The sequence below is a fragment of the Helianthus annuus genome, chromosome 4 (genome assembly GCF_002127325.2).
Source record: "Helianthus annuus cultivar XRQ/B chromosome 4, HanXRQr2.0-SUNRISE, whole genome shotgun sequence".
NCBI lineage: Eukaryota > Viridiplantae > Streptophyta > Magnoliopsida > Asterales > Asteraceae > Helianthus > Helianthus annuus.
In genome coordinates this window covers 137440588-137512676 of record NC_035436.2, presented here as the reverse complement: position 1 = coordinate 137512676, position 72089 = coordinate 137440588, and the positions used below count along the sequence as shown (strand labels likewise).

At 40.5% G+C, this 72089-nt stretch overlaps 2 protein-coding genes and 2 long non-coding RNA genes across 4 annotated transcripts; 2 read left to right on the top strand and 2 right to left on the bottom strand.

Annotated features, from left to right (window-relative positions):
• Positions 1-43643: 43643 nt before the first annotated feature.
• On the top strand, positions 43644-46431 carry LOC110919043. Its single transcript, XM_022163322.2, has 5 exons — positions 43644-44507; positions 44933-44985; positions 45062-45228; positions 45560-45711; positions 45782-46431. The coding sequence occupies exons 1-5, from the start codon at positions 43727-43729 to the stop codon at positions 46222-46224; spliced, it is 1596 nt and encodes a 531-aa protein (XP_022019014.1). The 5' UTR covers positions 43644-43726; the 3' UTR covers positions 46225-46431.
• Positions 46432-53673: 7242 nt separating this feature from the next.
• LOC118491310 lies at positions 53674-54660 on the bottom strand. Its single transcript, XR_004891217.1, has 2 exons — positions 54193-54660; positions 53674-54111 (listed from the first exon to the last, which is right to left on the bottom strand). It is a non-coding gene; the product is annotated as an uncharacterized LOC118491310 (long non-coding RNA).
• Positions 54661-60073: 5413 nt separating this feature from the next.
• On the bottom strand, positions 60074-61060 carry LOC118491309. The gene is made up of 2 exons (XR_004891216.1): positions 60593-61060; positions 60074-60511 (listed from the first exon to the last, which is right to left on the bottom strand). It is a non-coding gene; the product is annotated as an uncharacterized LOC118491309 (long non-coding RNA).
• Positions 61061-63345: 2285 nt separating this feature from the next.
• LOC110919052 (probable mitochondrial adenine nucleotide transporter BTL3) lies at positions 63346-65830 on the top strand. Its single transcript, XM_022163329.2, has 4 exons — positions 63346-63927; positions 64569-64872; positions 64941-65408; positions 65508-65830. The coding sequence occupies exons 1-4, from the start codon at positions 63626-63628 to the stop codon at positions 65580-65582; spliced, it is 1149 nt and encodes a 382-aa protein (XP_022019021.1). The 5' UTR covers positions 63346-63625; the 3' UTR covers positions 65583-65830.
• The last annotated feature ends 6259 nt before the right edge of the window (positions 65831-72089 follow it).

The following is a 72089-nucleotide window of genomic DNA, read 5'->3' as shown; positions in this document are numbered from 1 at the left end:
GAGTACTATTCGATTCTGGCGCTGATAAATCCTTTGTAGACCAGAAATTTTGCCAATTACTAAATATGCCTATCAAAACCCTTGATATGAAGTACGAAGTAGAGTTAGCAGACGGCACGATAGAAACCGTCTCAACTGTTCTAGAAGGATGTGAAATGTCCATTAGGAACCATTCTTTTCCTTTATCTCTACTTCCCTTCAAATTAGCGGGTTTTGACATTGTGCTAGGCATGGACTGGTTATCCCATAACCAGGCCCAAATCATTTGCGGCAAGAGGCAGATAGTTTTAAAGACTCCGAGTGGTGAATCGCTTACCATTCGAGGAGATACGCAGTACGGGTTACCCGAAGACGTATCTATTCTGAAAGCTTCTAGGTGTTTGAACAGAGGCTGCGTAATTTACATGGCTCAGGTGATAATTGAAGAACCTAAGCCGAAGATCGAGGATCTTCCTGTCATTTCTGAATATCCCGAGGTTTTTCCTGAAGAACTACCTGGTTTGCCACCAGATAGACAAGTGGAGTTCAGAATAGACATCATTCCTGGAGCAGCTCCAATAGCAAGAGCACCTTACAGGCTAGCTCCAACGGAAATGAAAGAACTGAGGACCCAGTTGGATGAACTGCTGGCGAAAGGTTTTATCAGACCTAGTTCATCTCCCTGGGGAGCACCAGTCCTATTTGTAAAGAAGAAGGACGGATCGATGCGGTTGTGCATCGACTATCGAGAGCTAAACAAAGTTACCATAAAGAACAGATATCCTTTGCCAAGGATCGATGATCTGTTTGACCAGCTGCAAGGAGCAAGCTATTTCTCGAAGATCGACTTAAGGTCGGGCTATCATCAACTAAGGGTCAGGGATGAGGATGTACATAAGACAGCATTTAGGACTCGCTATGGTCATTACGAGTTCCTAGTGATGCCTTTTGGGCTTACAAATGCACCGGCTGCGTTCATGGATCTCATGAATCGCGTCTGCAAGCCGTATTTGGACAAATTTGTCATAGTCTTCATCGACGATATCCTTATATATTCCAAGAACCAAGCAGACCACGAGAAGCACCTCCGTTGCATTCTCGAATTACTACAGCGTGAGAAACTCTACGCCAAATTCTCGAAATGTGAATTCTGGCTACGAGAGGTTCAATTTTTAGGTCACGTCGTGAGCGAGCATGGTATCCAAGTGGATCCCGCTAAGGTAGAGGCGGTCATGAACTGGCAAGAGCCAAAGACGCCTACCGAAATCCGTAGTTTCCTGGGATTAGCAGTATACTACAGGAGGTTTATTGAAAATTTTTCAAGGATTGCTGCGCCCTTGACCTCCCTAACCAAGAAGAAAGAAAAGTACATTTGGGGCCCAAAGCAGCAAGAGTCCTTCGAAATACTGAAGCAAAAGCTGAGCAACGCACCTGTGTTGACACTACCTGAAGGTACAGATGAATTCGTAGTTTACTGCGATGCATCACACACAGGCATGGGGTGTGTGCTTATGCAGAAGGGCAAGGTGATTGCCTATGCTTCAAGGCAATTAAAGGTGCACGAAAAGAATTACACCACCCATGATTTGGAGTTGGGTGCCGTTGTATTTGCACTGAAGTTGTGGAGGCACTACCTTTATGGTATTAAATTTGTGATTTATTCTGATCACAAAAGCCTCCAGCACCTGTTCAACTAGAAGGAGTTGAACATGAGGCAGCGCCGTTGGATGGAGACCCTGAATGACCCGGCAAGGCGAATGTAGTCGCCGATGCCTTGAGCAGAAAAGAAAGGGTAAAACCTATTCGAATCAATGCCAAGAGCATTGAGGTCAAGAACAATTTAATTGAAAGGATTTTGGCTGCACAACGAGAGGCTGTGTTGGAAGCTAATTATCCTAATGAAAGGTTAGGAGTAACTGAGGAGCAGTTGACTCTTAGCAAGGATGGAATCCTTAGATTGAACGGACGTATATGGGTTCCGATTTATGGAGGACTACGAGATGTTGTTCTCCAGGAAGCCCATAGTTCCAAATACTCAGTCCATCCTGGTGCAGACAAAATGTACCAAGACTTAAAGGCAAATTATTGGTGGATAGGCTTGAAAAAGTCTGTAGCCGCCCATGTAGCAAAGTGCTTGACTTGTGCGCAAGTCAAAGCCGAGCACCAAAAGCCGTCTGGCTTGCTACAACAGCCTGAGCTTCCCGAGTGGAAGTGGGAATGCGTAACTATGGACTTCATAACCAAGTTACCCAAAACCAGGAAAGGAAACGATACAATATGGGTCATAGTCGATAGGCTGACTAAATCGGCTCATTTTCTACCCATCAAGGAGACGTATAGCTCCGACATGTTAGCCCAACTTTATGTTGATAAGATTGTAGCCTTACACGGCATACCTGTGTCTATTATTCCGACAGGGATACTAGGTACACGTCTCATTTCTGGAAGAGTTTCCAGCAATCTTTGGGCACGCGTTTAAACTTTAGTACGGCTTACCATCCACAGACGGACGGTCAAAGTGAGCGTACTATCCAAACGCTAGAAGACATGCTTCGTGCATGCGCGATCGATTTAGGTGGTAACTGGGATAAGAACCTACCCCTGATCGAATTCTCCTACAATAATAGCTACCACACCTGCATGAAGGCTGCGCCTTTCCAGGCATTATACGGTAGGAAATGTAGATCGCCTGTTTGTTGGGCGGAAGTAGGAGAGGTCCAATTATCAGGACCAGAGATTGTTTTCCAGACAACAGACAAGATTGTCCAGATCCGGGAACGTCTCAAGGCTGCCCGCGATAGGCAGAAAAGCTACGCTGATCCAAAACGTAAGGATCTTCACTTCAAAGTAGGTGAAAAAGTGTTGCTTAAGGTATCACCCTGGAAGGGGGTGATGCGTTTCGGCAAGAAAGGCAAACTGAGTCCGAGATACATAGGACCTTTTGAGATCATTGAACGGGTCGGGTCAGTCGCCTATAAGTTGAACTTGCCTGAAGAGCTCAATGGAATTCACAATGTGTTCCACATCTGCAATCTCAAAAAGTGTTTCGCCGATGAATCGTTGGTGATTCCACATACAGATGTGCATATAGATGAGAGCTTAAAGTTTATAGAAAAACCTTTGTCGATTGAAGATCGACAGGTGAAGAAGCTTCGCAGAAAGCACGTACCGATTGTAAAAGTCAAATGGGATGCTCGTAGAGGTCCCGAATATACGTGGGAAGTCGAAGACACAATGAAAGAAAAGTACCCCTATTTGTTTGAGTAAATCTCGGGTCGAGATTTATTTTAAGGGGGTGAGGATGTAACACCTCGAATTTTCGTGTCCAATGATGTGTTAACACGTGTCATTTGATTACACGTGGCATCCATAATAAATAAAGGACAAATTTTGACAAACCTTGAAAGTATATAAATTCGAGGGTTATAAATGTCAACAAGGGTAAATATACTGTATAATAACCCTGAATAAATGCTTGTACCTTCAAACGAATAAATCATAAATCGTACGGAAGCGAAACGCGGAAGAAAGTGAGAGATTACGAACTACAGGGGTTAACTGTGTCAACATGTTTAATTATACCTCTGAGTGACCCTTTAACGTTCCCAAGGCTTCGTAACAGTATTATACGCTCACTAGAATATACTGTATAAATTCCGCGAAATTCCGTCTTAAAACGAGAGAGTTATACTCAAATTCGTACGAGAAGGGTTAAAAGCGTCAAACAGTGAAAGTTAAGGCTTTCCAAATAATTAATAAACTAACCGGGGACTTAATAATGCGGGTAAATAACACGAGGCCCCTATCGGTAAATAACCGAGGGCCAAACCGCAAAGTTACCCCTTCAAACCCGAAAGGTCAGGTAAATCATTACGAAAGATTTCGTTATTAATTACCAGGATTTCGTAATCATGACAAAAGATTTTAAAAAACTGAAAAACAAACCTCTCGCGACCCGCGTGAAGTTTAAGCTTAAGTTGAGGCGGGCCGCGAGCCACCTCAATTACGCGTCTGATTTCTTAAACTCAGGCGACCCGCGTAAAAGTGCATGGGAACTCCCATGCGGGTCGCGTGAGACGCCCAGATGCAGAAACTTTGTAGTTTCTTGCCTTTTGAGCATTGTGAACGATCAAACCTCAATTAATGGAGCATGGGCACCCCCTACTCGACCCATAGCCCTCTGGGACACCTACCCATCATCTCTGGACTGTTGTAGGTGATTGTAATGATCATAGATGCTTGGCATTGGCTATAAATAGCCACATTATGCACATAACATTCACAACACCAAAAACACACATCTCTGGTCATTGCAAGAGCCCTCAAGTCCTCTTCTCTGCTCTATTAGCAAGAACACACTTCTGTAAGTCGTTCACAACCATTTTGGTCTTACATTTCCATAGTTATAGCTCATAAACACAACCGTCGTAACTAACGGTTGTCATTACCATAACTTGCAAATGGTTCAGTCTTATGACGAATCAAAAGTGGTTATGATTTGGTATTTATGTGGGTAATAAACCTCTAAAAGGGTTCCCCCTGATCACCACTCTAACTATGTCAAATATCGAGTCAAACGTGCGGTTAAAAAGTCAACAGAAAGCTATTTTAGCGATTTATGCATAATCTGTAATGTATATGTTATGAAACCTGTTTTGACACTTATAAAACATGATATTAAGTATATAAACTTGTTTGCGCTCGTTTGAATCGACCATTTGCTATATTGAACCGGTTCGGAGCCGTGTGTCGCAAAAGTTTGACTTTTGCTTTGACTTCAGTTCTGACCCGTTTTAGTGAGGTATAGATATGCCTTAGGACTCTCTTAGGACCAGGTCACATGTTGGTATAAACCTCTGTGATCGGTTCATGAGTTATCCGAGTCTTATGCGCATTTCCGTCATTCGCCTAAAAGTTGACCGTAACGGCCTTTTGAAATTAAAACGAGTATTTCGGACACGTGAACAGACCAGAACCTTGCTTATTAAATTATAAGCATGTCCTTAAAGTTTCACGTCAATCCGAGGTCTAGAATGAGAGTTATGCTAAATGGCGCATTTAAAGTAAACTTTAGTAATTAACGGCGCAATTAGCATAACACCCATCTAAACCAAGATTTCGTCACCAAAACTTTTACCCACTGTATTAAAATAATATTTTGGGAATTTTAAAGATTTTTAATAATTTTTACCTCGCTCATAACCTGCGGTTATGGCTACGGTTCGGTAAATACCGAATATGCCCTTTTCGGCCAAAACATGAGTTCTACAAGGTCTTTTGACCCGATTCCAGTTGCTACTGGTTTTAAATAATAAATAAAGTATTTTAAGCTTTATAAGCTGTTCGGGAAACTCAGATTTCCTGTAGAACTCGAAAAGCTCTTTAAAAGTCTTTAAAATGACCGAAAAGCCCCTACGAGGCATAATATTAACTTAAACTCGTTACGGGCGTCACGGGAGGTATCCTACTGATACCACAACCCATTTAAGGCATATTGACTTAGGAAATAAGCGTACGACTCTCATGGTTAACCGTTTCGCCTATCGCGCGCACGGTTCGGCTTATGAAACTAGTTTTCATAAATTAGCCGATACAGGTCAAATTATATTATTTGAACCCCAAAATCCAGAGTGTGAACCTTGAACCCATATAAAACAAGTCTCTGAACTCGTTTGGGGCAGAATCACATTCCATTCTCGGTTTTCGCCTTTCACGCAATTAAACCATATCTATACATATCGGAACCAACCGGTCTAGGCTACGGCCATTATAAAGACTCGTTAGGATTCTAAGAGGTTAATTAAAACCTTCGTTCCAGATTAGGAGCCCCAGTAAAAGCTATCGGTGATTTAATCCAATTAAGGAAATATACTTGCAAAGGTAAATACTTTAACTTATTTCCCCTATATGGGCTTGGGTTACGGTATATTAATACCGCTTGATTGAGCATTGTATTCTTCCATCGCTTAGGTGGTTAATTAAATAATATGATCGGCTCATTTAAACAGTTTTGTTTCTTATAAGCCTTTGGGGGGTTTAATGACCGTTGTCCCGGATATCCTTGGCATCATTTTACGAAATGGCCACGACCATCGACATCCCGGTGTAGGCGTACACCCGGTATAAAGTGTCGACATTAAATTAAAAGACGTAGCCGTTGGTTTTTATACTACGGTTTTACGCAATGTGGTGTGTCTATAAATCTTTAACCCGGCACGACCCGGGCTACTGAACGCATAAAAGAACATGTAAAACGTTCACAAGATTTTAATAATTTTCCCAAGTTATAAAAGAGTTTGTGCCTTGTGCATTCAAATCAATTTTAATAAACATTTTTAAATGTGTCAGTTGAATGTATTTACCAGTGTAAACTGACGTATTTTCCCCAAAAAGATTAAGTGCAGGTACTATACGAAATGGGCTGGTTTAGGCGTCCTAAGCATCGTACATAGTCTCGCAAACTTGATGCTGCATCTGAATGAACAATATTTATTACTTTTTGATCCGCTGTGGATATATTCAACTTCTGTAATACATTTGATATTACAACCAGAGGTTGAAGTTTATATATTTATCTTAAGCTTCCGCTTTGCATTATATAATTGTGTGGTTTGACTATATTGTTGCCAACATCGTCACGGTAATCCCCCACCGGGCCCACCGGTGAGACACGTGGAAATCGGGGTGTGACAACCACAAACCATAGAAGAAGCAGTAATGTTTTTGCCATTTTTGTGAACTATCACAATTTAAATAAGTGTGAATTCTTTTTGTCATTTCTGCCTGTTTAGATATTTTAGTGAAATCCCTCACTTTTGTCAACCAAACCTTTCATGATCTCTTCCTTTTAACTTATTCAGTTAAATTAGCGAAATCCCTCGCTTTTATATTAACTTTACCTTCCGTTATTATTTTACGCGGGGAGTTTAACCGGTTTCCTCGCTTCACATTATTGACCCGTAGGTTCTTTCACTTAGCCTCGCAGGCCTTCTCCTTAGATTCCCACCTTTTAAGGTGAGACCCCAACAGTTCGTTTCTTTCTATTTGTGACTCAAGGGTCTTTTTGGCCCCGTAGACCTTAATATTACTCATAACTCCGTAGGTTATGAAGACATCGTAGATCATACTTTATTTGAGTTTTTATTCGTATGTATATATGTTTATGTATGTATATGGTGTCAAAGCACCCCTTTTATGTTTGGAATTATTTACTTTTGCTTTTTGGATTTCATTTATCCTTGACCGTAGTCTAAGGCTACATTTATCTTCTTTCGAATTATCTTTCCGACTTTATGACTTCTAACATAATTTACACGTCGGTTTGTCCTACGCCTACCGTTACCCGGTGCTTACCTATACTTCTTTACGACCCATTACCCGAGTTCTTTATCTTAATAATTTTAACACTCTTATTTCGCTAGTTTGCGTTTTTCCTGTCTACATTACTAAGCGTTATTCTTAATTTAACTCGTTTGACTTGTTCGTGTGAAATTTCATCACTTGTGAACGTCAAACTTCATTCTTTATTCGACCCGTTCAACTTTAAAATAGTTGAACATAGTTATCAGAATTGCTGTTTGCAAAATCTCATCATCCTATAGTCATGACTCATAATCCGAGTCTTTTGACTTTCCATCCGCGTTCCCGTTTCTCGGTCTATGCATGAGTTTATATCCTTACCCATCAACCGGGTGTTTTACTAAAGTCATAATTATTGCAACCCTTCCGGTATGCATTAAGAGTTCATTTTGATTCATTTGATCGTCTTACCAAAATCCATCGCTTTTATTCAATCATGTCTTTTATTCTTTATGTGACCATCATTGACGGCCTTATAGATTATGAGTGGCGATTATCATCGTCATCCTTACTTTATTACGACCAAAGTTAACAACATTGATTATCTTTTTCGTGTGGGCAGTACCTTCGTTTTTATGACCCTGCGGATCATCTACACTTTGGTTTTACCTGCCCATTTTGTCAACCATGGATCTTTCGTCCAAAATGACTCATTTTCGCGAATTTTTCTTAGGTCATTCATTTATATCTTCTTTTACATTAATCCTTGTCCCATCTCTCGGGCTCGTTATCCTAATGTAACACGCTTCCGTCGCCCAGCTATGCGTTTACATTATTATTAAATATTTTGCTCATTTGATTCATTTGGGTACTTTTAATTTGTCCCACTCACCCCGTCCTTACTACATCGGATGTAAATGTGTCCGCTACAAGAAGTTCATGATATCGTATGCCACTACTTACTTGGCCAGAGTAAGCGATCAACACATGATACACATGACCTTTTTATAGTTTTTACATCACACCCTATGTAAGTAACGCCTCTATTTATTTCATATCTCTGATTTCATTTAGTGAAACTTTATTTAATTGCAAAACAATAATCATTAGTTTATCCTAGTTTTACATCTGAACATATAAAATGTTTTTCTTTTCTATCGAACTATTATATAATCATATTCGTTAATGTGATCGCTACTTTTCTCAATAGCATTATATTGAGAGTTTTCCACTTGGATATTTACCCCTTGTCCAAGTTTCCATATGAACTAATACTATTATTTCTTTGTTATTCATCATCGTGAATAACACATATTTCTGTTAAACTTTTCTTGGAAACATCATCCTGAATAGATATCCTATTCAGGTTTTATCAGATATATGCAATTGTTATCCCCTACGTGTTTGTTGCATATTACTACTTGTGCGATTAAATATAAAAGCGTGCACCTAGTAATGCTTTCCCTAACGGGCTTCTCTTGCCGTTAAGTTTGTTCGCGATCGTCACGCGATTTATGTCCTCAATGAGTATGCTCTGCTTGTCATACCTCGGACCATTCCACCATTATATCCACAATTCGTTCAACCCTCTTCATCTTCAGATGCGGGTGTCCTTCAACTCAACATTTACCAAAGTTAGTAATTTCGACATTAATAAACGCCCATATTGTAATACAAGGCTTTTTACTATATGTGTCAACGCACGTAATTTCGTTAAATATATCTATCATTTATCGATTTGATTGGTGTAACGTGTTTCACACGATAACCCTATGTGTTGTTCACAACATTTTAACTCACACCAAACCATTAATATACATGTACTTACCGGATTTGCGATCAAGCCTCGAACCGAACACGCTTTACTCTTTAACCGTGAGCTCTGATTACCAACTTGTAACACCCGTCTCAATTAATCAAAATTCTAATAATAGAATACGCATTTTAAATGCTAAAAATGCGACTTTCCAAAAACTTGTCATGCCTATATTCCCATATGTTTTACTTTTCAAGACATAGTTGTAAGTGTTTACATAATTCATTTATAACAAAACAAAACAAGGTTTAACGCGGAAGCTTCATTTAATGTGTGTTCGGTTCTTGTTCGTCGCTTGATCTTCATACGGGACTCTCAACTTTCACCTATGATCAAAACCAGCTTAAAAGTTAGTTTTGATGGTTAAATAACAAGTACAACAAGGTATGTGACAACTCGAAACTTAGAACCTTTCATTGTATCTCTATGTAACATGCTTGAACACTATGTGATTAGTTAACTTGTTGATTCAATGAATGACCTAAGTGAAATTATGTGATTATGTGTTATGCTTGTATGTATGAGTGTGATTATGTGAACCAAGACACAAGGACACGACTCGAGACCATGCGGTCTCGAGTGAACAGTAACAGTTTGGCCGGTTGGGCCGTTTAATCACACCCGAAACCCATTAGGGTGCACCATGTAGAACTAGTATATATATTACACTCCTAGCCATCTTTGCCATCTTCTTGGGCAAACCACACACACTCTCCTACTTTCTCTCTCACTAAAACCCTAGAAGCACAAACCTCCACTCCCTCATTCTCGGATCCAATCGTTTAAACTAGAGTCTTCGGTTCAAGCTTGGAATCAGCATTTGGAGTTCACCCTTCCTATCCCCTAACCGGTTAGTGATTCATGTTGTGTTTTGTGTTTGGGTTGATGATTATGATAATATGTTTGCTTGCTAAGTTTATACATGATTAAAGGTGTGGATGTGTAATGATGTAGGTTAGTGATGCATGCTAGGTATTTATTTTGTATGATGATGTTATGTATATGATGTATTCGGCTAATATGCTTTGATTCGGATATATTGCACAATGAGCTTATGATATCTTGTGTCTAAATGTGATTCAAACCATTAAATGTGGGTGTTCATGGAACCGGCTTGCATATGTGTATTAGATAGTATGATATGAATGTGTTGTGACTATGATTAATACTAGTAACTTTATTGACGAAGCATGTTGTAAAACAAAAACCCTAAAATGATGAACTATTTGAATATATGAAGAACAACATGAATGTGCTATGAATGTGTTATGAATATTTGAAATTTGATTGTTTGATCCATTTTAGTAAATTGTTAGACAAGAAAACATGTTTAAATGGATAGTACATAATGTTGCATGAAATCAAATTTCCATTGGATAGTACAACTGTGCAGAATCAGCAGTTGCTGGGGGGTCGAGACCCCTGGTTCTGACTCGAGACCATGAACATGATAACTCGAGAACATAGATTGCGACACAGGTTGCGAGTCGAGAACCCCTAGTCTCGACTCGAGACCACACATGATCATCACACAAACATCATGACCCGAGACCATGCTTGCGAGTCCGGTTGCGACTCGAGACCAATACATGCATGACCCGAACCCACCTCGGTTGCGACTCGAGATCTTGTAAGCTACACTCGAGACCGCACAGTCTCGACTAGAGACCGCACAGTCTCGACTCAAGACCATATGCATGTACACACTATTTGGACTCCCACACTGCTACGGGTTTGGGTATTTGGGCCGGACTTATGGGCTTCTTGTGTTACTGTTGAATGCGTGTTTTGGGCTTGCGTGCTATTACGAGACCAACTGTTTGGGCCGCACACTTAGACTTTGGTTATTACATGAATGTTACTGTGGAACTTGTTGCGAACTATTGTTGAACTGCCATACTAGATATGTATGCCATGATTGTTACTTGTGTACAATACGTGTAGAACATACGTGCACCACTTGGATACGAACCTGACTTGAATGGTATCTATGTTAGGACGTAGTTGACCATTTACAACTTGATTGACTCTTCTGTGTATCTGCCAAGCAAACCAAGGTGAGTTCCCACCTTCTACAAAGCATGGGATTCCCTGGGTTGGGAATGGGGTTAAGGAACGTAGATTCCTCGTCCTCCTTGGGTAGGACAGCAATGGTTCAGGAATGTAATTTCCTCGTCCTCACGGACAGATAACTCGTACTAGACCAAAACTCTATCACGAAGTCCCTCCTTTTATATCGACTTAATCGCCGGGCCAATGGCGAGCGGGTCATTAGTTAGATAGCGCTATTTAGGTCTGACAAACCTCACACCGTGCCGCAGAGGACGGGCGTGTACTAATGGATCTGGGGCATGTCAATGATGATAGACATTGACAGTTTCAGGGCACATAAACATGACTACAGTCAGCAGTCGATATGGTAACGAGTCTAGTGTATACATGGGGTAGCCCCCACGGCCGAAATGCCAGATAACTAACACGGGGTAGCCCCCACGGCTGGAATGCCAGAGTAACCGGGAATAAACAAGTCACGTTTTTAAACATGGGGTAACCCCCACGGCAGGATGCCAGATAAAGGAAACTCTTTTCGAAACAAATTAAAATGAACACCCAACTGTGAACTCACTCAACTTGTTGTTGACTCGTTACTACATGCTTTGCAGGACCCTAGGTACTTAGCTGGAGCTTGCACGGGGGAGAGTCGTTGTGGGACATGGATAGCTGCGTGCCATGTTAAACTTGGAAACAATTGAACTTATGTTTTGGTTTTAAATCTTATGCTTCCGCTTGCAACTTAAACTATGTTTTGTTTGAACACCAATTGTATTGGTTGGATTTTATAACTACTTATATGCCTGTTCAATTTGATTGGTGGCTGGATCCTGGTCAGTCACTCCTCCAAGCGGTAGTACTCCGCAGGTGGATTTTGGGGGTGTGACAAATTGGTATCAGAGCCATTGGTTATAGTGAACTTGGTTTTAATAAAGGAGAAACGTTTTTGTTAAAACCAGACTATAACCTGTACAGTGTTCAACGGTCCACAACGACGCTTCACTCCACATGCAAGGCTCGACATTCTAGGTGATATGATCCATGTATATATTGCCTACTTCTTAGTTACATAGTACATTGCTTATGGTATGACTGGTTAGTATAACTACTATTGCTTGAACACGTGTGTGCTTACTCCCTTCTGCCATCGCACATTCGCGAACCTCTCTCACTCATGTTTCCCTCTTATATGAAGATCATGAGTGGACGCGTTAACATGACTCAAGCCCAGTTGACGGCTCTGATTAACGAACGAGTTGCCGCAGCACTTGCAGCTGCATACGCAGGAGGTATATCCTGCAGTCCGAACTCATTTTAGGATCTTTAGGATCCTACTCACGTGAACCAACCTTTGTGTTAAACTCTGTCTTTTCTTTCGCCCACGATAGGTCAACATGCTCAGCCACCGGTGTGCACCTTTAAGACCTTTATGGACTGCCGACCCACTACTTTTAGCGGAACTGAAGGATCAGTAGGTCTCCTCCACTGGTTTGAGAAACTAGAATCTGTGTTCAAAATGTGTGAATGCCCCGAAGCGCGCATGGTGAAGTATGCTACCGGTACTCTCGAGGGTTTAGCCCTCACGTGGTGGAACGCTCAAGTTCAAATGCTGGGGTTGGTTGCAGCCAACGCCACCCCATGGGAAACCTTCAAGGAAATGATCAGGGAGGAATACTGCAGTCGTGATGACATTCATAAGCTGGAAGACGAGTTCTACAACCTCAAGATGACGGGGTCAGAAATTGAGGCGTATACTAAGAGATCGCATGAGCTTGCCTTATTGTGTCCTACTATGGTGGACCCTCCGTTTAAGCGAACTGAACTCTATCTCAAGGGGTTGGTGCCAGAAATCCAAAGTCATGTGACTTCAGCAAACCTGGCCACTATCCAGCAGGTTGTTCAGTTGGCTCACCGTCTTACTGATCAGGCGGTGGAGCAGAACAAGTTACCGAAGCGCATAGGTGTTGCAACTACTTCTGGTACCTCTAGTGACAACAAACGGAAATGGGATGGAGCTTCAAGCAAGGGTTCAACTTCTGTGCAATCTCAGTCTCAGAAGAGAAAGACTGATGACTACAAGAGCCCCAGTCAGCAATCGTCTGGTGGTCAAAGTCATGGTGGGTACAAGGGGAATCACCCCAAATGCAATCGCTGCAACCTACACCACAGTGGGCCATGCACCAGGGGCAACTGTCATCGGTGCAACAAGCCTGGTCACGCTGCAAAGGATTGCAGGAGCCTATACCCCGCCAATCAGAATCGTCAGCAAGCTCAACAGAATCAGCGGCAGCAGCAGGGTAACAACAAAGGGTGCTTTCAGTGTGGAGCTGAAGGCCACTTCAAGAAAGATTGTCCCCAACTGAACCAGAACCAGAACAACAACAACAACCAGGGGAATGGTAACAATAGGAACCACAACAACAACAATGGTGCCAGATGTCACACCCCCAAAATCCCACGCGCGGAGTACCACCGCTTGGGAGCGTGACATGACCAGGATCAAGCCATCAATCATATCAAACATAGCATTTAATAATATAAGTAGATAAAATAATTCATCACGACATGATTGATGTTCATCAAAAACCAATGTGAATAAGTGTAGCGGAAGCATTAAAGTAAAACCCAATCATAAGTATTAATGTTTGTAACGTAATAAGTGTTTATCAATCCGTTGCCCACAACGACCTGCTCCTCCTTGTGCAAGCTCCATAATGTACCTAAGGTCCTGCAAGGCATGCAGCAGAGAGTCAACAACTAGTTGAGCGAGTTCACAGAAAGTAAGTTCAGTAATAGTAATAGTATGAGTCGTATTATGTTCGTTCATTGTTCATGTATAGTATTGATTTCCATCGCGGGCCCTTTCGGCATGTATGCGAAGATTTGGGTTAATACTCCCAAATATCCTAGACTATGTATATTTGTATCGCTGGCCACCCTGGCATGTGTGCGAAGTTCTAGTATGTATAGTTCGCAGCCTTCCTGAGGCATGTGTGCGAAGATCAGTCATAATTATCGCAGCCAACCCTTGGCGTGTGTGCGAAGATCAGTTCAAGTAGGTATACTAGTCTAGCCGTATCTTATCATTTGCCATCCTCACCCTGAGGATTATATCATTAGGTTCAATTAACTAGGTACGCACGAAATAATCATCCAATCCCATTCCCACCCTAGGAACCCCATGCCTTGGCTGTGTGAACTCACCTTGGGTTGCTCGGCAGATACACAAAGGAAAGAGTTCTTGAACTAAGGGTGGTCAACCACGTCCTAACAGGGTTACCACACAAGTCAGGTTTTGACTTCAAGTAATGCACGTATAAATCATACAAGTCTACACGTTACTAACACGTATTGATCATGGCAACATCTTAGCAGTCAAGTAATATCAAGAAACCCAATAATATCTGGCCCAACATGTTGTGCGATCCACAACATGTTGTGCGGTCCAATACCCCGGCCCATATACATAAACAATCCACTAACATACTCGGCCCAAATTAAATAGTACATGCGTGCCTTGTGCGATCCGGTTTGTGTTGTAGCCCAACCCAACAATTAACATACGGCCCACAGTTAAGAAGTTCACACAAAAGTCTCGGCCCAAAACAGTCAGCTTGTGCGATCAGGGTCCTTTGTGCGATCCAGACAATCTTGTGCGACCCGGTTAGCCTTGTGCGGCTGAGTTGGGTTGTGCGATCGGAAGTGGGCTTGTGCGGTTCTATCTGGGCTGGTCGGCCCAATTGCTCAACAACATAACAACAGTTTGATCCAAAGGATCTTGTGCGATTGGGCCATCTTGTGCGGTCAGGAAACTTGTGTGATCCAGCCATGATGTGCGACCGACTGGCTTGTGTTGTGCGATCAGTTTAACTAACTTCCATAATTCATGCAATCAATTACAAAATTTCCATACTTGCACACAATCAATTAACAATTAACAGTTTTGCATATTATCGATCAAACATGGGATTTCATCACCAATTCTTATGAACCCTAACAACAAGACATGAACACTAATTAATTCCTCACTATTTAGTTGGATCAAACCTTAAAACATAACAACCACATACAAGCCGATTACATGCATAACCCGATTCACTAGCACATGATTATCCATCAATATAACAGCCGATTACATTTATCAACATTCAATCCGGTTCATAGCATATTATCATATAACTATTATTGTTCACCATACAATCCTAATCATCGTATCGGATGATGGAAAATACAATATCATGTAACACACATAACACAACAGAAATCATGAAACCAAAAGCAATACACTACGATTTAAGGGAAGATGGGATTTATCCGAGCACAAGGACTTTCGGTGGAGGGGAATTTCTTGGCTGCCTTCGGTTTGCGAAAGAGAGAGAGAGGAGAGCTAGGGTTTTGTGTGTGTATTGTGTTTTTGTAAAAGTGTCAAAGGGTTATCACACTCCCATATGTTAAGCGTGTAAGGTGGATAGGCCGGACCCTCACTTGGGCCGCCCTAGAGTCCGATTACAAGTGACACGGCCCAAAGGGCTTGTACGATCGGGTATGTAGTGTTGTGCGTTCACATAATCCATAGCATAATAAATACACTAATATAACATATAACATTAAATCGCACAATGTAGCACACATAAGCATGTAACGTTACAAGATAAGTCTAAAGTACGAGTTGTCACATTATCCCCAACTAAAAAGAAATTTCGTCCCGAAATTTGGTACGCACTCACTGAGGAAGCTATGTAGGTTATATCGTTCACTGGTTTTCCTGGGGTGTCACATCCTCCCCCCCGTTGATCTGGAATTTCGTCCCGAAATTCCGCAGTAGTAGCTTCAGCCTCAGTAGTGGTTGCATTGGTTTCGAATAACTGGGGGTACTTTTCTGTCATCCTGTCTTCGCGTTCCCAGGTGTACTCTGGGCCACGTTTGGAGTTCCAACGTACTCGAACAAGAGGGATTCCCTTGTTTTTGAGGACCTTTACATCCCGGTCCGTGATTTCAACTGGTTCCTCGACAAACTGCAACCGCTCGTCGATAGTGAGTTCCTTAAAAGGAATGATAAGGGTCTCATCTGACAGGCACTTCTTCAGATTCGACACGTAAAAGACGTTGTGAACTGCACCGAGTTCAGCTGGTAGGTTTAGCTTGTAGGCTACTTTGCCTATTTTCTCTATGATCTTGAATGGTCCGACATACCGCGGATTGAGTTTGCCCCGTTTGCCAAAACGAACCACACCCTTCCAGGGGTGAGACTTTGAGTAAAACCCGGTCCCCGACCTGAAATTCCAATGGTTTTCTACGCTTGTCCGCGTAGGCTTTCTGACGGTCGCGTGCTGCCGCCATGCGTTGTCGTATCTGTGCTATCTTTTCTGTGGCGTCCACTACAATCTCTGGACCCGTGATCTGACTATCCCCCACCTCTACCCAACAGAGAGGTGACCGGCATTTACGTCCGTACAATGCCTCGAATGGAGCGGCTTGTATGCTGGTGTGATAGCTGTTATTGTATGAGAATTCCACCAAAGGGAGATGCTTTTCCCAGCCGTTGCCGAAATCAATAACGCATGCCCGAAGCATGTCTTCAAGAGTTTGGATCGTTCACTCAGACTGCCCATCCGTCTGAGGATGATATGCTGTGCTCATGTCTAATCGTGAGCCGAAAGATTTGTGCATCGCTTGCCATAACTCTGGCGTGAATCGTGCATCCCGATCCGAAATGATGGAAGTGGGCACCCCGTGCCTCGAAACAACTTCTTTAAGATAGACGTCTGCGAGAGGGAGAACTTATCCGTTTCCTTTATAGCTAGGAAGTGTGCAGACTTGGTGAGTCGATCCACGATCACCCATATGGTATTATTCCCACGCTGAGATCTAGGTAGGCCTGTAACGAAATCAATGGAAATTTCTTCCCATTTCCATTGCGGTATCGTGGGTTGCTGAAGTAGGCCCGCTGGTTTCTGGTATTCGACCTTGACTCTCGCACAGGTCAAGCATTTGCTGACATAGGTAGCGATGTGGGCCTTCATGCTAGGCCACCAATAAGTAGTTCTGATGTCGTGGTACATCTTATCCGACCCTGGATGTACCGAGTAGCGAGACTTGTGAGCTTCATCCATTACAAGTTCGCGTAGACCGCCATAAAGTGGGACCCAAATACGCCCCGTTACATAGTAGGCGCCGTCTGCCTTCTGTTCTAATCGTTGCCTTGAGCCGCGTAGGGCTTCAGCCCTGACGTTTTCTGGTTTCAATGCTTCTGCCTGAGCATCTCGTATTTGTGCAGGAAGGCTAGACTGAATCGTAAGCTGTAGCGCTCGCACGCGCCGAGGTAAAGTGTCTTTCCGACTGAGGGCGTCAGCCACAACATTGGCCTTGCCTGGATGGTACTTGATAGAGCATTCGTAATCGTTCAGTAGTTCAACCCATCGTCGTTGACGCATGTTCAAATCCTTTTGCTTAAGGATATGCTCGAGACTCCTGTGATCGGTGTAAATCGTGCACCTGGTACCGTACAGGTAGTGTCGCCATATCTTAAGTGCGAAAACAACAGCTCCCAGCTCTAAATCGTGCGTCGTGTAGTTTCGTTCGTGAATCTTAAGTTGGCGCGAGGCGTAAGCAATGACCTTGTCGCGCTGCATCAACACACATCCAAGACCCTGGATGGATGCGTCACAATATACTACGAAGTCATCTGTGCCCTCTAGCAAGGAGAGGATAGGTGCACTGCAAAGTCTATCCTTTAGGTGCTGAAAAGCAGTCTCCTGGGGCTCTCCCCAGCGATAGGTGACACCCTTCTGTGTCAGTAGCGTAAGCGGCTGAGAAACCTTTGAAAAGTCTTTAATAAACCGTCTGTAGTAACCCGCCAAACCCAAGAATTGGCGTATTTCCGTTGGAGTACGTGGTGCAGGCCAGTTCCTGATCGAGTCTACCTTGGATGGATCGACATGAATCCCATCCTTGTTTACTACGTGGCCTAGAAAGTGGACTTCACGAAGCCAGAAGTCACATTTCGAAAACTTAGCGTACAGCTGTTCCTTTCGAAGAAGTTCCAAAATAAGGCGTAGATGCTGCTCGTGTTCCTCCTGACTCTTGGAGTAGATCAGAATGTCGTCGATGAAGACAATGACAAACTTGTCAAGATAGGGTTTGCACACCCTATTCATAAGATCCATAAATACGGCAGGCGCGTTCGTTAACCCGAACGGCATGACAAGAAACTCGTAGTGACCGTAACGAGTTCTGAATGCGGTTTTGGAGACGTGCTCCTCTCGGACTCTCAGCTGATGGTAACCAGACCTCAAGTCTATCTTGGAGTAGTAACACGACCCTTGCAACTGGTCGAATAAGTCGTTTATGCGTGGAAGAGGATAACGGTTCTTCACCGTTACCTTGTTCAATTCACGGTAGTCGATGCACATTCTGAACGTACCGTCTTTCTTTTTCACGAAAAGTACTGGAGCTCCCCATGGCGAAGAGCTTGGACGAATGAAGCCCTTTTCCAAGAGCTCTTGTAGCTGCTTTGACAGTTCCTCCAATTCTGATGGAGCTAGACGATATGGTGCGCGAGCTATGGGTGCTGCTCCTGGAGCGAGCTCGATTTGAAATTCGACCTGACGATGAGGCGGTAATCCAGGTAAATCTTCAGGAAACATCTGAGGGTAGTCGCGAAAAATTGGAATATCCTCCAATTTCTTTTCCTTTGCTGATGCGTCTGTAACGAGTGCCAAGATTGCGGTGTGACCCTTCCGCAAACACTTCTGAGCCTTCAAGAAAGAGATGATGCCAACCACAGCACCACTCTTGTCACCTTGAACTTCGAGAGGTTCTTGACCAGAACGTGGAATACGAATGATCTTCTCACTGCATAAGATCTCTGCCTGATGTTGGGACAACCAATCCATCCCTATGACGATATCGAAACTTCCCAAGACTATGGGAATAAGGTCGATGGAGAAAGCCTGGCCGGCTAAGACAATACTACAACCCCTGACTACTTGTGTGGCTTCTAGGCTCTTACCATTAGCTAGTTCTACGACGTGTTTGGTGTTTAGGGGTGTTGGTGTACGTTTTAACAATTTACTGGCTTTCACAGAAATATAACTTGTATCCACACCCGAATCAAATAAAACAGTAAGATAAATATCATCGAGGAGAAACTTACCCATAACTACGTTGGGATCGTTCACTGCATCTCCTCGTCCTAACACGAAAGCTCGACCCCTTGCCTCGTTGCCATTGTTGTTGTTGTTTCCACCGTTGTTGTGCCAGTTGCCCTGGTTATTGTTGTTGTTGCGGTTCTGGTTCTGGTTCAACTGAGGACAATCGCGTTTGTAGTGACCTTCTGCCCCACACTGGAAACATCCCCGGTTTCCACGCTGTGGCTGCTGCTGCTGTGGGTTTTGAGGAACCGGTGGCGGAAGTTGCTGATTCTGGTTCGCAGGTCGTGAGCTCCTACAATCTTTGGCTTCGTGCCCTAGCTTGAGACATCTCTGACAACGTTCTTTACGACACCTTCCACTGTGGTGTCTGTTACACTTGTTACATAGTGGGTGAACTCCCCGGTATCCACCCTGCCCCTGACTGCCAGATGATTACTGATTCGGACTCTGGTAGTCATTAGTCTTGCGCTGCTGTGCTTGAGACTGAGCGGAAACTGATCCCCTGCTGGAATCCCCATCCCATTTCCGTTTGTTGTCGTTGGGTGTAGCAGAAGTAGCAGCTGGAGTAGTAGTTGCACTGACGCGTTTGGGCAGCTTGTTCTGTTCTACTGCCTGATCGGTGAGTCGATGAGCAAGACGCTGGATGTCTTGGATGTTGTCGAGGTTTGCCGATGTAACATGGCTCTGGATTTCTGGCGCAAGTCCCTTGAGATACAACTCAATGCGCTTCACTGGAGGGTCCACCATAGTTGGACACAGAATGGCCAGTTCGTTTGATCGTTTCGTATAGGCTTCAATCTCTGACCCCGTCATTTTCAAGTGATAAAGCTTGTTCTCCAACTTGTGGATGTCATCACGTGTGCAGTATTCCCTCTTAATGAGTTCCTTGAAATCGTTCCAGGGTGTGGCGTTAGCAGCTGCCAACCCTAAGATCTGAACTTGGGCGTTCCACCAAGTTAGTGCTATTCCTTCTAGCGTGCCAGTGGCGTATTTCACCCTGCGAGCCTCAGTGCATTCACACATCTCGAACACAGACTCGAGCTTTTCAAACCAGTGGAGGAGTCCCACTGCCCCCTCCGTGCCGCTGAAAGTACTTGGACGACAGTCCATGAAGTTCTTAAAGGTGCAAACTTGCTGCTGCGCTGGTTGACCTATTGTGTACGAATAGGGCAAAGTTTAAATACAAGGGCTAGTTTAGGAGTGTAGGATCTAAAGATCCTAGTGTGAGTTATGACTACAGGATATACTACCTGCTTGAGCAGCTGCAAGTGCCGCAGCAACTTGAGCTTGAACGAGTGCCTCTAGCTGGGCTTGAGTCATGTTAATTCGTCCAGACATGATCTTCATAGTAAAAGTAGCGTAAGTGAGAAAGGTTCGCGAGTAGGGCGATGACAGAAAAGTGTAAGCACGTAGGTATTCTCATGTAATAAAGTCATGTGTATCTAAACGTAATGCGAGCAAAGTTCTATATAATTCTAGCATGCAGGTAGTAAACATAAACCTTATTACCTAGGATGTCGAGTCTTGCACGTGGAGCGAAGCGTCGTTGTGGATCGTTGAGAGCATTGTTCGGGTTATAGTCTGGTTTTAATAAAAACGTTTTCCCATATTAAAACCAAGTTCTCTATAACCAATGGCTCTGATACCAATCTGTCACACCCCCAAAATCCCACACGCGGAGTACCACCGCTTGGGAGCGTGACATGACCAGGATCAAGCCATCAATCATATCAAACATAGCATTTAATAATATAAGTAGATAAAATAATTCATCACGACATGATTGATGTTCATCAAAAACCAATGTGAATAAGTGTAGCGGAAGCATTAAAGTAAAACCCAATCATAAGTATAAATGTTTGTAACGTAATAAGTGTTTATCAATCTGTTGCCCACAACGACCTGCTCCTCCTTGTGCAAGCTCCATAATGTACCTAAGGTCCTGCAAGGCATGCAGCAGAGAGTCAACAACTAGTTGAGCGAGTTCACAGAAAGTAAGTTCAGTAATAGTAATAGTATGAGTCGTATTATGTTCGTTCATTGTTCATGTATAGTATTGATTTCCATCGCGGGCCCTTTCGGCATGTATGCGAAGATTTGGGTTAATACTCCCAAATATCCTAGACTATGTATATTTGTATCGCTGGCCACCCTGGCATGTGTGCGAAGTTCTAGTATGTATAGTTCGCAGCCTTCCTGAGGCATGTGTGCGAAGATCAGTCATAATTATCGCAGCCAACCCTTGGCGTGTGTGCGAAGATCAGTTCAAGTAGGTATACTAGTCTAGCCGTATCTTATCATTTGCCATCCTCACCCTGAGGACTATATCATTAGGTTCCATTAACTAGGTACGCACGAAATAATCATCCAATCCCATTCCCACCCTGGGAACCCCGTGCCTTGGCTGTGTGAACTCACCTTGGGTTGCTCGGCAGATACACAAAGGAAAGAGTTCTTGAACTAAGGGTGGTCAACCACGTCCTAACAGGGTTACCACACAAGTCAGGTTTTGACTTCAAGTAATGCACGTATAAATCATACAAGTCTACACGTTACTAACACGTATTGATCATGGCAACATCTTAGCAGTCAAGTAATATCAAGAAACCCAATAATATCTGGCCCAACATGTTGTGCGATCCACAACATGTTGTGCGATCCAATACCCCGGCCCATATACATAAACAATCCACTAACATACTCGGCCCAAATTAAATAGTACATGCGTGCCTTGTGCGATCCGGTTTGTGTTGTAGCCCAACCCAACAATTAACATACGGCCCACAGTTAAGAAGTTCACACAAAAGTCTCGGCCCAAAACAGTCAGCTTGTGCGATCATGGTCCTTTGTGCGATCCAGACAATCTTGTGCGACCCGGTTAGCCTTGTGCGGCTGAGTTGGGTTGTGCGATCGGAAGTGGGCTTGTGCGGTTCTATCTGGGCTGGTCGGCCCAACTGCTCAACAACATAACAACAGTTTGATCCAAAGGATCTTGTGCGATTGGGCCATCTTGTGCGGTCAGGAAACTTGTGTGATCCAGCCATGATGTGCGACCGACTGGCTTGTGTTGTGCGATCAGTTTAACTAACTTCCATAATTCATGCAATCAATTACAAAATTTCCATACTTGCACACAATCAATTAACAATTAACAGTTTTGCATATTATCGATCAAACATGGGATTTCATCACCAATTCTTATGAACCCTAACAACAAGACATGAACACTAATTAATTCCTCACTATTTAGTTGGATCAAACCTTAAAACATAACAACCACATACAAGCCGATTACATGCATAACCCGATTCACTAGCACATGATTATCCATCAATATAACAGCCGATTACATTTATCAACATTCAATCCGGTTCATAGCATATTATCATATAACTATTATTGTTCACCATACAATCCTAATCATCGTATCGGATCATGGAAAATACAATATCATGTAACACACATAACACAACAGAAATCATGAAACCAAAAGCAATACACTACGATTTAAGGGAAGATGGGATTTATCCGAGCACAAGGACTTTCGGTGGAGGGGAATTTCTTGGCTGCCTTCGGTTTGCGAAAGAGAGAGAGAGGAGAGCTAGGGTTTTGTGTGTGTATTGTGTTTTTGTAAAAGTGTCAAAGGGTTATCACACTCCCATATGTTAAGCGTGTAAGGTGGATAGGCCGGACCCTCACTTGGGCCACCCTAGAGTCCGATTACAAGTGACACGGCCCAAAGGGCTTGTACGATCGGGTATGTAGTGTTGTGCGTTCACATAATCCATAGCATAATAAATACACTAATATAACATATAACATTAAATCGCACAATGTAGCACACATAAGCATGTAACGTTACAAGATAAGTCTAAAGTACGAGTTGTCACATTATCCCCAACTAAAAAGAAATTTCGTCCCGAAATTTGGTACGCACTCACTGAGGAAGCTATGTAGGTTATATCGTTCACTGGTTTTCCTGGGGTGTCACACCAGAGGGCGAGTGTTCGTGATTGGCCAAGGTGAAGCAAGGAATGACCCCAACGTGGTAACGGGTAAGTTCCTTCTCGACGACTTTTATTTTACAGTTTTATTTGATTCGGGTGCCGATACTAGCTATGTGTCACTAGAAGTTAGTCAAATGCTTAAGCGTATTCCAACACCCTTGAGCAACAAGCACACTGTAGATCTAGCTAATGGTAAGAGTTTGGAGGCCTCACACGTAGTCAAAGGTTGCAAACTTATTCTCGCTAACCAGACCTTCTCTATTGACCTTATTCCTATCGTCTTGGGTAGTTTTGACGTTGTCATTGGAATGGATTGGTTATCCCAACACCGAGCAGAGATCCTATGCAACGAGAAGATCGTTCGTATTCCTGGTTCCGGTAGTAAACCTCTCATAATTCGTGGCGACAAGAGGAGTGCTGTTGAGAACATCATCTCTCTCCTTAAGGCCCAGAAGTGCTTACGAAAGGGCCACGCTGCCGTTTTGGCTCTCGTTACTGACACCTCAGAGAAAGAGAAGAAGATAGAAGATTTTCCAATTGTATGTGACTATCCTGAGGTATTCCCTGAGGAATTACCTGGTCTTCCACCCCATCGCCAAGTCGAGTTTCAGATTGAACTAGCTCCTGGAGCTGCGCCTATAGCCCGTGCGCCTTATCGTTTAGCCCCATCGGAGTTGGAAGAACTCTCTACGCAACTACAAGAACTCTTGGATAAGGGTTTTATTCGTCCTAGTTCATCGCCCTGGGGAGCTCCCGTGCTATTTGTGAAGAAGAAGGACGGTACCTTCAGAATGTGTATCGACTACCGTGAACTCAACAAAGTAACTGTGAAGAATCGTTATCCTCTACCACGTATTGACGACTTGTTCGACCAGTTGCAGGGGTCAAGCTACTATTCAAAGAGCGATCTGAGATCGGGATATCACCAGCTGAGAGTTCGAGAAGAGGATGTCTCTAAGACAGCCTTTAGAACTCGTTATGGGCACTATGAGTTTTTGGTCATGCCGTTTGGGCTGACAAACGCACCTGCAGTTTTCATGGACTTGATGAACCGAGTGTGCAAGCCATACCTGGACAAATTCGTTATAGTCTTCATCGACGACATCCTGATCTATTCTAAGAGTCAGGGGGAACATGAGCAGCATCTACGACTTATTCTGGAACTCCTTCGAACCGAACAGCTTTACGCAAAGTTCTCGAAGTGCGACTTCTGGCTTCGTGAGGTCCATTTCCTAGGCCACGTGGTAAACAAGGATGGGATTCACGTTGATCCATCCAAGGTAGACTCTATTAAGAACTGGCCTGCACCTCGAATACCAAAGGAAATTCGCCAATTCTTGGGATTGGCAGGATACTACAGGAGATTCATTAAGGATTTTTCTAAGATCGCGCAGCCCCTCACTTCATTAACACAGAAAGGCGTTGTTTATCGCTGGGGAAATGCACAGGAGTTAGCCTTTCAGCATCTAAAGGATAGACTCTGTAGTGCACCTATCCTTTCACTGCCAAAGGGCACAGACGATTTTGTGGTTTACTGCGACGCATCAATTCAAGGCCTTGGCTGTGTATTGATGCAACGAGATAAAGTCATAGCCTACGCCTCACGACAACTCAAAGTTCACGAGAAGAACTACACTACACACGATTTAGAGCTGGGAGCTGTAATTTTCGCACTTAAGTTATGGCGACATTACCTGTACGGTACCAAGTGCGCCATCTACACCGACCACAGGAGCCTAGAGCACATATTCAAACAGAAAGAACTGAATATGCGACAACGACGGTGGGTCGAGCTACTGAATGACTACGAGTGCTCCATCAGGTATCACCCGGGCAAGGCCAATGTTGTGGCTGACGCCCTCAGTCGAAAGGACACTGCGCCTAAGCGCGTGAGAGCTTTACAACTCACGATCCATTCTAGTCTTCCTTCCCAAATACGAGCTGCTCAGATGGAAGCACTGAAACCAGAAAACGTCAGGGCTGAAGCCCTACACGGGTCAAGACAACGCTTAGAACAGAAGGAGGACGGTGCTTACTACGTAACAGGACGCATTTGGGTTCCACTCTATGGCAACCTACGAGAGCTTGTGATGGATGAGGCACACAAGTCCCGCTACTCGGTACACCCTGGTTCGGATAAGATGTACCACGATATTAAAACTATGTATTGGTGGCCTAGCATGAAGGCCCATATAGCAACTTACGTCAGCAAGTGTTTGACTTGTGCGCGAGTCAAGACAGAATATCAGAAGCCCTCAGGTTTACTGCAACAACCAGAAATACCACAATGGAAATGGGAGCAAATCTCCATGGACTTCGTTACTGGCCTACCTAGATCTCAGCGCGGAAATGATACTATTTGGGTGATCGTGGATCGACTCACAAAGTTCGCACACTTCTTGGCGATCAAGGAGACGGATAAATTCTCCACTCTAGCGGAAACATACCTCAAGGAAGTTGTTTCGAGGCACGGGGTGCCCACCTCTATCATCTCCGATCGAGATGCACGTTTTACTTCAGAGCTGTGGCAAGCAATGCACAAGTCCTTTGGCTCACGTTTAGATATGAGCACAGCGTATCACCCTCAGACGGACGGGCAGTCCGAGCGCACTATCCAAACCTTAGAAGACATGCTTCGTGCATGTGTAATCGACTTTGGCAACAGCTGGGAAAAGCATCTGCCACTTGTGGAATTCTCGTACAATAACAGCTACCACACCAGCATTAAAGTTGCTCCGTTTGAGGCATTGTACGGGCGTAAATGTCGGTCACCTCTTTGTTGGGCAGAGGTGGGGGATAGTCAAATCACTGGTCCGGAACATGTGGTAGACACTACTGAACGGATTGCTCAAATACGACAACGCATGGCGGCCGCTCGAGACCATCAGAAAGCCTACGCCGATAAGGGCAGGAAACCACTTGAGCTCCAGGTTGGGGAGCGGGTATTACTCAAAGTTTCACCCTGGAAGGGTGTGGTTCGTTTTGGTAAACGAGGCAAACTTAACCCACGATACGTTGGACCATTTGAAATCATTGAGAAGATAGGCAGGGTGGCCTACAGACTAAACTTACCAGCAGAACTCGGTGCAGTTCACAACGTTTTTCACGTGTCGAATCTGAAGAAGTGTCTGTCAGATGAGACCCACATAGTTCCTCTGAAGGAACTCACTATCGACGAGCAGTTACGATTCGTCGAGGAACCAGTTGAAATCACGGACCAGGATGTTAAGGTCCTCAAGAACACTAGAATACCTCTCGTTCGAGTTCGTTGGAACTCACGTCGCGGCCCAGAGTTCACCTGGGAGCGCGAAGATCAGATGAAACAAAAGTATCCCCAACTGTTCGCAAACAGTACGACCACTACTGAGGCTGAAGCTACGGAATTTCGGGACGAAATTCCAGATCAACGGGGGGAGGATGTGACACCCCAGGAAAACCGGGAAAACCATACAACTTAACTAGCTTCCTCAGTGAGTGCTTACCAAATTTCGGGACGAAATTTCTTTCAACTCGGGGATGATGTGACAACTCGAAACTTAGAACCTTTCATTGTATCTCTAGGTAACATGCATGAACACTATGTGATTAGTTAACTTGCTGATTCAATGAATGACCTAAGTGAAATTATGTGATTATGTGTTATGCTTGTATGTATGAGTGTGATTATGTGAACCAAGACACAAGGACACGACTCGAGACCATGCGGTCTCGAGTGAACAGTAACAGTTGGGCCGGTTGGGCCGTTTAATCACACCCGAAACCCATTAGGGTGTGACAACTCGAAACTTAGAACCTTTCATTGTATCTCTATGTAACATGCATGAACACTATGTGATTAGTTAACTTGTTGATTCAATGAATGACCTAAGTGAAATTATGTGATTATGTGTTATGCTTGTATGTATGAGTGTGATTATGTGAACCAAGACACAAGGACACGACTCGAGACCATGCGGTCTCGAGTGAACAGTAACAGTTGGGCCGGTTGGGCCATTTAATCACACCCGAAACCCATTAGGGTGCACCATGTAGAACTAGTATATATATTACACTCCTAGCCATCTTTGCCATCTTCTTGGGCAAACCACACACACTCTCCTACTTTCTCTCTCACTAAAACCCTAGAAGCACAAACCTCCACTCCCTCATTCTCGGATCCAATCGGTTAACACTAGAGTCTTCGGTTCAAGCTTGGAATCAGCATTTGGAGTTCACCCTTCCTATCCCCTAACCGGTTAGTGATTCATGTTGTGTTTTGTGTTTGGGTTGATGATTATAATAATATGTTTGCTTGCTAAGTTTATACATGATTAAAGGTGTGGATATGTAATGATGTAGGTTAGTGATGCATGCTAGGTATTTATTTTGTATGATGATGTTATGTATATGATGTATTCGGCTAATATGCTTTGATTTGGATATATTGCACAATGAGCTTATGATATCTTGTGTCTAAATGTGATTCAAACCATTAAATGTGGGTGTTCATGGAACCGGCTTGCATATGTGTATTAGATAGTATGATATGAATGTGTTGTGACTATGATTAATACTAGTAACTTTATTGATGAAGCATGTTGTAAAACAAAAACCCTAAAATGATGAACTATTTGAATATATGAAGAACAACATGAATGTGCTATGAATGTATTATGAATATTTGAAATTTGATTGTTTGATCCATTTTAGTAAATTGTTAGACAAGAAAACATGTTTAAATGGATAGTACATAATGTTGCATGAAATCAAATTTCCATTGGATAGTACAACTATGCAGAATCAGCAGTTGCTGGGGGGTCGAGACCCCTGGTTCTGACTCGAGACCATGAACATGATAACTCGAGAACATAGATTGCGACATAGGTTGCGAGTCGAGAACCCCTAGTCTCGACTCGAGACCACACATGATCATCACACAAACATCATGACCCTAGACCATGCTTGTGAGTCCGGTTGCGACTCGAGACCAATACATGCATGACCCGAACCTACCTCGGTTGCGACTCGAGATCTTGTAAGCTACACTCGAGACCGCACAGTCTCGACTCGATACCATATGCATGTACACACTATTTGGACTCCCACACTGCTACGGGTTTGGGTATTTGGGCCAGACTTATGGGCTTCTTGTGTTACTGTTGAATGCGTGTTTTGGGCTTGCGTGCTATTACGAGACCAACTGTTTGGGCCGCACACTTAGACTTTGGTTATTACATGAATGTTACTGTGGAACTTGTTGCGAACTGTTGTTGAACTGCCATACTAGATATGTATGCCATGATTGTTACTTGTGTACAATACGTGTAGAACATATGTGCACCACATGGATACGAACCTGACTTGAATGGTATCTATGTTAGGACGTAGTTGACCATTTACAACTTGATTGACTCTTCTGTGTATCTGCCGAGCAAACCAAGGTGAGTTCACACCCTCTACAAAGCATGGGATTCCCTGGGTTGGGAATGGGGTTAAGGAACGTAGATTCCTCGTCCTCCTTGGGTAGGACAGCAATGGTTCAGGAATGTAATTTCCTCGTCCTCACGGACAGATAACTCGTACTAGACCAAAACTCTATCACGAAGTCCCTCCTTTTATATCGACTTAATCGCCGGGCCAATGGCGAGCGGGTCATTAGTTAGATAGCGCTATTTAGGTCTGACAAACCTCACACCGTGCCGCAGAGGACGGGCGTGAACTAATGGATCTGGGGCACGTCAATGATGATAGACATTGACAGTTTCAGGGCACATAAACATGACTACAGTCAGCAGTCGATATGGTAACGAGTCTAGTGTATACATGGGGTAGCCCCCACGGCCGAAATGCCAGATAACTAACACGGGGTAGCCCCCACGGCTGGAATGCCAGAGTAACCGGGAATAAACAAGTCACGTTTTTAAACATGGGGTAACCCCCACGGCAGGATGCCAGATAAAGGAAACTGTTTTCGAAACAACTTAAAACGAACACCCAACCGTGAACTCACTCAACTTGTTGTTGACTCGTTACTACATGCTTTGCAGGACCCTAGGTACTTAGCTGGAGCTTGCACGGGGGAGAGTCGTTGTGGGACATGGATAGCTGCGTGCCATGTTAAACTTGGAAACAATTGAACTTATGTTTTGGTTTTAAATCTTATGCTTCCGCTTGCAACTTAAACTATGTTTTGTTTGAACACCAATTGTATTGGTTGGATTTTATAACTACTTATATGCCTGTTCAATATGATTGGTGGCTGGATCCTGGTCAGTCACTCCTCCAAGCGGTAGTACTCCGCAGGTGGATTTTGGGGGTGTGACAAGGTAATTGGGTCAAATAATCAAAATAAACAAAAATTTCAAGATTTTACCTCGTCGCCACGCGCGACGGTAAAACCCTTTAGGCGTCGCGCGACGCCACGCCTCCATTTCGACAGAATGTGTTGATGCTGGTGCTGCATATGCCCAGCTATAGTTTTAATCGAAAAACGAACTTCAAAGTGTCATAACTTTTTGTCTACTTATCCGTTTTATGCAATTCTTTTTCCTACGCGTTCGTAATTTAATTCTCCATCTCATGGAGTAAAAATCCAACATCTGAATTTACAAAATTTTAGATTTCAAGCTTTTGGCTTGAAATTCAATTTTAACACTTTTGACCCGTTCGTGATTTTATCAATCAAACTTGTTTATCACCTTTAAAATACCATGGACATCATGTTATATTCACTTACCAATATTTAAGGTTCAAATTACGGGTTTCATATGAAATCTTAACCCGTTTTGCATATCTACTCATTTTGATCCATTTAGAGCGATTTTCATGCATTTAAGCATCAAACTCGCACTTCTCTTTCTACACTTCGTATTTCCATTTTTAAATAGCCTCTTATATTCCACCACAACTATTTTGTGGTGGATTTAACATAATGGACCGTTATCCTTAATTTTACCCTTTGGATAGTCATTCTACGTAATTGACCCGTTCTTAGGCATTTGATCCTCAAGGTTTATACTTACAACTCTTACATATATCTAAGAGTTACATAATCATAATACTAGTATCTAAACGACCTCTAAGGGTCGTTTGCCTGATTTACCTATCAAGGGCGTTTTGGCCATTTTTAGTCCCTCATTTACGACGAAGGACTCTCACTAATTATTTGACCAAAATTACATGTTTAACTAACAACTTATTTTTGCGTACCTGACCCAGGTCATAATATCGACCCATTACAACCCTTTCACTATTAATCACTAGCTAATAGTAACCCTTAAAAGCCGTTTCTTATTTGTTTGTCATTACATGACTTAATTTATGTAACAACCCTCGTCAAAACCACTATTTATTATATTATTTTATTCAATAGGAAAACCTAATTAAGACACCCAAGTAATTCTACACAAACCCTGAAAGTTTCAGAACAATCGAAATCAGGATCAGGGCCCCTAAAACTCAAGGGGGGCAAACCCTAGTTGATAATTATCTAAAATAACTCGTTGCTTAAATCTGATTGGACCAAATTTTGACTCATCATGCCTAGTCCCGTGGGGGGCAAGCCAAAGAATTATAGGTGTCCCTTACGGACCGTAAGGGCTCAGGCTTACGGTCCGTAAGCGTGGCCAATTTCGTGTATAAATAGCAGGCCTTGGCACTTGCTTCTGGGCACTTGAACGACGAACAAAGTCGGAAATTAGACGAAGTTATGCTCTGTTTACCACAATTAACACACACACACCTCGAAACGCTGCCGCAATCAGGGTAATAACTCGATCGCTATTACGATTCAACGTCCGATCGATTGTAACTATCCAACGATTGTCCGGGTGCTGCTCAAATTGAGCTTATACTTTGTTATTCATCATGATTTCGACTTGAATATTTGAGTGCTGTTCGAATTCAGACTATGCTCTGTTATTCGTTGCGAATCCGATTGAATTGTTAAGTATTGCACTTGTTAATCGTTGTGAGGGTTTAATCTCGTGAATTGTCGTAACTGCTGTAATAGTTACAACCCCGTTTGTGTAAATTATTATTAGGTTAATCAGTAGGCTAGACTCTGCCCAAATTGAAGCAGCAATATATCAAGGCTTATCTATAGATTAAACTTTGCCTGTAGAAATCTGCAATGTGAGTTCATTTATCTTTTCTCACCGTTTGTGAGTCCATACTCTTTTATCAATGTTTTATCACCTTTTTGTGATATAATTATATTTACAAATGTTTTCCAAAATCATAAAAGGTTACCTGTTATACTTACAGCGATTAACTTTTTATATTCTATAAATAATTGATTCTGAATTACATGCTTTTGTGCCATAAATAATATATTTGACAAAGTAATGTCATAGGACATCATCATGTCCAGCGTCACTAGTTGAAAGAATGATCAACAGTGATATGACCAAAGACACTAGTTGAGAGAATGATCAACAGTGTTATAATTAGAATCACTAGTTGAAAGAATGATCAACAGTGATATAACCAGAGTCACTAGTTGAAAGAATGATCAACAGTGATATGACCCCGTCACAGGAATCGCCTAATGACAGATAAATTGAATAATAATAAAATATAGTTATTTGATAAATTCACTATTGGACTAAAGTAAGCCAATGAGTGATATTATTGCTGTTATATTGGAACTGCCATCATGTACTGATTGAGTGGGGTAAATACAAATAAATATAAAAACCTTAATACTGTAAGGTATAACAATATATTTTATAAAAATGGAATGATCTCACTCAGTATTTTCAACTGACAAAACCTTTTTCAAACATGTTTCAGGTAATTACCATAGATTGGAATAAAGGCTAGATACGGCACTGAAAGGCATCAAGAAGTGGTTTATTTTAATCAAATTAAAGAAATATTGTTTTATAAAATAAAATTTATCTTTATTAAAGCTACCATTGTAAAACAGGAGTTTATCCCATTTAAATCAAATACGGTGTTTTATAAACTCTGATATTTTTCCTAACTCACGGTCCTGATGAAATTTCCGCTGCAATGTTTTTCAAAAATAATCACCGGTACCACTGGACTGCTCACGGCACCGATTCCGGCCAGATGGGGTCGGGGGTCGTGACAATTTACCCTTTTTACCATAATCCATGATTTCTTACCATTTTCCCTTGTTCCGACTTTCATTAGATCATATTGGAACATCATATACCAACCACTTAATAGCATCCATATAAACTACTTACAATTAAGTATTTTGTAAATAATGTAAAGGGGCGTAAGCTTTACTTACCTCTCGTCCAGTTTACGCGTTTCTCCTCGCATTTGATTCGTTTGACCGCTTCTTTCCCAAGCCTCCACCTAGCTCGTTAAGCGTCAAACTATTGTCAATATCTACAAGGCGGTTAGATTAGTCATTAACAATCACGACTATTCCACCTTACTTATTTTCTATGTCGAAACTACTATTCGACTTCATAATTAGTTAACTTAACTTATCAAAAGTTAACTACTTTCGATCACATGGTTTGCACAATTAAGTCTAAATCAACATGATATTTAGAACTTTTATCGTTTCATATTTCACATAATTTGCCATATTATTCAAATGTGCGTTTCACTCGAAATTTCAACATTTTAGCTTTCGTTTAGGCAATTTAACAAACACCTAATGGGCATAATTTTACACCTTTACTAACTAGTTCATAACTAATCATTTCTACCAAGATTAACATCAAATTCATCCTCTATCATGTATGATCAAATACTCAAACTTGCAAATTGTTCAAGTGTCTTCCTTTAACTTTCATTTATGATGATTTCTAGCACAAACATATCATCACCTTCACTATTTAGTCAAAACCCACTTTCTAGTTTACTTGTTAATCATCTTCAAGTAATATTACATCAAATTTTTCATAATATCATCCTAACTAACGAAATTAAACATACATAGACATTCAATTTCGACTTTGGGTCATAACCCAACCATCTATTTGCAAGTAACCTACTTGTCTAAATTTTCAACTTTAACCAATCTAGGTTTTATGACATACCTTGTGATCCCCATGACTAGGTGATCGTTTCTATGTATTCATGCATCGATTTTAGCCTTGAATCAAGCTTCAATTTGATGATTTGTTGAGTTTTAGGGTTTGAGCTCTTGGGAGCACCCTCCTGGTCGATCTCCACACACGCACACACTCACCTTAAGTGTGTGTTGTGTTATATTATTTTTTGTTTATAAAACCCATTTCAAGTTATCCAACTTTGGTCCCACATGTTTTGGTTTGTTATCAAGTAGGCTACCTATTTCAAGTTTCTTTATTATTTTAACAACACTCATTTAATTAGGTTGATATTCCTAGTTACTTGGTGGGTTTGGGGAAGTTATAACCCGTTTTTGTTTTAAGTCCCGTTAGCCATGGCCTTCTATATACTTTGTTTTTCTCAAAGTATTTATCCTCCTTTTAATTAACATCAAGTTTATTTATTTGAATCCTAATATTTACCGGGTTAATTTTTACCACAAACGGTATTTTACCGCCGTCACTGTCAACGTGGTTTGATTACCAAACTCGTTTTTGGGGTGTTACATGTACCTTCGTTCTTGAGCCCCTTAGACAATACACCAAAATGATCGCGGTCCCTGATAAGTTTCACATCGGTCCCTGAGATAGTGCATTTTGGCCCCTTTTCAATTATAATCTGTACACAAACAACCAACAGAATAAGTAACAACCATATAACACTCACATAACACATTACCAATGTTATATGGACATCTTAAATGTGAAATAAACAAAAAATGAATGAATAAGTGATATATTTTTAATAAAAACTTAACCGCCAATCAACATTTAATTACAGAACTGAAACCTACTCCATTGCCAGTTTTTATTTGATACGTTTGCGATAAAACATGATCTCAATCGAATGGGTCAAAATTGTCACCTATATTTTTCGGGTACCATGGCATCGACAACATTGTCGTCAAAAATTGGTTACTAATCCAAGAAGAACCACAGTAAAGCCCATGATTCCCATCAACAGACGGTTTTTAGTAACACCTTTGAAAACATCCATTTCATTAGGATTCCGTGCATTAAACTCATTGAATATCTGAAGATAGTTACAATGATTAGTGACTTGTTTTAGTCAAGTAGCAACATGAAATCTGGCATAATCCGAAATAATTACCTGAGAAAAGATGAAGGCATTGAATATGAGAGTATTTTTCTCTTTATTAGCATGTTCGTCAGGGTCATGCTGTGAATGTAGGATTTCTCTGCCTCTAAAATTGAGTACAAGAAGAACCGACACTTGATAAAGAGCCTAGAGTTTCATTGCAGCAAACATATCTAAAATCGAGTACAACTGAGGCAAAATTATCGTCCAAAATGATGATGTCACTGCTCTCTTTTGCAACTTCAGTGCCTTGAATCCCCATCGTAAGACCAATATCAACCTATATGTTACAAAAAATATTAAAAACATGTAATAAACTGATTTCGAAATATGAAAAGCTGAAAACATATAGTAGTGAAGAGTTATAATTACCTCATGTAAAGCAAGGGCGTCATTTGTTCCATCTCCAGTAACAACAACATCATGTCCTCTATTCCTCGGTGCTTGCACCAGTATACTCTCTATATGAGATCCAGCCTGGCCTAGCTTGTACGACCATGCCGATGAACAAAAACTTCTAAAGACCGTGGAAGCACAAAATGAAGTACTTGATTATAAAACACAATATCCAAATTGGAAAACAACGGAAAATAATTTATACCTAATAGAAGAAGAAGACAAACCAGGAACATCAAGTCCGTGAGTAGAAATACCAGTGTCTACTAAAACATTGGAACGACCGTCTCTAAAGCTTGATAGCATTTTTTCCCGCTGATCTTGACATATATCTCGCCATGCTAACCGATCGACACCGCGCTTTCTTGGCATAAAATTATACATTTAAGCCATTTGCATGCACCTAAAAATAAATTAAAATAAATATAAATTTCGCTAGTGATATATTTATCAATACGACTATAGTAAAATCAAAATAAGTTAATAGGATTTGGCAACTCTGGCCCAAAAATGACTGGTCTTTATAAGCTTAATCCTAGATTGCTAGATGGACCGAGCTCGATCATTTTACTTGATAACTTCGTCATATCTTTAAGTATATTAGCCTAAGAGCATTTGTACATAATTCAAAGATCTAGCATGATATTTATCATAAGCATCCAAAAACGCACTATCATGAAGGCGGAATCACATATTTTCAAAAATGACATTGTAAATCTCAGAGAAATTGTAGTATACTATCAAGATTTAAAAATATTTACATGTTAATTAAGTATTATCAATTAGGTGGAAGAGAAAAAAAAAGCAAGACATGATAGTTTTGACAAAACATTTGGGACGAACCACCTGCAGTTTCAAAAGACGACAAACCAATCCAGCTAATTAGGTGGAGTTTTAGTGGTTTGGCGTTTCGGTTATTAGTGGTGTAAACCTTTTTACATGAAGCTAGTGTTTGGCATCTGTTTTAGCCACAATATTTTTTTTAAATTTCATAAAACACAGCTGATAACCTTTTTAACCGGTTAAAAGGACATATTTATACAAATGCTAAAGTCAATGAGTTGAACAACTTACTCATGTTTTTAAGCCGAGAAACTATGAATTCATAGGAGTAATCATTACCATCAACCTTATATACCTGAATCACTAGGGGGGACACTGATGTTTGTTGTAAACCTGTCACTGACGCCGTCGATGGCGCTACTGCTTTGTTTCCGACCCTCGAGGCCATGAGAAGTAAAATGGGATCTTCTAATAGATAGAGAAGATGATGCTTTAACGGCTCAATAAAACCATGCGTTGATTGCATATCTTGGTAGGGTCGATTGGTAGAGAGGGTGACGCCATTGTGGATCTTCTATTACAACAAAAACTGAATCTCAGATTCAATTGCTTACTTTCTACATAATAAAAAACAAAAAAGTTTAAGTGAAAAAAAAAACGAAAATCAAATAATGAGTGACATGTTAGTAGCCACCTGAGTAGATAGAGAAGATGATGCTCTAACGGCGACGATAGGAATCACACCACTTTTGATAATTATCATTCAAAATCTAATATATTAAAAGAAACTCTAATGTGATTGTCAAACTGGAGTTAACATGTCTGATTCGAAGAATCACCTTGCATTATATTTTAATTTATATTCGGCATATCTCTAGTATTAAATCCATTGTCATATTCAAACCAACATCTTCAATCCAACTAAAGTTTGCAACGTAATTAATAAAAAAACATATGAAATATGTAAACTAAAATAAAATATTTAATCGGAAAAACTGATTTACTAAGAAAAAAGGTATATATAACTGATACAAACGATGGTTTTAGCAAAAGGTATATAACAACAATTCAACCCAATAGCCTAAAATAGAGGAAACAACAGCATACATCGTAAAGAAAAATAGAAGAATCAATGACAACCATAATGGAGAATCACCATATACTTTTTAGTAAAAAGAAAAAAAACGCAGACCTGTTAACATAACTGGCTCCAGATTAACTTGTTGGAACCCTAGCCGTGATTACTTGCTGGGGGCGGTGGCTAGGGCATTCTGTCGTTGAACCGATTAACTAAAGCAGTTATACAATAGATAAAGAAAAGGATTAACAATCCGAAAAAAAAATTCTTACCTAGTGCGTGAATCCATGGATCGTACATGACTGAACCAGTAGAATACGAGGCGAGATTCAAAATTGAATACGGAAAAAATAACTGTTCATTGAAACAATAAGAAGAGTCGTCAACTCTAAAAAGAGAACTTATTTGAAAATTGAAAACATTAGGGTTACCAGAAATAGAATGTAAAGCACCTCAAATCTTCCCCATGTTAACCTTTTTCTTCCATGATTTTCAGTTAACTCCTCAAATCAAAATCTGTAATTGAAAAAATAAAAAAGAAACAAAATGAGACATCTAATATTGAAACCAAATTTAATCCAAAATTGGGTCACCGAGACTAAAACTGTAACCAATTAGTGGTTAAAGTGAGATTTCATACCTAATTGATTGTATTGTCTGGATCGTAGATGATTCAATCAGAAGGAAAACACTTCTAAATGTTGCTTCCTCTGGCTGCAATTTTATCCCATAATCACATAAATATGTTCATAATCCCATAATAAAAATTTCCGTATCAGTTTATTCAAAGCAATTTTATCAAAGTCTCCACCAGTTTTTTCAAAGATTCCAGAAATTAATAAATTAATAAAAAAATGTAATTTGGTTAAAAAATTCAATAACACCACCTAAAGCATTTGGAGTGCATAATCAATTGAAAAGCAAAACTCGATCTCAATCCAAGGCTGCATAGAAAATAAACCCTAATTAAATGAAACTTAACCCATACATCAAGCTGTAAAAATGGATGGACAAAGACAATACCGATAAATTCTGGATGATGAATCAACGTAGAAGAAGAACAGGACGTGTTGATATCTAGGGTTTGTCAAAGAGTGTACCTATTTGTTGAATCATTTGCAAAAGACAATGATGATAGCAGTAGAGCGATGAATGTGAGGGAGGCTAGGGTTTACATGATTGTCAACAGTATCAATCCTAACATTATAGATCTAAATTCAAACGATAACACATTAGTGAATAGAAAAAACATGGAGGATCTATAGAAAACAAATGCCATGTAATAAATCTCTTACCAGAACACCACGAAGCAGAAATCTTCATCAAATCGCAATAAATCTCTTACCTGAACACTGCGAAGCAGCAGTCTTCATCAATTCGCGCAAAAAATTATAATCGATTAAAAAAGTGAGGTGTAGTTGGGAGATGTGATAGTTCGCTATGGAATTAGGGTTTGAATAGGTAGGAGAAGAACAGAGCGTGAGAGGCTGTGAAACATTAGGGTTTGATAAAAACAATATAAAGTATCCATTTATTGGTGACCCGAATACAAAGCCCCGCCCGAGCTTATACGGATCCCGCGTCCCACATCTTTATTGGTTTGTGTTTTGAGAAGTTTGGTTTGTGTATAGAGAATTGAGATGGATTCCCTCCCAAAATTACCATCTACTCCACCATAGGATGCCACATAAGCAAATTTGCTACATCATCACATGACACATGGCCCAAATCATCTCATTTAATAATATATATATAGATAAATAAAATAGTAGAAATAAGTAAGGAATTATCGATAAAGACGTGGCTGCAAAGCTATAAATCAAGGTTTTGACTAGGTGAACTGATATCGAAAACAAAAATAGGTTAGATAAGCTTCTTTAGAGAATTTCACACCCGTTTACTTGTATTCTATAAGCCTCATATAGAACATGGTTAATAATAGGGGCGAAATTATAGTTATAGGAGCCGTAGCATGGGCTACGGCTCAACCCCGTATTCGTAATGGGTTTTTTTTTCGGTTTTATACATAGGATACCTCAAAGAAAAAAAACGAGGATACCCCTAACCAAAAAATAGAATACTTGATATCACTAAAGTCCTATTTTTATAAGCCTAACCCGAAAACTTGTACAATAATTAAGCCCGATCGATAAAATAAGCCCAGATTAACAATAATAGAATTGATAGGAGGCCCAGTTGGTAAATAATAAAGCTTAGCCCAGTTGGTGATAGAATTGAAAGGAGGCAATTTGGAAAACCAAACGTCATAGAAGCATCTGTGTCGAACAGAAGCCAGCGACCCTGCTGGAATTATCCCTGGCCCTGGTGTTTGTTCCTCCCTGCTGAAGCCTGATATTTGCACGAAATCGTCCTTACTGAAGCCTGCTGGAATCGTCCCTGCTGCTAACTGTTTGATCGTCCCTGCTATTTGACTGAAATCGACGTCGTTGCCCGGCGTTGACCGATTGGGTTTGACGTGATTTGTGAGTTTTCTTGTCCTTTGATATCTTGTTTAGTGTTATAGTTTATGTAGTAGAATTATACCTTGTATACTTGTTAGGGTTTAAGACTACAAATCATAAATGTTTTATCTTTAGATAAGTTAAATTTTACAAAAAAGTTATAGTTTCTAGTTTTCTTTGTTATTGTTAAACTAGGTACTTGAATTCTTTGAGGTTGAAGGTTAATTACTTGAATTCATTTGTTATTTTGCGGTTGAAAAATAAACTTTTGATAAAGTAAAAGATGACAATTTGATGAAATGATTTCAAGTTATGAAAAAAGAAGATGACAAATCTATTAGATATTTATTTTACTTTATTTATTATTGTTTTTTTATTATTGTATGATTACACCGTAATTTTTTTTTCTTTAGATACCCCTAAATTAATTGGTTAGCTCTGCCACTAGTTAATAACATAACTATAGTAGTATATTTTGTTCCTTAACACAACCCGGATGTGTTACATAGTAGGTAGAATCTGTTTCTTTATTCGGTGACCGGATGGATGGACGATTGTCTTATAGAGCCGAAGTTTTCCAAGTGTGATGTGGCTAACGGGTTATTTGGACTAGAGATTGTTTTTTATTTCTTCCCTACCGGCTGTTTTCGGTGATGTATCTCTGTTTTTTTTCTTCGCAAAAATAAATAAAAACCAATTACCACTTGTATATCCCATTTGTTATACTCGCCAAATATCTACTTTTCTGCACGTTCTTCGACCAACAGAGACTCTCACGTATAACTTTTCCCACAGAATTCCCACTTATAGTATGTCAATTTGCTCCACATATACTGGATCCCGCCTTTTCAGTTCTTCCTTGACCAAACACCATAACCTTTTTAAGATATGTTAAACAATGCTTATTGTGTAACAGCCAATCATATATTCAACACTCTTAACACAACTCTTGTTTAATCAAAACATTATTTAACTTTTCATAATCATAAAGTCAACCATACCAACAACTATCAATATTTTCATGGCTGTCCCTGTGGTGGGCGGGTAGGACCACCGGCCAGGGTCTAATATTTCGAATAGCACGTTTTTTATGAAAAAACCCGATATGTATATGTTAAATATTTTTTTAATAGGGTATATACGTATAAACACTAACATAGGCCCACTTACAAAACCATTCTTATGGTTTAGATTAATTATTAGCCCATTGACATTAGGTTTAGACTTTTAGTGAGCTCGATACCCAATTTCGTTAAGGTCTAAGGGCGTCCGGTGTGGTCGGCAAAGTTGAGCGGCAAAGGGTGTTTGCCACGCGGGAACACCGCCGCCAACCCCTTTGCCGCGCGGTAAACTTTGATGAATCGGTGAGGGGTTGCCGAAACGGTGAAGGGAGGAAGGAGAGAGAGGGGGTGTGTGTGGTGGGGTCCATGCCATCTCAACCAATCACACCTTTTTCTTTTTTTTGAAGTTTACCAATTCACTAAGTGTCTAACCATTGCCAACACTTTTCAGCATAGTTTAAACACTTTTCAGTTATTGACGTGACACACTCTGATTGGTTGATTTTTAAGTTTACCACACTCAAGTGATTAACCATTCCTTATACCCTAAGACTGGCTCCAATGCGCATGGGGGGATGCATTTGATGAGTTGGCATGCTATACTTGGGAAAGATGGAGTGAAGTGAAGATTAAAATGAGGTGCATGTATGTGGGGAAGTGCATCCAAGTGCAGAGAGAGAGAAGGTGGGCTCATTCATTAATAAATCAATTTTAAGCTAAAAAAAAAGAAAAAACAGAGGAGAGAGGATGCATGTGGAAATGATGGGTTGGAGTTAAAAAGAGGAGAGAGAGTGCATGTGTTAAGAATGTGTAAAAAGCTGATGTGGCAGTGATGACTAGCATGCATGTAGTAAATGCAGGCCGATGCATTGCAGACATTCTAAGGGCACGTTTTTTTTAAACTCGAACAGGGTACACGAATTCTCAGGGTCGGCCCTGAATATTTTGATAGTTATATTTTAAATAAATGTGAGATATATTGTCAAAAGGCTTGCACATATGTTAAAGTTTAGGAAACAAATGATTTAAAAAAATTGACTGGAAACTTTGGATTAAATAACTTGTAGTGGCGTTCGTTGGTATTTTTATTATATAAGGTATGAAAATACATTCAGTTGTAAGCCAGCTTTGGAACAATGGAGTCTACCCTTATCACATGACATTGGGACTTTAAGTTTACTATTATTTAAATACAAACCATTTTGACCAACAATTGGGAATGTATTGTTGAAGAAATCAAGTGGCTAAAGCTTTTAAATGCTTGTATATGGTGCAACACCTTTTCTATTGTGGTTAATACAGTCTACATGCACAGTTTTCTTATATTTATATGTATTTTCTATATAAAGATGAGATCGTTGTAAATACATATTGTTATTGTCGTATTTGTTAATGATCATGAAGTAACAGTTTTGTTCTTTTATCGGTTTAAGAATATGCAACTTTTGTGTAAAGGAACTGAAATAGCACAATGTTAAGCTCTTGTAAAGTATATAATAGGATTTCTAAATCATGTGGATACTACATGTGCTTATTAGTTTTTTTTTACACTTTTAATGTGTATATATATAGGGGAGGGTTTAAATTAAAACGCTAACTATTGTGAGAAACATGAGAACGAATGAAAAAAGCATAAGAACTTGGTCCAAAACAATTCAAATTCAAAATTTCTTTTTACAGTTATCATTATTTTTCAATTACAATGTTAGAAATTCAATTTACACGTTCAAATTTACGTGAATTCGTAAATCAAGAAAATTTACACGTGTAAGTTTGCCATTTAAACATGCGTAAATTTGTTATATTTACACATGTGTGAAAATCTAATAATAGTGATTTTGAGAGAAAAAATGAATTATTTGATGTTGTAAATTCTTTTTTTGATATATTATTACAATGAGTGTGGTATTAAAAAATTGATTTTGATTGGTTTTCTTCATTCGTTCTCATTGTTCTCGCTATTTTATAGCATTCTCAAGATAATATTTTATAATAAGTGTCTCTAGCTTAATTTAGCATTCTTAATTTAGCATTCTCAAGATAATATTTTATAATGTTTTTAAGTGCCTCTAGCTTAAGCTTCTTGAAAGGATCAAAGGTTGATTTGATAATCCAATGATTCTGGTTTCGGTTATTCTAGTATTTATATGATTCTGATTCAACTTTAACTAATTAAAGTTTTTTTTTTTTTTTTGAACGGCACTTTAACTAATTAAACTAGTTTTAATTGTTTTAAAAGAGTAAATTGTCATTTTAGTTCTTGAGTTTTGTCCAAATTTACCATTTTAATCCAAATAGTTTTTTTTTTTTTTTTTTTTTTTTTTTGCCTCTGGGTTCCTGACTTTTCCCTTTTGTTGCCATTTTGATCACATACACTAACTCCATCCAAAAACTCCATCTTTAACCAGGGGTATTTTAGGGATTTTCATTTTAAATGTTTTCAATTGCCATTTTGATCCAATTCCAAAAAATCAAAAAAATTTCAAAAAATCAAAAAAATTCCAAAAAATTCTAAAAAATCATAAATATTCTAAAAAATTCTAAAAAAACCAAAAAATCAGTTTCGGCGCGAACCGTTTCGACCCGTACCGTTTCGACCCGAACCGTTTCGACGCGAACCGTTTCGACGCGAACCGTTTCGAGCTGAACCGTTTCGACCAATTGAAAACATTTAAAATGAAAATCCCCAAAATACCCCTGGTTAAAGATGGAGTTTTTGGATGGAGTTAGTGTATGTGATCAAAATGGCAACAAAAGGGAAAAGTAAGGGGACCCAGAGGCAAAAAAAAACTATTCGGACTAAAATGACAAATTTGGACAAAACTCAGGGACTAAAATGACAATTTACTCGTTTTAAAAAGACTTTTTATATTTTTTTTGAACGGCCAACGAATCCTCCAAATGGGCTACTGGCGAAATTCACCACATCAGGATAAACTCGCCTCCGAACCGGGGAAAACCCTCACTTAGGGCCGAAGCCCGTGAACACTCGCCCGAAGGCGCGACAGTGTAGTGAGGTAAAACCCGCTCAGTTCAAGGATCGAACTAGCGATCTCCACCTATTCGCCTAGTCTCCCATCATCACCAGGTGCCGCAGAAAATAATGAGGAAGGCAGGAATCGAACTTGGGTCCCTTAGAACACCAAGACTCACCCTTACCACTCCACCACCACCTCATTGGAAAAAAAACTTTTTATATTAAAAGTCAAAACTATATATCCAAAGTCAAAACTGTTTTTGGACCCAAACCTTCAAACATGAGCTGCCCCAAAGGCCTGTTCTTACCCTCTTAGCCCTTCAAGACCGATTAAAAACAAGATCTGTATTGGGCTATAATTTCAAGATAAAGGCCCATGACACATCATTTGTGTACTTATATGTCATTCCACTATTCTTCAGGGGGCAATAGTGATAACAACTCAAATCATTTGCAATCCTTCTTAAACCCTAGCCCCTTCTCAAATTAGGGTTTTGCGTCAACTCCTGCACAAATTCGATCACTCAATGGCTCTAATTGAACCCCAAAACTTGAAATTTTTCACAAACAATGAACACAAATCAGCAATTAATCAGTCAATTCAGAGCCTCTTGGACTCACTCCAAAACCCTAGCCCTAAATTATCCGAATTTACCTCGAAATTTCTCGAATTAATGCAAGCTAAACCCGACCCACATCTCGAAACCATCTGGGTTTTATCCGGTTTAACTTTTCATACCAACAATTCTCAAAAAGATGATATCTTGGATCAAGTATTAGCTGTGAAAGATCTTTTTCATTCGATAACCACCTTTTCAGCTTCGAGTAGTCCTTCGGTTTGTATCGCATTAATCGCACCTGTTATTTATGAACTGTATGCAGTAGTTATTGATTTGAAGAGGAAAGAAGTGGATAAGAAGCAAGGAAAGAAAGCTAGGAGAGAAATTAGGGCTTTTCTTGATGTAATTTTAGGGTTTTTTAATGTATGTTGTGAAGGGTCAGATAGCGATGAGGTTTTCGGGTTGATCGGACCGTTGAATGATTTGGTTTCAATTTGGGTTCACAGTGATGGGAGTGAGAATGGGTCAAAGCAGTTTTTCCCACTTTTGAGTGATGAGGTTATACATTGGGTTAGTGAGGAAAGTGGTGAAAATCTTGGGGTGCTGGCTGGAGCTGTGATTGTGGAGGCGTTTTTGTTGAAATTGTGTTTGATGTTTAGTGACGGGAGTTCGAAACAGGAGCTGCGGAATGAGTTGAGGACTTGGGCTGTTTGTTCCATAACCGGTTTTCATAATTTCTATGTATTCGGTAAATACTAGTTAGTTTTCTCTTACAATTTGACTTTTTTCCCCTGTTTTATTGATGATATATTTTTTTTGATTATATGTTACAAATAGTGGTGGATCTAAATTCAGGGGTATCCAAATATTTGCTCAGGAGTATCCCCGATACATAAAACGGATACAAAATATTTTTTTTTGTACTAATTTTACACTCCGCCGACAAAGTTGGCTACCCCTCCTTTACAAAGTACAAACAATCTTTACACATTGTTATCCGAGCAGTTAACATTTAAACCTTTAACATAGCATTCCGTTTATTGATAAACAACGGGCTGCATAAAATTGCAAACCAACTTATCATGTTGGATGTTAAGTATCTGTTTGATGTTAAAATTTCGACGATGCTATGATCCATTAATTTGTTTTTATATTGTGCGCATATGGTTTCAGATACACTCGTGAAGATGCTGCTGGAACCGAATTTGCCTGTGATGTCTCTACTGGTTAGTCTATTTCTTTGGAATTATGCGTTTTTTTATCCAGTGATAACATGATTATACTTTGTCATTTGGTTTACAGAGTCCTGAAGATGAATCTTTGTTGAGGAAAGTGTTATATGATGTTGTTATATTACCCGACTTTTCATTCCTCCACTTGGACAAAGTAGGCCATATCCCAAACGACTACATAAAGAATAACATTTTGGCTAGACTTATGGTGACCCACGAAGCCATCGAGTTATTGAGGTATGTTAATCTTTTTAACTTTGTCAATTTAGAACCAAACTCCAATATTGAATATCTTATTCTTCAACAACAACAACAACAACAACCATACCCAGTAAATATCACAAATAGCAAAGCTACTTATAGGGTCTGGGGAGGGTGAGATGTAGACAGACCTTGCCTCTATCCCTAGGGATAGAGAGGCTGCTTCCAGAGAGACCCTCGGCTCCAAAACGAACAGCATACCAACACACCAAGTCAAAGAATATAGAAAAAAGAAGTCACCAATACCAAGAAAGTGATCAGTGTGACACTGAATATCTTATTCTTATGAGTGTTTATTTTGTTGTAGGAAAAGCAAAGATTTTACAGAGGCCATTTGTTACACAAATGCATTCGCGGGTTCTTATTTACCCACACTTATCACTAAACTGGTGACAAGTGAGCTTGGCGCTAACGGAAATGCAAGTCAACCTAAAGGATCATCACCTACGGCATTTCTAAGTAAGTCATACTTTTGACTTATACCGTTTCTAAATTGTTTGAACACTTTTGACTGTTGTTCTTTCTCCAGAGTGGATGCTTGACCTCGAGGATCAAGGTCTGAATTTGAGTGATGGGTTCATTTCAAAACACCGTGCAAGATTAGTTCGTTACGGGTCAAGTATGGATCTTGACTCACAGTCCTACAAGCTAAATGCAGGGAAAACAGAAGATGATCTAGAGTTCTTTATCGATAATAAAGGTAAAGATGAAGATGAAAAGATTGATGATGATTCCACGAATGATGCTTTTGTTGCTGCTGCCCGATCTATGCAGTCTGGTACAAAAGAAAGTGGAAAGAAACGAAAAGAAACACGTGTTGGAAAGAAGAAAGATGGAGTCAAGTTTCAAAGGTACAACCTTGTCGACCATTTGGGGTCAAAATCGGGTAAAAATAGCGGTTTGTTGGAGAAAGATGATTCCCGCAGTGAAAGTGAAGTGGAAGATCCCGACTCTGATGAAGATGTTGAGTAAAGGAAGATGATTGAACTTTGAATGAATGTTGAGAGTGTTTAATCTGTCCCTTTTTGATCAATGTATGTTCATGTTAATGTGAGCTACATTTGTAGGTTTATTGTGTACAATTCTTATATGGAAGTTTGATAGGTATAATTGTAATTTAGACGCTGAACTCTATAACAGTTTTTCTAAGTTCAGTTTTGGATGTTTTTTTAACGGCAAGGAATGACGTGCCAACCAACGTTATATCGGGCGCTGTGGCCAAGGTCGACTACTCATAAAAACCCCTTGTTCCAATGATTGTTATATCAATAATATTATTAATATTAATATTTATTCAGGTTTTATATATAATTTTGGCCAAAACAGAATCACTAATTCTAAATTTTGAATAGACAAAACAAACTCATAAAAACCTTTGCTCTATTGATTGTTATATTAACAATATTATTAATATTTATTCAGTTAATTATTATATATAACGTTAACAAAGTATTATAAATATTGATTTAAGCAAAAACCTTCTTGTCATCATCATAGAAAATCACCAAGAGTAGAGATGGGCATAATACCCGGTTCCAAACCCGGAACCGGTTCCAGTTCGTACCCGATACATAGGAGAACCAGGTCCAGGTTCAAAAAACCCAGAGGTTCCTACCCGGTTCCATTTTTTCTCATAATAAATGGGTAGTACCCGGTTCTTAACCCTACCCGGTCTATACCCGTACCCGGTTCCTCTCCTGTACCCGGTTCTAACAGTACCTGGTTCCTCCAGTATACCCGGTATTATGTTACCGTTAGAACCAGTTCTATCCGTTGCCAACTCATTAAATGCATTAAATGCCCAATATATCCGTTAGAACTGGTTTTTATAACCCGTTAATAAACCTAAAACACACCGTTAATTTATTTCAAAGCAAACGATTACAATATTACATAACAAGCCTAACTTAACTAAACATTACTATTAGACTATGTCGGCTATTATTATTATTATTATTATTATTATTATTATTATTATTATTATTATTTATGTATTGTCTAGGGTACCTAAGTGTAATTAGGTGTTCTATATATTCTGATGTAATCTTCCTTTTATTCAATTCAATAAAATTCATTATCTCTGATACATTGATTTGGTATCAGAGCCTAAATCAACTCCTACTTTTTCTCCAGCCCTAATCGGCACCAACTACTACGGAAGAACCTTCTGCCTACGGAAGAAACCTTCTGCCAGCCAACTTCTTTCTGTTAATTAACTTCTGCCAGGTTAACTACTTCTGCTGATATCTTCTGCCGATCAACAATGGCAGCCATTCTCACCTTCTCCAATCAAGAAAAGACTACCCACAATTCCACAAGTTTGCTTTTACCCTTAAACCTACAAATTATGGATATTGGAGATCAATGATTGAATCTTTTCTAACCTCACACAATCTGTTTGGTTATGTCGATGGGACCATTCCGTGTCCTGATCAGAAGGTCACTGTTGATGCAGCAACAACTGATAATCCTAGCTATACACCATGGATCGCGAACGATGCTCATATTCGCATGCTCATCATCTCAACCGTGTCTGAAGATTCGTATCAACATGTTCAGGGAAAAACATCCCGAGAGGTTTGGCTGTCTCTGAAACGGGCTTATGCGCCTGTCACCGCTTCTCATGAATTCACTCTTAAGAGTCAACTACTTCGTATCACAATGAAAGGTGAGGAAAAACCAATTGATTACTTAAGCAGGGCACAAGAATATGCAACCGCCTTGGCTAATATCGGAGAACCGGTCAAAGATAAAGACCTTGTCATGTTAACTCTTGCTGGACTAAGAGAAGAATACAATGGTTTGAAGGCAAACCTGCTGGCTCGACAGCCTCCTGTCTCCTTTCATGAGATATATGCTATTTTATGTGATCATGACTATGTAGTCACCAAAGTTTTAAATGCTAATCCCCAAGCTTTATTGGCTGCTGCTTCTCCTGCATCACAGCAGCCCTCGGCTGTCCCCAACCCTTCGGTTATGCAACCGACTATTGAACAATTACAACAACAACTTCAAAATATCCAACTTATGGCATCTCAAATGGGTTTTCAACTAAACCCCACATCATCACCACGCCCTCAAGCTTATTTTGGGTCTCGTTCTTTCAATACAAATCGTGGTGGTCGAAATTCTCGTGGCTACTCAAGGGGAAACTCCCGTGGTTCGTTCACTCCACGACCACCAGACAATGGTGGTGGAAGACAATTTTCTTGGGCCTCCACTCAAAATACTGTCTACGGGCACTGTAATTGATGTGGCATAGGTCATCTACCTTCACAATGTCCAAATCATTAGAATTCGCAGCCACAACCATCTCCAGAAGCAAACTTTACCGCCTTCTCTGATGCTGCTTCATCTTCTGGAAGTGCTTGGAAGCCCGACACTGGTGCCACTCATCATGCCATCCCAGACTTATCGAGCTTGGACAACTCTGAGGCATATTATGGTAATGATTCCTTACTTGTTGGCAATGGTCATTCTATACCCATTTTTCACATTGGTTCATCCAAAATTTACTCTTCCAACAAAACCTTTAAACTTTCCGATATTCTTCATGTTCCTGAACTTAAACAAAACCTTTTATCAGTTCAAAAATTTTGTCTTGACAATAACGTTTTCTTTGAATTTCACTCTGCTTATTTTGTTGTGAAGGACGAGTCTACACGCACTACCCTCCTCACGGGCCCCAGTGAACAGGGTTTGTACTCCATCCGCCTTCCATAACTCAAGTATTTGCCCAAGGTTGCCTTCACTGCTGTCAAAGCTTCTTCGAACATTTGACATCAACGTCTAGGACATCCTCATGCTCAAGTTTTTAATTCAATTGTTTCTCATTGTTCTTTACCTGTTTCGGACAAATTATCTAGTAATTTTTGTTCTTCTTGTCAAATGGGAAAATCCTCAAAAATGTCTTTGTCTGATTCTAATTTTCGTAGTCATAATATCTTAGATCTTGTTTATTGTGATGTTTGGGGCCCATCTCCATCACCGTCTCTTGATGGTTATCGATATTTTCTTCTTTGTGTTGACCATTGCACCCGCTATATGTGGATTTACCCCTTAACACAAAAGTCTGATGCTTACGTAATATTAACCAATTTCATTACCATGGCCGAACACCAATACAACACTAAATTAAAATGTATCCAATCTGACTGGGGAGGGGAGTTTCGACCCCTTACCACTATCTGTCACAACCTTGGCATTATCCATCGCCGTTCTTGTCCCCACACCAGTGAACAAAACGGTTTTGTTGAATGACGACATCGGCACGTCGTCGAAACGGGTCTCTCTTATTGGCCCAATCCAGCCTTCCCCAACGCTTCTGGTACTTTGTTTTTGAGACAGCCGTCTACCTCATAAATCGGCTTCCTTCCCGTGTGTCGTCCAATAAATCTCCTTTCGAACACATCTTTCAGTGCAAACCCGATTATTCATTTCTTCGAGTTTTCGGGTCTCAATGTTTTCCTTACCTACACCCATATAACCGTCACAAAATTGACTTCCGCTCCACTCCTTGTGTCTTCCTTGGTTATAGTCTATCTCACCATGGCTATCGGTGCTTTGACCCATCTACTGAGCGTATATACATTGCTCGACATGTCCGATTTAATGAACATGTCTTCCCATATCAACCATCGCCTGACCCTACTCCTTCGTCCCAACCAGACTCACCTTACATCTCCGTTTTCCCAAATCCACCACCCGGTTTCCCACCCGAGCCTACCTCTTCTCTTCCCTCACCTCCGCCCTCTCCTATCCCACATAACCAAACAACCCAAACCACTCCAGCTTCCCTTTCATCTCCATCCTCCCCAAACATTCCACAACCCTCGGCCCCACACCTTTCAACACCAACACCACCAAACATACCCACCTCCCAACCACCACCGGCCCCAAGGCCACGACCCTCTAACCTACGGCCCAACCCAAAGCAACCTGACCGTTACAATCCTGCTGCTTATACGGCCAATATTTCCTCATCGTTACCCGTTGAACCAACTAATTTTACCATTGCTAACAAGTATGCTGAATGGCGCCAAGCCATGTCCGAGGAGATAGACGCCCTTTGTAAGAATGGAACTTGGACACTCGTGCCCCCTGTACCTAACGCTAATATTGTTGATTGTAAATGGGTATACAGGTTGAAAACAGATGAATATGGTAAAATCAGCAGGTATAAAGCCCGCTTGGTTGCAAAAGGCTTTAATCAGCAGCATGGGGTGGACTATCATGAGACGTTTAGTCCAGAAATTAAACTTGCCACAATTCGGACCATCTTATCCTTAGTTGTCACTAATCGCTGGTCTTTGCGACAGTTGGACATTCAGACAGCTTTCTTGCATGGCGATCTTGAGGAAACAGTTTATATGCGCCAGCCACCGGGGTTTGTTGACCCTAATAAACCAACTCATGTCTGTCTCCTCAACAAATCATTATATGGTCTCAAGCAGGCTCCCCGTGCTTGGTTCAACAAACTCTCTACTGCTCTTCATCAGTTGGGGTTCTCTGGGTCTAAGACAGATCCATCACTATTTATCCTCAACCAATCGGGCTCTCTGGTTTATCTTCTTGTGTACGTTGATGATATCATCATCACGGGTAATAACTCTCACACTGTGGCCATGCTTATTGATCGTCTCAACTCTTTATTTGCTCTAAAAGATTTGGGGCAACTGCATTATTTTCTTGGGGTAGAAGTTGTTCACCACAACTCTGATTTGGTCCTTTCTCAGCGAAAATACATTGGGGACATCCTCCATCGAGCTGGCTTGGCAGATTGCAAACCCATCTCCACACCTATGAGCATCTCTCATGCTTTACTTCCTGATGATAGCTCCCCACTAGATGATCCTTCTAGATACCGGCAGACCGTTGGTGCTCTTCAGTATGCTACGCTTTCCCGGCCCGACATCGCCTTTGCTGTCAACCGGGTCTGTCAGTTTATGCATGCCCCGACTGAGAATCACTGGGCTGCAGTTAAACGCATTCTGCGTTACTTGAAAGGCACCCTAAACATGGGTTTTTGGATTCGTCATAACTCTGGATATCGGCTTTAAGCCTTTTCCGACTCTCATTGGTCTAACGATTTACAGGCTTTCTCGGACTCTGACTGGGCAGGTTGCCCTATCGATCGTCGCTCCACGGGGGGATTTGCTATCTACTTATGCTCAAACCTTATTTTTTGGTCAGCCAGAAAACAGAAAACGGTCTCTCGCTCCTCAACAGAATCTGAGTACAAGGCCATTGCAGACACGGTTGCAGAGTTACTTTGGCTCAAATCTCTTCTTCGTGAGCTTGGTTTGAATAGCGATGCACCCACACTTGTCACACCCCGAAATTATCAGAGCTGGCGTGACTGGACCGGTATCTTCATTGCACAGCGGAAGCAATTAGCTAAGACTTCTAGAAAATGAACGCCGCTAAGTACTCGAATTCCCATGGGTTCTCCTATTCCAACCGTTCCATAGTTTTGAAAATGCAACCTGAGAAAGAACATGCAAAAAGTCAACATAAAGTTGAGCGAGTTCATAGTTTGTTTTGAAAAGATTTAAAATAAATCTTTTTGATAACCGGTTTTAAAAGTTGTTGAGAAAATATAGAAAAATCATTTTCTTGGCATGATATATGAGGACTGTGAGTCTAGCCCATGAGAGTGTTTGTGCATTGCACGAGAGAGAATGGGCCGAGCCCAAACGAACCTTTGTAAGCAGGATCAGCGCTTCCTCTTACTTAGGTATAACTTGAAAAACGTTACCAAAGTTTGTAATTCATGTATTTGTGAGTTTCCATCAAATGAATCTTATGAATACATGAAAGTTTTAGTGTTGTAAATGGGTATGTAAAGCGTCTATGAACAGGTTGATCGTTAATGTTTCGCGAGGACAATAACGTATGCAGCGACATAGGAAGTACTCAACCTGTGTAGACGGTTTTTAGTGTCGAATCACCTCGACTGTGTCGAATCACCTCGACTGTGTGAATCACCTTGACTGTGTCGAATCCCCTCGACTGTGTCGAATCACCTCGACTGTGTCGAATCACCTCGACTGTGTCGAATCACCTCGACTGGGTCGAATCCCCTCGACTGTGTCGAATCACCTCGACTGTGTCGAATCACCTCGACTGTGTCGCCCGTACCCATTAGAAAATCATGCACGTTTCGTAAATATGAAGGCGTTTTGTAAAACCGGTATGTTTGATCGAAATCATTCGTAAACCATTTAAGTTCCTTGAAATTCATTCGCAACACGGTTTAGAAATACGAGTTTTCGTCCATCGAAAAGTTGTTTATTTTTGCAAAACTTGCATGTCTTTCCACCCCCGAAAACATTTATAAAAATGTAAAATAGTAAAAAGTGGGGGTTATGAACTCACCTTGACATTCCTATGCAAAGCTAGCCTAGCGTGATTCCGTAGTGTCGTTCCAATAACGTGTATTTAGCTAGCGTGCAACTATAGTATTCCTGATCAAAGAATAATTATAAGTTTCTAATAAAACAACTTAGTTAAACTACGTGTCCGAGCTCTACCGAGTCGTTAACTAAACGACCCTAAGGTAGTTGTTATTTGACTTAGAATAACCAATCTATGGTTATTTGATCCCGTTCATAATCGGGATAAAACTAAGTCTCGAGATCGACTTAGCTTTCGAGTGATTTTGGATATATATTTATATCTATAAATATAAAATATATTTACATAGCCGTGTTAGCTGTCGCGAATAGAAGGCGTAGATGGATAATGGCACGTCTCGTCGTAGCTTTCATAAGACGTAACTAAATAAATACATATATTTATGTTCGAATCGTTGGTGTTTGGAATAAATATAAAACATTACATTATATTTATTTTATAAAAGTATACGGATTAACGACGTTTGAAATGAATATAAGCAATTGTATATTCGTAGAATATTCGGATTCTAAATAGTTGAGAGAAATATAAATAATTATATTTACTTTATAAGATTTCCGGATACTAAACGTTTGAAATAAATATGAAAACTACATTTAGTGTGTAAAAGGGTTTAAAGTCGCCGTTGAAATAAATATAAACCGTTATATTTTATTTCATAAAAAAAATTATACGAAGTCGACGTGTGAACTAAATATTCTTATCCACAATGTTTAAAATAGATATACACGTTATATTCATCGTATAAAAGCGTTCGGAATATCGATGTTTCTAAACGTTGGAACCAATATAATAAATGTCAGGTTTCAATGTTTCGTTAAGTAATTAGTCGCCAAAATAAATATATCCGTATATGTAGTTTATAATAAAAACTCGGATTTTTCAACAAGTGTCGTTTTTATAACAATACACGTTTCGTTAACCAAGTTTTTAACGAAAATCGGGCAGAGTTTCCTTTGTTTTTAGGATGCCTCGACAATCAAAGTTGTCGTTATTTGTCAAAAATTCAACAATAATCCAAACAATATATAATAATCTTGTCAAATGCGCCAAAATCAAAACAAGGTCGCTAATATATAGGCGTTATTTAATCGGGTCGAGCTCGGTTGCGAGTTTAACTGAGAATCTTAAAAACTATATCGAGCTAACTAAATTTCGCGTCGTTAACTTTACCGGGTCGCGTGCGGACTGGTTTGACCATTATTGACTGTAGTTGACTGAGTTGACTCGGTTTGACCGAGTTGAATCAGGTTGACCGAGCTTTGACCTGTTGACTGACTTTGACCGTGACCCAAAATCTGAACCGGAACCTACGAGATCAGAATCGACATCTGAACTGAACCGAGACCCATGACTTAACCGGTTAACCATTGAGCCGAACCGAGGATCCCGAGCCGTAGTTTCCGAGCCAAACTGGAATTAAAACTGCACACCCTTATCAATCTAGCCACCAAATCAGCAACAACCATCATCTTTTGTCACCAAAACAGAACAGAAGACGAAGAGAACGGGGACGAGGTTTACCGTGAATTTTGTCGAATCAGAGCACTACCACCGCCGCCATGGCGGCGCTGCCGCCTGTCGCCGTCGCCGCTCGCCGGAGCTCGACGGCTCCTCCTCCTCTTTCCGTCTCTCTCTCTCCGCCGCCACCGATAAGCCACGTCGTCGCCGCCTCGCCGCCGTGAGCGGCGGTCTCCTATCTGCCATCTCGGGTCTCTCTCTCCTCGCCGCCACCCCCTTCTTTTCTCGGTTCTGACGTCGCACCACCACCAGACGGTGGTGGTGGTGGTGGTTAACAGGGAGGGGTTTATGGGGTGAGTTATAAAAGAAGTGGGGGATGGGGTATTTGCAGGTAAGGGAAATCAAGAGGGAGAGATGAAGGAGTGAGAGATGTCTCTGTGCTTTGCTTATGTGAAGAGATTAGTGAATTAGGGTTTTTAGCTTGAAGGAGAAAGAGAGCAGAGGAAATTTTGAGTGGTGTGCGTGTGTTTTTGAATCTTTTGAATCTGAGGTTTCAAATGAAAGATAAGGTTATAGCAAGACATATATACCTAGGGTTTTAATGTAATGGGTTGGGCCAAGGGCCCATTAACGTGTTTAGAGCGGCCCAATCAAAATTCTAAAGCCCGTTTCTCGAGCCCGATCCTCGTAGTATGTCGTAAAGTAAAATTTTATAGTCAAAACGCCTAAAGTTATGTCGTATATCGCTATTCGGCGCGTATGTTCGCAGTTGCGTTAAAATCGCGTCAAACACTTCGGTTGTCATTTTAATCCGTTTTTCGTTTTGTTTTTTTTTTCCATTTTTCGATCAGTTTTCAACTACGAACATTATTAAAATTCGAAAACAAATCTAAATATATTGCAACATATTAGTATCAAGACGAAATTTGAGCCTGGTGCTTCCGTTTCATCGTTTATTATCGGTGCGTTACTGTTTCCGCGTTCTTCGTTCGCGTTTGCGGTTTGTGTTGTTTGAAAGCATAATATTTTCGCAAAACGAATTCCACAAGTATATGTTATATGTATAAACTTCGTAATCGACGACGTTGTCAGTATTTTTCACGGCATCAGTTCGTTATCGTTTATCGTTACGCAGTTGCTCCGAAATTCACCATACGTGCACTGTAGCGTCAGATAAGCATTCCTGGACATTCCAATGGCCTCGTTACGTTAATTCGTGCCTTAAACACTATTCATTATCGACTTAAACGTTGGTTAATCACATAATTAGAGGCCGTTAATTACCGGTTGTCACATTCTCCCCCTGTTGCAGAAATTTCGTCCTCGAAATTTAGTCTGTGTTATCTCCTCAGAGTTGTGTCGCTTCTAGGTAAGTCTGAATAATACCAAAATGAATGACCGCGTAATCAAGTTAAGACTTATTCAGATTACGTGAACGTAAGGACATTTTGCATCAATAAAAACCCAATGGTTCAACTGAGTTTGTTCCAGAAATCGATGTCAAGTGAACGAAGCGTAGTGATACTATCACCAATGCGACCAAGTTTACAGTGTTCAATAAAAGAGGAATGTCGACCAATAGAATTCCAAATGAACGTTCACAATATGCAAATCAATTTTTGAAACAATAGAATTCATTACCAACGGAAACTAGCGTTGGTTGTTGTATAAGTGAAACTCGAATTCAACAAACTCAAATAAATAGAATCATAAAATGATTTATCAACTATCGAACCCTTAAACGAATAAAATCACGCGTTGACATTATTGAGTTGCAAGGATACACCGAAATGAAATTCAACCGAACCTGGTGTATCATCGTCTTAACACATAGTTGCATTAAGACTACTAAAATGATGTGTCAAACAAAAAGCATATACAGTTTCGCATGAAACGACTGATCGTAATTAGCACAAGCTACAAGTTTATACCGACGCCACAAGGTGTCGTAGTGAATTCAGCAATTCAGCAATAGCGGTGATCGAACAAATATCACCTGTGTTTTGCATGAAACGCTTGATCATGATTAGCCCAAGCTACATGTTTATACCGACACCACAAGGTGTCGTAGTGATCGAAATAATTCAATAATAGGGGTGACTGAACAAACATCACCTTGTTTTGAAATCAAGTGAGAGATTCAACGAAGTAAATCTGAATGTCAGTTTCAAACAATTCTCATAGGATTTTCGATTGAAAATGAAACAAATAAATAATGTTTTCGATCGAATATGGAAAGCAATGAATATCACAAGATGTTCGATCGATACTGAAAGAACCGTTAGGAGGTACACTGAAATACGAAATGAATTTGTGTACCATTATCTTAACACACGAGTGTATTAAGATTGCTTTAATATGATAAATCAACAAGGCGGATTTAATATCAATAAACAAATGAATAAATAATTAAATCCGTACATGAGGTGAGCAACGAGATTAGCGCAAGCTTCAAATTTGTGAGAACGTCACCACAAGGTGATCGTGATCAAGGAAACGAATCAATGAAGTCAAAGACCAAACAAGCATGTTATAGTTCAAAACAAATGAAGTGCTTGTTGGGATTATTTCGAATATGATGGCCTCAATCCATCATATGGAATCTTAAATTGAATATCTATTACCAGCAAGTTCAATCAATTGAACTTGGTTGAAACATTAACCAGCAAGGAATTCATGTATCAATAAAAAGTTTCGACATGGCCATAACGAAAAACCATGTATGCCACTCAAAAGAAAATGAGTTTTCGAAGAAATCCGTTGACTCGATAACAAGGAGTCAACATTTTGCAATAATACGGGTCGTCTAGAATACAATGCGAAGATTTAGTATAGCGAAATAATATTTGAACTTGATAATGCAACAATTTCAAGTGAAGCCACATGCTTAACAAATAACGCATGGGTAACATATGAATTCATCAAGAAATGAAACAAATGAATGTTTGCTATCAAGAAATAAATCCTCGTGATACAAGGACCATTAGGGGGAGTAGAAGTGGAAAGATCTACTCATTATATGCAAAATTCAGAATTTCAATAAAAGAATTTAAGGACTTTACCTGGAAGTTCGTGTGATAACCGGTTGTTAGATGACATTACCATGGAATATCGAACATAGTGTAATCGCCTTAATGAAGTAGGGGGAATGCGAAGACATGTGACTTCCTTTGCAGCGCCAATAATTGTGAGTCCCTTCAGACTAAGAATCGATTGTTATGAAATCCCAGTTAAACGTACCTCAGCATGATTTGTGTCATTTGCAGGATCACGTGGCAAATTGCCGCATTTCGAGCAGTAATTCTCTCGCTGACAGAATTAGCATCATTGTTGTCGTGCCCAAGTGTGTTTTCCAAAGGCATTACCTCGAAAGTCGGGTGTGATGTACTTCGACATCCGCTGACGTGTAGTTTAAGTTTCACGTATAGTTGCGCAATAGCATTTCGTTCCACGTAGATTACCTGCTTAGGTAATTAAAATAGCACAGACGACAAAATATAATAGCGTTTGCCCGAGTTAATAATCGCGATTCCTACGTGATGACCTTTAATGAATTTCGACATGAGTTTTCCAAAGGTCCTAGATGCATGTTATCAAAACTCTAAAGGTTTTGCTTACTGAATGGAATCGTTTCGTGTATCATGTATCTAACACAACTCTTGTGTATGTTTAAAAACCAAAATGTTGACTCATTGTTTTCGGCAACGGTTGGAACCCATATTCGAGTCTTAGGCGTTATGTATGTGTTCAAGTCTTAATAATCTAATTCCCCAGAGGAAAGTGAGGTTAAAGCCTAGGTATCTCTACAGAAACCAAATTCGCTGAAACCTATGGCTCTGATACCAATCTGTCACACCCCGAAATTATCAGAGCTGGCGTGACTGGACCGGTATCTTCATTGCACAGCGGAAGCAATTAGCTAAGACTTCTAGAAAATGAACGCCGCTAAGTACTCGAATTCCCATGGGTTCTCCTATTCCAACCGTTCCATAGTTTTGAAAATGCAACCTGAGAAAGAACATGCAAAAAGTCAACATAAAGTTGAGCGAGTTCATAGTTTGTTTTGAAAAGATTTAAAATAAATCTTTTTGATAACCGGTTTTAAAAGTTGTTGAGAAAATATAGAAAAATCATTTTCTTGGCATGATATATGAGGACTGTGAGTCTAGCCCATGAGAGTGTTTGTGCATTGCACGAGAGAGAATGGGCCGAGCCCAAACGAACCTTTGTAAGCAGGATCAGCGCTTCCTCTTACTTAGGTATAACTTGAAAAACGTTACCAAAGTTTGTAATTCATGTATTTGTGAGTTTCCATCAAATGAATCTTATGAATACATGAAAGTTTTAGTGTTGTAAATGGGTATGTAAAGCGTCTATGAACAGGTTGATCGTTAATGTTTCGCGAGGACAATAACGTATGCAGCGACATAGGAAGTACTCAACCTGTGTAGACGGTTTTTAGTGTCGAATCACCTCGACTGTGTCGAATCACCTCGACTGTGTGAATCACCTTGACTGTGTCGAATCCCCTCGACTGTGTCGAATCACCTCGACTGTGTCGAATCACCTCGACTGTGTCGAATCACCTCGACTGGGTCGAATCCCCTCGACTGTGTCGAATCACCTCGACTGTGTCGAATCACCTCGACTGTGTCGCCCGTACCCATTAGAAAATCATGCACGTTTCGTAAATATGAAGGCGTTTTGTAAAACCGGTATGTTTGATCGAAATCATTCGTAAACCATTTAAGTTCCTTGAAATTCATTCGCAACACGGTTTAGAAATACGAGTTTTCGTCCATCGAAAAGTTGTTTATTTTTGCAAAACTTGCATGTCTTTCCACCCCCGAAAACATTTATAAAAATGTAAAATAGTAAAAAGTGGGGGTTATGAACTCACCTTGACATTCCTATGCAAAGCTAGCCTAGCGTGATTCCGTAGTGTCGTTCCAATAACGTGTATTTAGCTAGCGTGCAACTATAGTATTCCTGATCAAAGAATAATTATAAGTTTCTAATAAAACAACTTAGTTAAACTACGTGTCCGAGCTCTACCGAGTCATTAACTAAACGACCCTAAGGTAGTTGTTATTTGACTTAGAATAACCAATCTATGGTTATTTGATCCCGTTCATAATCGGGATAAAACTAAGTCTCGAGATCGACTTAGCTTTCGAGTGATTTTGGATATATATTTATATCTATAAATATAAAATATATTTACATAGCCGTGTTAGCTGTCGCGAATAGAAGGCGTAGATGGATAATGGCACGTCTCGTCGTAGCTTTCATAAGACGTAACTAAATAAATACATATATTTATGTTCGAATCGTTGGTGTTTGGAATAAATATAAAACATTACATTATATTTATTTTATAAAAGTATACGGATTAACGACGTTTGAAATGAATATAAGCAATTGTATATTCGTAAAATATTCGGATTCTAAATAGTTGAGAGAAATATAAATAATTATATTTACTTTATAAGATTTCCGGATACTAAACGTTTGAAATAAATATGAAAACTACATTTAGTGTGTAAAAGGGTTTAAAGTCGCCGTTGAAATAAATATAAACCGTTATATTTTATTTCATAAAAAAAATTATACGAAGTCGACGTGTGAACTAAATATTCTTATCCACAATGTTTAAAATAGATATACACGTTATATTCATCGTATAAAAGCGTTCGGAATATCGATGTTTCTAAACGTTGGAACCAATATAATAAATGTCAGGTTTCAATGTTTCGTTAAGTAATTAGTCGCCAAAATAAATATATCCGTATATGTAGTTTATAATAAAAACTCGGATTTTTCAACAAGTGTCGTTTTTATAACAATACACGTTTCGTTAACCAAGTTTTTAACGAAAATCGGGCAGAGTTTCCTTTGTTTTTAGGATGCCTCGACAATCAAAGTTGTCGTTATTTGTCAAAAATTCAACAATAATCCAAACAATATATAATAATCTTGTCAAATGCGCCAAAATCAAAACAAGGTCGCTAATATATAGGCGTTATTTAATCGGGTCGAGCTCGGTTGCGAGTTTAACTGAGAATCTTAAAAACTATATCGAGCTAACTAAATTTCGCGTCGTTAACTTTACCGGGTCGCGTGCGGACTGGTTTGACCATTATTGACTGTAGTTGACTGAGTTGACTCGGTTTGACCGAGTTGAATCAGGTTGACCGAGCTTTGACCTGTTGACTGACTTTGACCGTGACCCAAAATCTGAACCGGAACCTACGAGATCAGAATCGACATCTGAACTGAACCGAGACCCATGACTTAACCGGTTAACCATTGAGCCGAACCGAGGATCCCGAGCCGTAGTTTCCGAGCCAAACTGGAATTAAAACTGCACACCCTTATCAATCTAGCCACCAAATCAGCAACAACCATCATCTTTTGTCACCAAAACAGAACAGAAGACGAAGAGAACGGGGACGAGGTTTACCGTGAATTTTGTCGAATCAGAGCACTACCACCGCCGCCATGGCGGCGCTGCCGCCTGTCGCCGTCGCCGCTCGCCGGAGCTCGACGGCTCCTCCTCCTCTTTCCGTCTCTCTCTCTCCGCCGCCACCGATAAGCCACGTCGTCGCCGCCTCGCCGCCGTGAGCGGCGGTCTCCTATCTGCCATCTCGGGTCTCTCTCTCCTCGCCGCCACCCCCTTCTTTTCTCGGTTCTGACGTCGCACCACCACCAGACGGTGGTGGTGGTGGTGGTTAACAGGGAGGGGTTTATGGGGTGAGTTATAAAAGAAGTGGGGGATGGGGTATTTGCAGGTAAGGGAAATCAAGAGGGAGAGATGAAGGAGTGAGAGATGTCTCTGTGCTTTGCTTATGTGAAGAGATTAGTGAATTAGGGTTTTTAGCTTGAAGGAGAAAGAGAGCAGAGGAAATTTTGAGTGGTGTGCGTGTGTTTTTGAATCTTTTGAATCTGAGGTTTCAAATGAAAGATAAGGTTATAGCAAGACATATATACCTAGGGTTTTAATGTAATGGGTTGGGCCAAGGGCCCATTAACGTGTTTAGAGCGGCCCAATCAAAATTCTAAAGCCCGTTTCTCGAGCCCGATCCTCGTAGTATGTCGTAAAGTAAAATTTTATAGTCAAAACGCCTAAAGTTATGTCGTATATCGCTATTCGGCGCGTATGTTCGCAGTTGCGTTAAAATCGCGTCAAACACTTCGGTTGTCATTTTAATCCGTTTTTCGTTTTGTTTTTTTTTTTTCCATTTTTCGATCAGTTTTCAACTACGAACATTATTAAAATTCGAAAACAAATCTAAATATATTGCAACATATTAGTATCAAGACGAAATTTGAGCCTGGTGCTTCCGTTTCATCGTTTATTATCGGTGCGTTACTGTTTCCGCGTTCTTCGTTCGCGTTTGCGGTTTGTGTTGTTTGAAAGCATAATATTTTCGCAAAACGAATTCCACAAGTATATGTTATATGTATAAACTTCGTAATCGACGACGTTGTCAGTATTTTTCACGGCATCAGTTCGTTATCGTTTATCGTTACGCAGTTGCTCCGAAATTCACCATACGTGCACTGTAGCGTCAGATAAGCATTCCTGGACATTCCAATGGCCTCGTTACGTTAATTCGTGCCTTAAACACTATTCATTATCGACTTAAACGTTGGTTAATCACATAATTAGAGGCCGTTAATTACCGGTTGTCACAACACTTTGGTGTGATAATCTTGGTGCCACTTACCTCACTGCTAATCCGGTCTTTCATGCTCGCACGAAACACGTTGAGGTTGATTATCACTTTGTTCGTGAACAAGTCACTCAGGGTAGTCTCAATGTCAAGTTCATCTCTACAAAGGATCAGATAGCTGATATTTTCACGAAGCCTCTACCTTCACAGAAGTTTGATTTTCTAAGATCCAAGTTGCAGATTGCTAACCGCCCTGAACTTGCGGGGGAATATTAGACTATGTCGGCTATTATTATTATTTATGTATTGTCTAGGGTACCTAAGTGTAATTAGGTGTTCTATATATTCTGATGTAATCTTCCTTTTATTCAATTCAATAAAATTCATTATCTCTGATACATTGATTATTACCAAACCTAACTTACTAAACATAACAATCCTAACTTAACTAAACATTACACAACAACAACCTAAACATTAGAAGAACCGTATCCTTCACCCTTCTTGTTTTTCGCCTTTGTCACGGGGCAATGGCGTTCGGCGTGCTTCTTTAGAGTGGAGTTGGCGGCCGATTTCATAAACTTTCCACATTCCTTGCACCTAGCCATTACATGGTTGTCGGTCATCAAACACAAGTCGAAGTGTTTCCAAATAGTCGGGTTTCTTTTGGTTTCCAAAAGCATCACCACTTCTTCGTTGCATGCCATCATCTCTTCGTTTGATGAGTTTTTGGAGTAGTAAACTAGTAATTGAAAGTGAAATGAAGAACTTGGGGTAATAATGTGAGTGAAGGGTGAGAATTTGGGGTTTTATAGGAAAAAAACAATTTTTTTTAATATAAAATCGGTTTCCAACGGTCATATATCCGTTGGAACCGGTTCCAAACAGTGTTATGCAGCTTTTAGTTTGAAAGGACCCGACAGAACCGGTTCCTGTCAGTACCCGGTTCCAAACATTACCCGAACCCGGTTTGAAAATACCCGTAATCGGTTACATCGGTTCTATTTTTTATACTACTACCCAGGTTGAACCCGGACCCGGTTCCTCAGTGTACCCGGTTCCACTTAGTTATATCAGAACCCGGGTACGGGTAGTACCTGGTTTCGGATATTCAAAATACCCGATTATGCCCATCTCTACTTAAGATAATGCATTTTTTCAACAACTCTTCTAAAATTACATCAAACACTAGGATTGAACCTACTGTTTAATAAAAATAAAAAAAAAACTACATTGCAAAGTTTAATAAAAAAAAAACTAGGGTTGTTAAATACTTGCATTGTGTTATTTATGTGGGTGTTTGAGATTCTTTGAAGAAGACTTTTGATTCTGAGAAGTACTTTTTAAGTGAAAAAAAATCCTAAACACTATGAAAGAAGGACTTTTGGAACTAATTATGTCTTTAACAAGGAAAAAAAGAGAAGAAAGTATTTCTTACTTATTGCTTTTAAGAAAGAGAAGTTGAAAAGAAATCCCACACACCCCCTATTTGTATAGAAGACGTGAGCATTATTAAGTATTAACATTGTTATACTTGGAATAAATTATTCGAAAACACACACCAAAAAAATTAACTAGTTTTGTTTTTGCAACATCAACAAGGTTTGGTCGCTTGTTGATTTCAGGAGAAAAAAAAAAAAAACGACAACTCCAAGATTTGCATCGCTTGATGCTTCCTCCAAAACACACACAGACACATCGGCGATTTCAAAGTGTTGCCATTTACTATGCAACAATAGATCTTTATTCGATACGAGATACCCCTTCAATTTCTTTAACTCCGATCTCATGAATTCAATCTCCCATTAACCCAAACAACCATGAAAAGTTTAGAGAAATGGATCAGGGATTCAACAGGATCCGAATCCACCGGTTTTCTAAACGGTGGGTTGTTTCTTGAATCGAATTCTTTCTCCTTCGTTTCGCTACACAACACTAAGAGGAATAAAGGGTCCTCGGTTTCTTGTTCGTTGAGGCCCCGAGTTGGGTTCTTGTGTGTGACGTTGTCGGTTAAAGATAAAGGGTTTGTTGGGGAAGAAGAGGACCTTTTGGAGAAGCAAGGCGGAGCTTTGAATACTACTAAGCATCTTTGGGCTGGAGCTGTGGCTGCTATGGTCTCAAGGTCACTTCTTTATTATGGATCTTCAAATGAAATTATTTGTTTTTTTTTTTTTTGAATATTTCGTAGTTACAATACAATGTGTGCTGATTGATATATAACTACACAATGTGTTTGATATCAACACTTTTTATTCATGTTGCCACTTTGTTTCCTGCGTTTTCCGTGTTAAGATCTATTTGTATTTGATCCTGTCTCTCTATTTAGATAGTTAAAAATTACAAGTTTTGTCATTTATCTTTATACCACTTTTCGGGCGGTGTCCTTTTTAACGAATGTTGACAGGCGGTGTCATTTTTAACGAATGTTGACAGGCAGTGTCCTTTACTAGGTATTTTGTTGCAAGTTTAGTCCTTTACACCCAACCCAGTTAAAAAACCCTGTTAATTGTTGACAGACGGTGTCCTTTACTAGGTATTTTGTTGCAAGTTTAGTCCTTTACACCCAACAATTAACAGGGTTTTTTAACTGGGTTGGGTGTAAAGGACTAAACTTGCAACAAAATACCTAGTAAAGGACACCGCCTGTCAACATTCGTCAAAAAGGACACCGCCTGAAAAATGGTATAAAGACAAAGGACAAAACTTGTAATTTTTCCTTTAGATAATTGACATATCCAATCCGAATGATGTTATTGTGTTCAGAACTTTCGTTGCGCCACTTGAAAGGCTGAAGCTTGAATATATGGTTCGAGGAGAACAAAAACATCTTGTTGAACTGATCCAGTCGATCGCAGCCTCTCAAGGGATTAAAGGCTTTTGGAAAGGAAACTTTGTGAATATTCTTAGAACCGCCCCGTTCAAGGCCATCAATTTTTACGCTTATGATAAATACAGAAGTCAGCTATTGAAACTAACTGGCAATCAGGAAACGACTAACTACGAGAGGTTTATTGCCGGTGCTGCTGCGGGAATTACCGCCACTGTACTCTGCATACCCATGGATACGGTGCGTTTGCGTTATGCGTAATTGGGTATTCCGTTGTTTTGAAACTGAAATTTGTATGATTCGTGTAGATACGAACGAAAATGGTGGCGCCTGGAGGAGAAGCATTGGGAGGCGTGATCGATGCTTTTCGCCACATGATCGAAACCGAAGGATTTTTTTCATTATACAAAGGCTTGTTGCCTTCAATAATAAGCATGGCACCTTCAGGTGCAGTGTTTTACGGAGTTTACGATATCTTAAAATCAACTTATTTGCATTCACCAAACGGAAGAAAAAGACTTCAACACATGAAGGAAGCAGGGGACGGTTTAAACGCTTTGGAGCAAATGGAATTAGGTACGCTTAGAACGCTAATGTACGGGGCGATTGCTGGATGTTGTGCGGAAGCAGCTACGTATCCGTTTGAAGTTGTTAGAAGACAACTTCAAATGCAAGTCCGCGCTACGAAAATGAGTGCAGCCGCCACTTTTATAAAGATAGTTGACCAAGGTGGCATACCTGCCTTGTATGCAGGTTTGACTCCAAGTTTACTGCAGGTACCTTCATGCCTTTAAAATACTGTTTTTTTTTTTTTTTTTTTTTTTGTTCGCATTTCTGCAATATGTATTTGATAATATAATTTGTGCTTTACGCAGGTGCTACCATCTGCTGCAATAAGTTACTTTGTTTATGAACTCATGAAGATAGTCCTCAAAGTCGAACCAGAGTAAGTTTTTGTTTCGTTTTTCAAACGTTATACACCTTGTAACGAACTTTTTGGTAAGTGATTTGTTGACCGAACAAACTTTTGCCCTTGTAAGGTTTTTAACGTTCTCTCGGTTATTTTGAGAGCCTGTTTGGATTTGTCTGAGTTCCTAGATAATGTTTGTTTGATTTTGGAAGTTGTCGAGTGCTCTATCGGAGAATTGTTATGTGAATACATGAATCTGTGTGAACACAATTTGTTTCGGTTAGAGTTAAAAAGTGGATCAAAACCCATTCATTGTTAGAGATTAGTGCAGTCAATTATGGATGTTGGATTGACTAACAACTTGAAGTACTGGTTTGAATACTCTTAGAGACGCTCGGTACTCATTTTGCCCCAAACCCGTATTCCGTTTTGACCTGAACCAATTTGATAGGTTTTTTTTTTTTTTTTAAATAAAAGAAACGACCCATTTTGACCCGGACTCAATTTGGTCCAAGATTTGTTAATTATTAGATGGATGTGTTCAATCTTAGCTATCTATAAAGTCGTGGATCTATTACTACGTTTGTTCAGCGAAATAATTGAGCCGGTGGACCAAAGCTACATTGGATGCTACATGGTTGTATTCTATTGTTGATTTGACGTAGACCTGGCAAACGGGTCGGGTTGGGTCGGGTCGGGTCGGGTCATGGGTCAAAACGGGTTTGGGTCAAAATGGGTTCGGGTCAAAACGGGTCAATTAAAAAATGTGTTGTTTTGGTTCGGATTAAAACGGGTTCGGGTCGGAGTGGGTTTCGGGTCGAAACGGGTTTCGGGTCGGGTTGGTAAAAAATGTTTTTTTTAAAGAGATTGTACATCACCATCAAGGGGCAATTTTGTTCGGTTCGAAATGGTACGGGTCGAAACGGTTCACTTCAAAACGGTACGCGTCGAAACGGTACAAAACTCGTCCCGACCCCGAAACTTGTCTCTTTTCCGTCGCATGCACTCATATTTTTTTGTACTAATTTTCTATATCAACGGTTGTTGAATTTAAATCCATAAATCTGTAGTAGCGTATTTGCTTGGATTTATAAACTGATCCGCTTAATGTCTGAAATTGACTGGTTTCTGAGGAGATGATATTGATAAGGACTCTAAATTTGAGTGAGTGGAGCTGTTTAGTGGTTGACAGTGGTTGTTTTTGAGGATTGTTCGTAACCCTGGTTGTATCGAACTATGGCGGTGATCAGTTGAAACTAACTTTATCGTTTGGATTCTGGTGGAAGCTAAAAAGATATTCTATGAGAAACAGCCAGGTTATCAGTTCGCGTCGAAACGGTACTGATGGTACGGGTTGAAACGGTACGAAACTCGTTCCGACCCGAAAATCGTCTCGTGCAGAAACTCGTGTCGGCCCAAAACCCGTTGCGATCCGAAACCCGAACTGTGCCGAAACCCGACCCGAACCGACCCCGTTCCGATCCAAAACCTGCGTCGTGCCGAAACCCGTCCCGGCCCGAAACTCAATTTGAACTTAACCCGTTCCGATCCAAAACCCATTTTCGTGCCTTAACCCGTCTCGTGCAGATACCTGTGCCGGCTCGAAACCCATTCCGATCCAAAACCTTCCCCGTTTCTTTAAGACACTAACCCATATCGACCCATTTCTTTAATGTTGTCGACCCACTTTGATCCGAAAATAAAAAGATGGAATTTCAAGTGACCCATTGTGACCCATTTAATTAAAATATCTTACCAAAACCAACCCATATAATTTTAAAAGCAACCCAAACTGACCCACTTGGAGGGCTTTGGGTTAAAATTTTGAGGTCCTGTTTTTTTGGTTAATGTCTAACTCATTACTGGTGACATTGCATTCCTTATTGGTTAAAAGTTGCAATCCATTTTTAGATTAGATGATGAATTTGAACCATCTTTAGTGTTGATAGGTATTTAACTATGACCATGATGCTTGGCATATCATATATGGCTACTTGTGCAAGCCTCAATTGATTATCACAAGGGAGGGTGTGGAATATTTTTAAAGATTATAGGTCTCTAGTTATATAAAAAAAACGGTTTGGGTCACGTAAAACAAAAGAATATCAAACTAAAATTTAAATATTCATCAAATGTACATCAAAGTATTAAAACATCATTACAAACATATTTAAAATTGGGTCCTACTAGTTTTTATTTTTTGAAATCTATCCAAAACATCATCTAGAGAGACATTCTTAATGTCACACTTCAACCGATGGCGGAAACATCGGGGCGCGGTACTGAGCGAAACAGATTGTCCAGAAGTTTCCATAACAACTATAATTACCAATTATTTAAAGCAACATGTCCCATACCATGTCATAAAAGATAACATAATTATTACAGACAAGATCTAGTCAAATTGTTCTGTTCCGACAACTCAGATTTCATAATACAGACAATTGTTTATTGGTTTCTAAACCTTTCCTAGCCTCGATTTCACAGCAAGCTAAGCATATAAGCATCCTAAGCACCTGCCACATACGTTAAAGTAAAAGTCAATACACATAGTGTAAAGGTGAGCATACAAGTTTAATAGATATAATAGAGTTCGAAATCGTTACGCATAACCAGCACGTACACAGTGTAAAATTAGGCATGTTAGTTATCGACATGAACCTATCAATACCAATGACTGCGGGTTGACTGCCCAAGGCAGTTCGTAATACACACTCACCACTGTGAGCCATGTGACAAATTATCCTTAACAACCCCTGAGTGAACAGGTGCTGAGTCCAAACAAATAGCACTATCGTTGCTAAGGCAGGTAGACAGCATTCCATGTGTAAACATAACAAACAAGCATTCATTGAGTCACGTATAACATGCAGTAACGGTTAGCGTTTAGATAGTGTTGCGTTGTGTGATTGATGTGATTTGAATATAGGTAACGTATGTAACACCCAAAAGTGCGAAAACAAAAAGGGTTCGAGTATACTCACAGCGATGATGGATTGAAGGGAGCGCTTAGAGTGAGATTAGCCTGATCAGAACGATAGCATAACGATAAGCGATACGTAAATGGTGAGAGGTGTCAAGGATCGGACGGTACTCCGATCGGATGGCAATCCGATCGGGTAGCTGGTCGATCGGGTGACAATCCGCTTGGATGGTCATCCGATCGGGTGATCTTTCGAGTGGATTGTTTCTTCCTTTGGGAAGGATGTGTTTGTGTATGATGGCTTGCCTTTTGAAGTTTTCGTTGTAGTATTTTGAAAACATCGAAGTATCTCTACCTTTCAGGCCGATCGATTGAACGGTCGTTCGATCGGTTGACAATCCGATTGGTTGGACACCTTAGTGAGAACAAGTTCACAACAGTTTGTCACTCGATCGGATTGTAGTCCGATCGGGTGGCAATCCGTTGTATTGAACATGTTTGAAAATTGTTTAAGTGTTGAGGTCTAAACATCACATAGTTGAGTGGCAATCCGTTCGGGTGACAATCCGATCGGACAACATTTCGTTCAACGTTCAAGCCTTAGAGGTTGAAATAAAAGTTAAGTGTGGGACCCAAGGTGCAAGCCGATCGGGTGGCAACCCGATCGGGTGACAGTCCGATCGGAAAGTAGTCCGATCGAACAACACTCCGTCTTGGTCGGCCTGATCGTCTTCTTCCTTGGTTGTTTTGATAGTTTTGTAGTTTTATCGAGACGGTGTGACAACGTACTAATCAACAGAACCCCATCTTGACCCAGTAGCCCGATCGAATAGGAATCACCCAAGTTCAACCAGTTACCCGGTTCAAGACGGCTGTTCTTGGTTAACCCGAAATTGGTGGTCTCGTGGATAGAATCTAGATCTTGAACCAACATAACACTAAGAACGAGTAGAGGTCAGAACGAGATCCGATTCCATTGGTTTTGAGTGCATTGAGTGTAAAAGAGTTGAAAGAAAGTCAGAAACCATCTTCCAATCCTTTTTCACCATGAATATGTTTAGATCTATGCAAGATCTTTGTTTATTTGTGTGGAAATCGGTTAGATCTAAGTTGTTCTTGGTGGATTGAAGCCAAAACATAAAGTTCATAAGAACACCATGATGACATCATCCTAGAACACCTCAAATCTAGTGATTTCACGGTTAAAAGTTAAGATTCAAATGATAGAAAGGTGTAGGAGTGTGTGTAGATTAAGAGAGTACAAGATTTAGGATGAGATCTTACCGGAATTGAGAGAAATCGAAGAAAAGGTGAGCAAAAGCGCTGGTCGGACAGGAGAGTGCAGAAAAGGTAAGTTTGTGATGTTGACAGGGGTATTTATAGGGTTTCCATAAAAGGAAAGGGGAGAAAGGAGCTGGTCGATCGAGTGGCATCCCTGGTCGGGTGGCAGCTCGGTCGGCTGGCCACTTGATTGGAGTGCGCGGCGCGACGATTTTTGCAGTTTCGATTCGAGTGACGAGCGTTGCGATGCGATGCGATGGAGTTTCCTATTCAAATTACTTTTAACCCCAACTACTATATCAACATACAATCATCCTAATTTCACTTGCGTTTAGCGTTTGCGATTCGATTGCGATTTTGTTTCGATTGCGTCTCGATTGTTCACCATATCATAACATAATTAAACACGCACAAGTAACACATAAGAGGCACGCACACGTAAAACAATATTCGTAACACATAATTCAAGTTGCGAGTGCGATTGCGATAAGCGATAAAGCGATAATACATGCGATAAACATCGATGAGTAGCTAATAAACCTCGATTATTAACAAGTACTCCACATAATACAACTAATGTAAACAATAAAATAGACTAACTACGAGTCAAAGAAGTCAAAACAGGAATTGAGCAAGGAGTGACAGATCGCAATTAGCAATCTTTTCTTCCTTTGACTTCATTCTTGACTTTGACTTTGCCTTTCGAAACACGGGGTGTTACAGCCTCCCCAGGTTGAGGGAATTTCGTCCCGAAATTAGGCCGAAGCCGTAACAAACAACTGCGGGTACTTCGCTTTTATGTTGCTTTCGAGTTCCCAAGTGAACTCTGCGCCTCGTTTCCCTTCCCATCGAACCTTCACAATGGGAATGCGCGAGCGTCTGAGTTGCTTGGTTTGGCGATCCATGATTTCGACAGACTTCTCCACGAAGTGTAGTGTTTCGTTTACTTGGAGATCTTCCAGAGGTATGAACAGATCATGCTCAGCTAGGCACTTTCTGAGGTTAAACACGTGGAAAGTCGGGTGAACATTGTTAAGTTCCTCCAGTAGTTCGAGTCTGTAGGCCACTTTTCCGATCCTTTCCAGAATCTTAAAGGGTCCAACAAATCGTGGCGCGAGCTTGCCTTTCTTTCCGAATCTGACCACACCCTTCCAAGGTGATACCTTTAGGAGTACATGGTCGCCAACGTCAAATTCAAGGGGCTTGCGTCGTCTATCGGCGTAACTTTTCTGACGACTCCGAGCTTTCAAGAAGTTGTCTCTTATTTGGAGGATTTTGTCAGTTGTTTCTTGCAATAGTTCGGGACCGGTTAATTACGAGTGACCAATCTCGTGCCACACAATAGGCGACCGACATCTTCTTCCGTATAAGGCCTCAAACGGTGCCATCTGAATGCTGGAATGATAACTGTTATTATACGAGAATTCGACGAGGGGTAGGTATGCGTCCCAATTACCACAGAAGTCTATGACACATGAGCGAAGCATGTCTTACAAAGTACGGATCGTTCTTTTAGTCTGACTGTCGGTTTGTGGATGGAATGCGGTACTTAGATTAAGCTCAGTACCGAGCGCAGCTTGAAACGTTTCCCACAAACGCGAGGTAAACCGACTATCACGGTCCGAAATGATGTCGCGAGGCGTACCGTGTCGACAGATAACTTCGTTTGTGTAGATTCGGGCTAATCTTTCTACCTTGTAGTCTTCTCGTATAGGCAGGAAGTGAGCTGATTTGGTCAAACGGTCGACGATAACCCAGATGCTATCGTGACCTGCGGTTGTACGTGGGAGTTTGGTTATGAAGTCCATGGCTATGCTTTCCCATTTCCATATCGGGATCACGGGTTGTTCAAGTAAGCCAGAGGGTCTTTAGTGCTCGGCCTTGACTTTCGAGCAAGTTAGGCACTTTCCAACATAGAGAGCGATATCTCTCTTCATGCCCGGTCACCAGTACTTGTAACGAAGGTCCTGGTACATTTTATCGGCACCGGGATGAATAGAATATCGAGATTTGTGGGCTTCGTCCATCAAAATCTGTCGCAAATCATTCCGCTTGGGAATCCAAATTCGGTCCAGATAATGGAATATCCCATTCGATTTATTCACAAGATGGGCTCCATCGTGGTGAATTCTTTATTTCTTCAAGGTTCGCTCGGTAAAACATGCATGTTGGGCTTCGCGAATGAGAGACTCGAGATGATGCTGGGCGGGAACATTATGGGTGCTAAGCAGGTAGCTTCGTCTGCTAAGAGCGTCGGCAACGACATTTGCCTTGCCTGGGTGGTAACGAATCTCACAGTCGTAATCGTTGAGAAATTCTACCCATCGGCGTTGATGCATATTA

Excerpts from the sequence above, each read along its gene's own strand:
- LOC110919043 (XM_022163322.2), top strand. The coding sequence starts at position 43,727 with ATGGCTCTAATTGAACCCCAAAACTTGAAATTTTTCACAAACAATGAA. Across the intron at positions 44,508-44,932 it reads TCATAATTTCTATGTATTCG|ATACACTCGTGAAGATGCTG; the intron begins GTAAATACTAGT and ends ATATGGTTTCAG. Across the intron at positions 45,229-45,559 it reads GAAGCCATCGAGTTATTGAG|GAAAAGCAAAGATTTTACAG; the intron begins GTATGTTAATCT and ends ATTTTGTTGTAG.
- LOC110919052 (XM_022163329.2), top strand. The coding sequence starts at position 63,626 with ATGAAAAGTTTAGAGAAATGGATCAGGGATTCAACAGGATCCGAATCC. Across the intron at positions 63,928-64,568 it reads GTGGCTGCTATGGTCTCAAG|AACTTTCGTTGCGCCACTTG; the intron begins GTCACTTCTTTA and ends TATTGTGTTCAG. Across the intron at positions 65,409-65,507 it reads TGACTCCAAGTTTACTGCAG|GTGCTACCATCTGCTGCAAT; the intron begins GTACCTTCATGC and ends TGCTTTACGCAG.